Raw genomic sequence first — 69,909 nt, 5'->3', positions numbered from 1 at the left:
AATGCCTGCTCTGTCCTGTTAGGCTGAGCAGCAAATCGTTGAAGTGCTGGAAATGGGACCAGTAAACTCTTCAGGCTCTGATGACCAAAGTTTTGGGGAAAAGCAAGAAGTCGTGGACTTTGGCCAGGCTTTTCTATGAGAGTAGATCTGTGATGGGGCTGCTGAGGAGCACACAGCTCCCTCTGGGACATAGTGACACCATCAGGAGGCTCTGGACATCCATGAGGAGTCACAACGTGGTTCAGGGCCAAGCAAAGTCTTGGGGTAATTTTAATTGAAGCTGAACGCAGCTCAGTTAAGATAAACAAAATTTAATAAGCTGACCAGCTAAGGCTGATTGAAAGAGTGATGCCTCTGCATCTCCCGTGAGCATCTCCCACTGGAGCAGCATGGATTGGCACCTGCTCCAAGGATAGAAAAGCATAAGCCCATGTGTTTGGGACACAGCAGTGTCACCTGTGATCCCTTAAAAAATTCTCTGGGAAGTGAGAGGTTTTTGTTGTCTGTCCTAAAAAAACAATATGCCTGCAACTCTGACCAAGAAATATCTGGAACTTCTCTAGCTCTCAACTCAGCCATGATGGAACTTCTCTCAAGCCCTCCTGAATAACCCGCACAGGGACTGGATTCACCTCTCAGCAGGAAAAATGCCTCTTGCTATTTACACTGTTTTTAGAGGTCCTGACAGGACAAGTGCCACACCACGTGTCCTGCCTCCTCCAAGGTCTCTCCTGGGGCATGGAAAGCTGGCCAAGCATCCTTCCACAGAGCTGGGAGGGAGAGGTATCACACTCCCTGTGCAGCAAGCTGTTATCAAGCTATGGCACCTCTGGGGACAGTGGCTGGCTGGCTGTCATATGCTGAGGATCTCCCTGCTGGCCCCAGCCTGGGCTGGCTCCCCTGGAGTTGATTCAGTGGTGAAGGAAAGATTGTGCAGGACACCCTGGGATATGAGGTGGGAAGGGGCCTCAGGGATCATCTGGTCCAACCTTTCTGGGACAAGACAGCCTAGCACCCTTACAGAATCTTGAAAGTCTGCAGAGTTGAGAAATCCTCTGCTTCTCCGGGAAGATTATGCCAATGGCTGATTTTTCTCACTGAGAAAAATTATCCTTTTGTGTCTAGCTGGAATATCCCCAGGGGAAAAAACCTGCACCCCTTACCCCTCATCTTTTCTGTCCAAGGGAATCTCCATCTTCTCAGTAGCCAGTCCAGATTATGGGGATAACGTTGTTCTTTTCTCAAGGCTGGACAAACCCGGGGGTCTCAGCCTTTCCTCACCTGGCAGCTTTCCCAGTCTTTGGGCCATCTCTGGAGCCCTTCTCTGGGCCCTCTCCCACACCTTTTCTGTACAGCATGGGCCACAACTGAGCACAGTGTTCCAGGAGTGGCCTGACCAGTGCTGAGTGGGATAATGACTCCTTTGTCTCAGCTGGAGATGCCCTGGCTGACGGGGTCCCACTTTGTGCCCAGCCTGTTCCCAAGGCTGATCCACAGATGCTCCAGTGCAGGGAAGCAGCTGACACATTTCTGTGCATTCCAGGGAGGGTGGTAATACCCCAGGTGTGGGCACCGAGTCCCTGATAATTTTCTAACAACCTAGGAAAGTATTGATTGTGCCAAGCAGCACATTCATGCTTCATCTCAGAGTGAAAAATTTGGTGCTGCCATGCAGTAAATTCAGCAAAGCATTCACAATTAATGCACAATTCCTGGCCATGCCTTCTGGATAGCCTGCCATGACTGATTGATGATTGGAATTCTGCTAACTGCTTTAAGGAGCAAATTAAGGAGCCAGTTAAAATATCTATGCTTTGGGCATGGAAAAACAGCCTCACTGAGTAAGCTGAAAGATCACATTAGTCTAGACAGGCCTTTTGGCTGCCTCAATAGGAGTTTTGTCTTCATCCATCCCTGGTCAGCCCCACAGAAAAGGAACAACACCCATAGGCATGTGCAAAGGGTCAATTCTTGATCCCATAGGAGGATTTTTAGTGAAGTGAAAGCTGGAGGTGCACCAGACCTCACAGCAACAGCTAAATAAATCTCTTGGAAAGCAAATGGCTCAAGGAAAGAGTGCCTGCTAAATGGAACAGCGAATACCAGCATAAATATGCGCGGGAGGGTTTGTGATTCCTCCTTCCTTCTCTTCCAGGAAAGGAAATCAGGTGGAGCAGCTGCTGGAAAGGAGGAGGCAAATGTGGAGGTTTAAGGAGCAAGATCCCTTGAGGAAACACCTTTTGGGGTATGAAAAGGGCTTTGTTCGGAGCAGACATGCAAAAGGCAGGGCAGGGGTAGTGTGCCTCATTTGCAGCTGAGAGGGCTCTGCCAGCCCCATCTCCTGGGACCCACCTCTGCTTAAAAAACTCTCCCAACTCTGCAGGAGCAACAGTCAATGGCTACAGACTGAGAGAGTAGAAGCTGAGACTGGGTATTATGAAGAAATTCTTTACTGTGAGGGTGGTGAGATACTGGAACAGGTTGCTCAGGGAGACTATGGACCTGGGCAAGATCTTGGTCAAGCTGGTCTGCTGGGAGGTGTCCCTTCTCTTGAGCAGTGACCAAGAGGGGCTCACTCAGCCTGTTTATGCATTCCAAAGGCTTTGCTGCTATTCCCATTCCACTTTGACAATGGCCACGTTCAGCTGGATGGCAAATCCAAGAGGGGAAGCTGTGTAACCCCAGCTCAGTGAGGTGTCTCTGCAAAAAGGTGCCAGAGGTTGTTCAGGGAGTGCAGAAAATCCCGGTGGTGTTGCAGAGCATGAACAGAAAGGGCTCTGAGAGCCCACTGGAAATCAAGTGACATTAAGCCATGAATAAGCAAGTGAGGGAAAAAAAACAACAACAACAAAAAAAAGGCCTGCATAATATAAAGAGGGATGAGGAGGAAGGGAGCAATTCACTGTGGGAATGAAAGTGCTGCATCAGCCTGACAGCCCCAGCAGCAGCCAGAGGGATTGATCTGTATGCTTGCTGGGAAATGTGCCTTCATCCCAAACAATGGCACCTCCGCTGGGCACAGCCCACTCCTCGGAGCTCTGGGCATGCAGAAATGCCAGATGCAGAGCACCTCTCTGGGCAGGATGGAGGGAACAGCCCCCTCTGCAGAGAGGATGCTCCACACAGGGTGTGAAGCATTGGCCTCTCTAAAACTGCCTGGGCTTAGGTCAGAAGAGACCCTAAAAATCATCTTGTTCCACCTCCTGCTGTGGGCAGGGACACCTTCCACTATCCCAGGCTGCTCCAAGCCCTATGCCAGGGCCTCTCCTCCCTCCCAGCCAGGAATTCCTTCCCAATAGCCCATCCATCCCTGCCCTCTGGCAGTGGAAGCCATTGCCTGTGTCCTGTCCCTCCATGCCATGTCCCCAGTCCCTCTTCAGCTCTCCTGGAGCCCCTTTAGGCTCTGCAAGGGGCTCTGAGCTCTCCCTGGAGCCTTCTCCTCTTCAGGTGAACATCCCCAGCTCTCCCAGACACCCGAGGCAGAGATAGTGAGGGGGAAAAGGGAGCAGATAAGTGGATTGAAAGATTTGATGGCTCCCGCACAAGAATAGGTGAAAACCCCCTTTGGGGTCAGGAGAGGAAATACAGGGATGACTGCACTTTGCTGCTGGTGTTATGGGAAGGTCACCCTGCTGCCAGGCACTGCAGAGTTAAACAACTTTCCTAGCTTGTGACATAGAAATATGATCCATCTGGGGAAAAGCCGTACTTTTACAGCCTTAGCATCACAGTGTGACATTCTGGAGCTTCAGTATTCCCCTGTCAGAGTGCTGGGTAAATACCACTTCTGGTAAAGCCTGATGACCTCTCTGGAAATTCAGGGGCAGTTGTACGGTCTTGGAGGAGGATTTTGGGAGCCTCATCCCCTGCAGCAAAAGGCCCAAATTCTGACTACCACATACCGAACAGCAACTGTGTCCCAGGCAATATTCCAGTGCTTCCAGCTGACTGCTACACTTCCTTCAACACTGTGGATGTCAAACAGCAGAGTACAGTCGTGATTTGTTGCTGTACAGAATTTGTAGTGCACAAAGGAAGAGCTGGGAAAAAGCTTCAGCATTAGAAAAAGGGAATAAACCTGCTCAGTGTCTTGTGTGCACGTGGAGAGGCACGGAATGTGCCCCAGGTGCTGGGGAATTTAGATTTGTTAGCAGCCATGACTTGTTAAATGAATTTCCCTGCATTATCTGTCAGGAGCTGATGCAACTTCGTTATCTTTGCTCATGACCTGGGATCATTGCCAAGTTATTCTGTGCACCTTGATGGCTTGTGCACCTTGTGGAGATCACAGCTCCTTGTGGAGCTGCTTGCAGTGACCCTGCTCCTCTCTGCCTCAGTGACAGTCCCACAGCAGAGGGGGTTGCTACTGTGGACCCCAGTGAGGGGCAACACTGCTTTCCTCCTGGCAGACAGAATAGGGACATTGCAGACGATGCAAAGATTTAACTACTTACTGGCAGAAAAAGTGAAAAGGGGAGCAAAGAAAAGTAATTTTTGCATTTTCTTTATACCTCCAGGCATTTAGGCAGTAGAAATAAGAATGTCTAGGTAGGAACTACCTCCCCTTGTCCATCCATGGCACGGTGGCTCACATGTACACCCCAGAGTATTCTCCTTTCCATAGAAAAAGGCTTTTGTAGTTCAGGAGTGCCACAGCAGCCAGTCTGCCTTTTCAAAGGCTTGAAAATCCTTGTGGGCCAGTTCCTGGGTGAGTTCATTCCCACCCTTTCTGTTTAGAAACCCTAACCCTGACCCTCACCCATCATCTCTGACGACAGCAGAGACGATGGATGTCCTTGCTGACTGCATCCCTCACCACAAGCTGTCCAGGATTTTGGGAAGGAATGAGCTTTGTTCACCAGGGCAGAGCACGTAACCCTGTGTGGGAGCATTGGAGTTCTTGTCCCCTCAGTTTGGCTCCTCTGGAGTCCACAGCAACATTAATCACACCTTGACCAGCTGCTGGAGGGTTTGTTTTAAATCTCCCCAGACAGCTTTGGCTCTGCAGAGAGTTCATTAAACATGAGCACTTTCTGTCCTGAGAGAGAAGTAAATGAGTTAACACATCTTAACGAGGAACTGAAGTGCTGGGTAATGGAAATCACAGTGAGCACTGCGGGGCTGGATGCAGGATGGCGCGCAGGGGACTCACTGGGAAGTGTGCAGAGATCTGGCTCCTGCTGGAAAGTGTCCAGGAACGGGGATGATGTACTGTGCTCTGCCTGAAGAGCTGCACTGGGGTGGCCCTTCTGGGAGAGAAATAATGGAATCCCAGACTGGTTTGGGTTGGGAGGGACCTCACAGCCCATCCTGCCATGGGGGCAGGGACACTTCCACTAAACCAGGGTGCTCCAAGCCCCATCCAACCTGGCCTTGGACACTGTCAGGGATCCAGGGGCAGCCACAGCTTCTCTCAGCACCCTGTGCCAGGGCCTGCTCACCCTCACAGGGAACAATTCCTTCCCAATATCCCACCTAACTCTGCCCTCTGGCAGTTAAAAGCCCTGGGATTCTGCATCCAAAGGCAACTGGCTGCAATACACAGTGTGACAGGCACTTGGGTGCAGGAATTAAACATGCTTGCTGTGTGCTGCTGATGGAAAAGGTGGGGAAGGAGGAAGGAGAAAGGGAAGGATGAGGCAGGTGGCCGGAGACTGGAAATGCAAGCTGGAAAAATCAAAGGACACGCTGATATTATGGATGGCCACAGAAACAGGATTGACCCCTCAAAAGGCAATTAACACTTGAGATATTTTTATGTTACCTTGCTCCTATATTTAATCTAAAGTTAACAAAGCTTAGCAAGGAAGATGCTGAGATTTGGAAGGGCTGCAGCCCCAACAGTGACAGGGGAGCTGGAGCTATGGCCCCCAAACTGGGAGGCTGTGAGGGGAATGGGGCTGAGGGAGTGAGGGAATGGGCCTGAGAATGTGAGGGAATGGGACTGAGGGTGCAAGGGAATGGGGCTGAGGGTGTGAGGGAATGGGGCTGAGTAAATGGGGCTGAATGGGGCTGAGGGTGTGAGGGAATTGGGCTGAGGAGTGAGGGAATGGGGCTGAGGGAGTGCAACTTTTGCACTTTGGTCATACAGTCAGCCCTAAATGGTGACTCTCTGCAAGCAGACTGACACAGACAATTAGTTGATTTGTTTTCCATGTTGTAAATTTGCCCCTTGAAATTAAAATCCCCATCAAGGGATGGTTTTCCTCTAATTCCCCCCATCTTGGTGGGATCCAGGGAGTTAAGCTCAGCATTTGGGTATGATCAGTCCTTCCGTCTGCTTTGCAGAAGAGCACAGTTGTGTGAGAGGGATGTTACTCTTGGTTTAGTGGAAAAGTGGCATTGAAAAAATAAAAGCAATGAAAAGAAGCCTTAGAATGGCAATTTCTTTTTTTTTTTTTTCTGATGTCTCTACATCCGGGGCTGATGAATATTCGCATTTCCCTTGGTAATAGGGAAAGAACTGTAAGGGGAAGTGGATCTGCTTGGAGGTGGAGTACAGATCTCAATACATTCTAATCAGCTGCTCAGGAATGGATACAGAGGAGTGGGAATTGATAGAAAAAGCCTCAGCTGTTAAAAGAAACACCTCCTGGCTGGATAAATCAAGCAGTTCTCTATATACACTTGTAACCAAGGCAGGTGAATTCATGAGGACTGGAGTTGTACTTTCATGTCAGATGAAATTTGGATTTATGGCCTGGAAGATTCCATTGATATGTACCTGTGGTGGAAAAGCCTTAGTTTCATTTAAAGCCCTGTTTCCTCCCTGCTAGCTAGGCACTTAGTCAAGAAAATAAAAAAGAAAAGAGGCTGCTGGGACAGAAATTCTCATTTTCATTCAGGCCAGCCCAAATAATAAATCTGCAACCAATTAAACCTCCCACTCATTCCTGCTCCACAAACCACAGCCCCCTGGAAAGCTTGTGGCCCCAGCTGAGATGAAGCTCCTCCATTCCTCTCACTGCACAGGTGAAGCTGTTGCTCCTAAGGGAGATATTTTCCTGGGTTTTGGTGATTTTATCCCGGGCATTTAGCTGCTCCTATTGTACTACCTCTTTCTTTCTAGCCTGTGTCTGCTCTGGTTTCCCTTTGCTGGCTGTCAGCAAGCACTTGGGATTATTTCTACATATTTGCTTGCAAGCATTAATTAGTTTGATCACCCTTGCAATCATTATTCTTGCAAAGACCAGAAGCTTTTAGTCTGCTTTGTTTAGTTTTTAAATGTCAGAACTGGTGGAGTTTGCAAACAGAAAGGGTGATAGAAATGACCCATTCTGATGTTAGAGCAGGAACTAGAAGTAAATTTAGAGACTTGCAGGTTAAGAGAAAGGGTTGTGGGTGAGAAAAGGACAAGAAAGAGGAGAAATGGAGGTAACATCTCACAGAGACATGGAGAAACATTCCTGCAATACAGAGCTATGTCTGCCAGTAAATCCCCCAGCACTTCAAGAAGGATCTTTATGTTCCTTGCACTTAATGAGGGATTTTCGTGTTAACAAGTCCTCAACAAATTTGCACCCAGAGGACAGCAGTGCTCTGCCCGTGGGCAGGGACAAAGTGTCAAAAAGCATCAGAAGGGCTCCAAAAGCACCGGGGGACTGAGCTGAAAACTCCGTGCCAGATGGGACTGTGGCTCCAAGGTCAGGAATGAAGAATTCATTGCACCCCAAAAGTCACCAGTCCCGGGCTTGTTTCCACTGGAATGGATTTGACCCTCAGAAAATTGAAATTAAGCATGCTCCTTTTTCAGAAAACTTTTCTCTCCCAGTCTTTAATCAAATGTTTCTTCAGCTTTTTATATAGTTCCTATCAAAAAGCCCATCTGTGAACAAAATTTCTCTCATTTCCAGCTTAATATTTTTTTCTGCAAGTGGCAAAATGTTCTTGTCTGAGAAATGTTTAATAAATTTCCCTCTGTCTCTTTCTTCTATTAGCCATGCTTTCCTATTCCTGATGATGCTCTCTGCCTTTCCCATGTTCCAGAGCCCACTGAATTATTCAACCCATTTATTTCTGACTTTGGGTATTGTTCTGATCTGCCAGCATGTGCCAGTCAGATGGGAATGGGGAAGTTTTCTTCCTCCAGGGGGGAACTGAAACCCTACAGTCAGAGAAATCTTATCCTGCACTTGGGGACTTGTCTGGCATGGGATACTTTTGGGAGCAGGAGGCTTTTAATGGCCTTCTGCACGGGAAAAAGCTCCTCCAGGACCTCTTTTCCAGCCCTGGGGCCAACAGCAGAAGGAGGTGAAGCTTCTGGAGCAACCTGGGATAGTGAAAGGTGTCCCTGCCCATGGCAGGGGGTGGGAATGAAATGAGCTTTGAGGTCTTTTTCAACCAAAACCCTTCTGTGATACCACGAACTCTGCCTTGAGCCATCTTGGTTCAGTTCTGCATAAATATGATGTTGTACCTGCTCCAAAAGTGCTCCAGACTGTTTGTCATCCAAGGACTGGGCTGGGAAGTGTGGGGGTGTTGCCAGGGAAGGGAGAGCTGCCCACATGCAGGAAAACTGTATTTTCACACACTGCCTTTCTGACATTCATTTGCCAGAAAAGAACTACTCCTCCAGGCATGAAACAAATTGGTCCTATTTCTGTCCCCAGCACCCTTAAAGCTGCCTAAAGGCTATGCTTTATTGGAGAAAAGGGCTTTATTATTTTGGAAAGCAGGCCTTTGGGGATCAGATCATTATCAGAATTTAAGAGCTGGATAGAGGCTTAGCCATGGCTAAAAGTCTGGTGTTAAATGGGCTCCTGTTTACTGATATTTGTACTTTCCACTTGCTGAGGAAAAAAAAAAGGAAGAAAACACCTTGATTTCACCAAGGATATCAGGACAAAATAGGAAGTCATCAACAGGATTTTTAGCTGTGTGTTCCTTTGGATTATCTAGTGTTTCTTTGAGCACACTACTGCCAAAGCACGATGAGTTGTTCCTTCTTGGGTTAAGCCCCTTTATTGTCTATCCCTGCTCTCCATTCCCTAGAAAGCCAGGCTCAGCTTGGCCTGGCAGATGGCAGGCATGGATGAATTTCTGGGCAACATCCTTGGAGTTTTCTCCCAATTTTTTCCTCACTTTTATGCATGAACCTCAGTGCAGCCACATCCTTGTCCTGTCCTCACTCCTCTCTTGGGTGATTCTGGAGCTGTGATCCATCCTGAAGTTCCAGGAGCAGCTGGATTCCCAGGCTCTGTGACCAACCACCAATGACCAAAACTGCCTCCTGGTATCTCCACCTGACTGAAGATGCTTCTCCACCCACCTGGGACCTCCCTGACCTCTCTGACTGTCCCTCCAGCATTTGCATAGGACGGGGTCAGGTCCCCTGGGTTGCACCTCAGCTCTGCAACAGCAGAAATAACCAGAGACCAACAGGACACCTGTGCACCAGCTCCTGCCAGGGCTGCGAAATTCAGTGCTCTCATTAGGGATTCAGGCAGGTTATTTCCAAACTTGAGCAGCTCCTTTTGTTTGTGTGATGCAGCATTTGAGATAATAAATCTTTCGGGAACAGGACTGTGCTGCAGAATGCACCAGTGAGTGCTCAGGCTGGGGCTGGAACAGCAGAGATGGAGTTATCTGAGTTTTTCCTGTTATTTGCAGAATTCAGCCTCATGTTACCCTGGTTGAGAGAGACGCTCTTGCAGTCATAATTAAATGTCACATACATTTAACAGGGTGTAAGTCTCTATTCCAAACTCCCTCTTCCATCTGGCTCTGGCACAGCTGAGATCAGGCTATTCACAGCCTGGGAAATGATATTAGGGCAGTTTGTGTTTATCACAGCCATGACTGATGCCTGCAGTCAGCTCATGATATAATGAAGGGAGTTCAGGCAGCAAAATGGGGATGTATATTTAGAAGATGAAATAGGGCCTTGTGAGCCATTAAGTACTATAACATTACCACTGGGGAGTGTAAATAAGAAGTGGAACATAAGGGTGGTTGAGTCACTGTGGCAGGGAGTTGTTCTCCACCCCAAAAAAACACCTGTCCCCTCCTGAGAGAGGAGAGTTGGGGTTGGATGACACTGAGCTGTGATCCCTCTCAGACCAGTGCCTCGGATCCTGCAAGCTCCCAGACAGCTGGAATGAGGGGCTCTTACAGTTCACAGAATCACAGAATCATAGAATCACAGAATTCCCAGATGGGACAGGCAGAAGGGACTACCGTGGGTCACTGGTTTCACCTCCCTGCTCAAGCAGGGCCATCCCAGAGCTCAGGGCACAAGAAGATTTCCAGAGGGGTGTGAGATATCCCCAGGGAGGGAGACTCCACACCTCTCTGGGCTCTGCTCGGGGCTGGGCACTGCCCAGGGCAGAAGCCTGTGCAGCTGGAACTTCCTGGGCTCAGTCCCTGCCCATGGCTCTGGTGCCATTGCTGGGCCTGGAGCAGAGCCTGGGCCCTGCTCTGCCCCTCCTGCACAGACAGCCAGGAACACCCAGGGACAGTCAGGGATAGACAGGAACAGCCAGGCCTGGGGGCCCTCTTGCTGGGCCTTCTCTCCAGGCTGAGCAGCCCCAGCTCCCTCAGCCTTTCCTGGGCACAGAGATGCGCCAGACCCTTCCTGAGCTCCAGGAATTTGGGTCCCTGCTGTGCTCAGAGCCCAGAACTGAGCACAGCATCCTTGTTCAAAACGTGTGAGATCAGGTTTGCAAGTTAAGTTCAGCAGGGGCTGGTTTCTGACAGGAAATCGCTGGGCTGTTGCTCACGGGGAGTGACAGAGCTCAGCCACCACAAAGATTTCTGCTGTCTACCTTCCCACATGCCAGTTTGTGTCTTCATCTCAGCTGTGATTTCCCTCTTTGGGCTGACAGCAGCTCTCACCATCTGGAGAGAGGTGTGCTTCTCCTGGGCTGAGCCTTCCAGGAGGAGCTGCTGGAAGAGCACGAGGAAACATCACAAACTGGGAAGGGTCAGGTGTTTATTTTTCCACAGTCTGTTCTGGGATGCCTATAAATAAAGAGTGTGCTCCAAAGTGACCTGAGAGCAAAGGGATGCTAAATATTGGGATCAACCCAGGCTGGGGGATGAGCAGATGGAGAGCAGCCCTGCCAAGAAGGATTTGGGGGTGTTGGTGGGTGAGAGGCTGGACATGCCCCATGCCCTGGGCTGATCCCACAGCCTGGGCAGCAGGAAGGGGGGATTCTGCCCCAGAGCTCAGGTGGGACCCCACCTGCAGAGCTGCCCCAGCCTTGGGGACACAGCAGCAGCACCTGGAGCTGCTGGAAAGAGTCCAGAGGAATCCATGGAGCTGCTCCAGGGCTGGAGCCAGGCTGGGAGAGCTGGGGGTGCTCACCTGGAGAGAAGAAGGCTCCAGGGAGAGAGCTCAGAGCCCTTGCCAGGGCCTAAAGGGGCTCCAGGAGAGCTGGAGAGGGACTGGGGGCAAGGCATGGAGGGACAGGACTTGGATATCAGACATGTGATAATGATGTGGAATGGGCCATGGGCTCACTCAACAAGATGTTTTGCAGATAGGTTTAATTTTGAAAATTCCTCATTGAAAAATCCCCAGAGAGCACTGTTCTTGTAATGTTGAAATGGAGCAGGTTCATTTCCCCTTTTGGGACTTCTGCTTGGAGTTTTAATTTAAGTACGTGATAATAGTTTTAAAAATCCCAAACCAGACCAGTCCTCTTTAATCACAACCAAAACAAGATTATTTGGCTTCTGGACTGATTTTTTGAGATTATTCTGAAATAGGAATTCAGAGAATTTTTTTTGTTCTCTGGCGTTGGGTGTGACCCAAAGGCTGGAGAGAGCAGAGTGATTTTCCAGCATCATCCATGATTTCAGTGGTGTGGATTGCTGCTTGATTCACTGCAGATGAGTGAATTATCAGCAAAATATCTGTGTCCTTCTGCCTTTATAAAAGGAATCAAACAAGCAACCAGCATTGCTGAACTACTTTGTCAGGGAGAAGAAAACCTACTAGGGCAGGAATATTGACAGAGTTTGCAAACTCTGTCCTGACCTTTCTCCTTCACACAAACCTGGGGGCTGAGTCAGGACAATAAATCTGCTACATCTTATTCAGGAAGGGAAATGATTACTCATCTCTCCATGATGAAAGCGACTTCATCCTGAAGCCTGGCTCGTTGGTGTTTTGCAGACCTGCTGTGGAAGGGGAAGGGATTTATGCAGCTATAGCATGGCTGTGCATGGGGATGCCACTGTGCCATGTCTGCAGAAAGGCATCCAGATGATTCTGCATTACTGCTGGGCATGGAGGGGAGAAGCAGAAGCAGGAAAAAAGATCCTGGCTAGGACCTAGAAATCATAGATGGGCTATGGGTGAAGCATGGAAAGTGGAGAGCAAGGAAAAGAGGGATTTTGCACCAATCCAGAATAAGCAAGCATAAGAGCAGAGAAAGGGCAGAGAAGCAGGATCTCCATGGAGATTACCAGTGCAGGTTAATTGAATAAAATACGTTCTCACTGTTTGCAAAAGTTCCTCCCAGGACCATTGGAAGCAGCAGAAAATGGAAGGAAGATGCGCTCCATCAGCCTGGCAGAACTGGGGCTGGACATGAGGGCTCTTCCAAGGAGCTCTTTCCTGGAGTAGAGGCAGAAGTGGGGTTAATGTTCTCCTTGATTGCAAGAACGAAGAGCTCATTTTTGATGATCAGCAGCTTAGTGGAGCCATGTTTGAAGAGCCCTATAAAGAGCAGAATTGTTTGAAAACCCTGAATGAAAGCCAGTCAGGTTTTTCTATATTTTTTAAAGCCTCATCAGGCTCTAAGCAGAGCTTGGCTTTGGTATATGGCAGACAGCTCAGGAGATGTTTCTCTGCTCTATACATAGTAATTTTTGACCTAAATCTACTTTTGCCTCTTCCACAGGAAGCATACATATTTTAGTTGGTGTGGGAGATTTCCAGAGCAATTCCAGGACAGGTTTTCTGAGAAAGGAGTGGAGAAAGCCCACTGCCATCCCCTGCTAGGACAATGACCCATCCCAGAGGCCAGGTTCTCTGTAGTCAGTAGAACCAACAGCTCTCCCCTCTTGAGGACACAAGTACAGCTGGGCCAAATTCATTGCACCACTGGAACCTCTTTCTGCACCACCCCAAAATTTTGGGAACCATTCCTGGCATGCAGCTCTAGGCCTTGGGAACAACATGGGCTTGGAGTGTAGCTCACCAGAAAGAAAATCATGGAACAGTTTGGGGTAGAAGGGACCTTAAAGCCATCCAGTGCCACCCCTGCCATGGGCAGGGACACTTCCTCTATCCCAGAGTACTCCAAGGCCTGTCCAACCTGGCCTGGAGCAATTCCTGGAGTGAAGCTGCTTTGCCCCTGCATGTCATGATGTTGGTGACAGGGGTGTCATGATGGGAGAGTGCTTTTTCTTTGGCCACAGAGGAGCTGGGAAGAGACAAAATGTCTGCTAAAAACCAAGATGTGTAAGAAGGTGATCTTCAATGCAGCTGTATTCAAGATGAGCCAACCCAGCATCTCAGCAGGACCTCAAGCCTATTAAAGTGCAATGCCTGCCAGCACTGCCCTGGCACCTCCAGGCTTTTTCCCAGAGCTGGCTGCTCATCCATAGCAGCAAGAGGAGCCTTAGAGGTGGGACAGGATGCTGTAGGGTTTATTTGACCCACAGCCCAGAGCAGGAGGGTGTTGTAGGGTTACCTGCAGTGCCCGGGCCAGTCCCACCCCGCTTTGCAGCCAGCAGCTCCTTGCTGTCCCTCGGCACGGTTTCAGCCCAGCTTTTCCCGGGGCTTAGGGAAGGAAGAGGAGCCGGACCGTCAGGGGTGCTGTGACACAGGAATCCTTTCAATGTACTAATGCGGCTGCATTAGCGCTAATGGGCACTGCCACCAGCAGGCTCTCGGGAGGATGCCGAGCGTTGAATTCCACTAATGCTTCCTTAATCCAACCAGTCTTTAAAAGAGTAATGAAAAGAGCTCCTGTTTATAAATAACCAGGGCAGAGCAGGGGATCCTAGCTGTCTCTGGGCTTTCTTGCTCTTTAGAGAGAGAGCAGCCCTGGGCTGCGGGCTCTGACTTGCATCCTGTTACCAAATCCCACCCTCGGAACCAGGAATCACAAGTGTGTCCTTTTAAATAACTAGGTTGCCTAAGCCTGGTCTGATGCACTGAAACAACATTTGCAAAGTGCAAATCCCGCTGTCGGTTACATAACTGAATTAGTCTTCCATATGCCAGACAGCAATTCTACAGTTAATTGATTTTAATCTAATCATTTGTAGCCAGTCACCAGTTTTAATCAACCCTGATCACCCCCAGCCCATCGTTTTGCATGAGCCATCTTTCCAGCAATTACTGGTTTTAATTATATGAAAGTATGGTTATGTTTCATTAATTCTTGTCACATTACCATGGCCCTCCATCTCCACATCCAGCGTCCACTGCAGCAGGCAAACAGGAGCATCCTCCCCCAGCTTCATTAGATTTGGAATGCTGATCAGCAAGGTTCAGAGGAGGCAAAGCATGGTGCTCGGTCCTCTGCCTCCTCTGCTCTCCACAGCCTGGCTCCAGCACTGAGCTTTTGCCTGGGGGCATCTGAACCAGGGCAGAGCCCCAGATATCTCAAAATGCTTCATTTTTCCTTTAGGAAGAGTACTCAGGACCTCCCATGGGAGGAGGAATATCCCTCACTACTCCAGCTTCTAGACTTATCACCAACATGGAATGCACCTTGGGCAGAGGGAGGCTGATAGAAAGCAGGGGCAGGGCAAAGAGGAGGAAAAGGAGGAGGAGGTGGAGGAAGGCTGGGAACCTCCAGCAGCATTTGGGTGTCGTGTCCTAGGCAGCACCTGCAAGAGCCTGGATTTGGTGGGAGGCTGGAGAAGTGACTGTCTGTACCTGGGAGCAGTGGGACCCTGGCTGACTCTCAGGGTGTGATCCATGCCAGGGCAGAGGCAGGAGGGATGGAATTCCCCCCATTCAGCCCAGCTTGTTAGGTTCTGGACGCTCAGAAATGGTGGCCCAACACAGGGAAGGGCCTTCCAACCACAGGTGTGGTGCAGGTGGATCCCCAGGAATCAGAGCTGCCCCTGTTGCCATGGGGGATCCCTTTCCTGCCCCTGTTACTGCCCCCAGGAGTCAGTGAGGCTGAGATGGAGACACCTGGGCTCCAGGGATGAGCCAGGGAGGATTTTGCCTCTGGGAACACTCTACCTCCAGTCTGGCCATTTGTCTGGGTGAGTGGCCCCAGCCAGGAGGTCTGGCTGGTTCCCACTTAAACAAATATCTAATAAAAACAAAGGATTACTGTAGGGAGCGCTGTGCTCCAGGACGGTTTAGATGAATGAAGATGAGTGATCTCTGAAGGCTTCTCTTAGGATATAAGGTTTATTAGGGATGGAGAAAGGTCTTGCTTGGAGCTGCCAGACGCAGCACATGGCAAGGCCTGAGGGGATGGGGGAGGGGACAGACAAGAGGATGCTCTAGGAGACAGTGGAGGTCCTAAGAGGGGGGAAGATCCAAGAGAGCGTCTGGCCCCTTGGAGACCCCTTACCAGCGGGCTTCAAGGTGGGCTGGAACAAGAATTGGGCCAATGGGGTCACAGACACTTGATGTTTCAGGGGAGGGTTACAGGTGTAGGATGAACCATACATTTTGGGGATTGAGATGGAACAGTCCATTTGACTTTTGGACTTATCTGTAGGTAAGGCTATTGTCCAGCCAGTAGGGAGGATTGTTTTCATCCTGGCTGTATTATTATGAATAATTGTACTTATCCATCCTTCCCAACAGATTACTTCATATCTAGTTGGAAAGAACAGGAAACCCTGCTATTCACCCCAGAAAGTGAATATTTCCTTTTCCTAGAGTGTCTTTGTAGGAAGCCATGTGCTGCAACCTGCCTGGGGCTGGTGTAGGGGAATGGAGGTGTCAGGGGATCTCATGGGGTTGTCCAAGCATCGCTACTGCCACCCTTCTGCTGGTGCTGGGGGCATGGAGGTCTGGAAGGGCCCTGGCCATGGGGCTGGAGGGTTTTGTCCTGTCCCATGTCTCTCAGGACACACCCTCAGCCCAAAGAGGGACAGAAACCCCCACACCCAAAAGAGGCCACAGAAAAGAGCCACAGTCACTCCAAAGGAGATTTCACACATAAAAAATGGGTGACCAGCAGAATGGGCTAATGAGGCTTTTATGCACAACTAACAAAGCCAACAGGAAAAATCTTCTGTCTGAGGTACTGCCACCAGCATCAGCAAGTAATCTTGGCTCTGGGGATCACTTTGTATTTAATCCTCTCTTTCCCACTCGGGCCCATTTTATATGGATATGAATTATTGAATCCAGCCAAATTTTCCCTGCATTCCAGCTAGCCATGACCTCTGTTGCTGAGGACTTGTGGCAGCACCGGTAGGGCCCCAGCAGGAAGGCTCATCTGGGGCTTTCTATGTGTGCATAACCGAGCTGAAGTGATCTATATGGTAGTTGGAAGGATATTACTACCTTTGTGATGGGAATTGTGTGGATGATGATCCAATTTAGCACCTCTCCACATGACAGGAACAGTTTTTACACATTTATTATGCTTCAGATAAACACTGCATTAATTATTAATTTATAATTTCTAAGATTGTCTTTCACAGGAAAAAAATGGAGAGTCCTGAGCCGAGTGTTGACATCAGAGGCAGAACCTGAGCCAGGGAAGAGCTGGAGGATGGAGGAAGGTGAGGATAGAGGAGCATTCCTCCCTTGTAGAGGGAGCTGTCCCCACATCCCAAGGACGGCTCTGACGGCTCCTCAGGTTGAAAGTGACTCAGTCAGGGACAGAGTGGGCAGGGCTGGGTGGACAGCAGAGGGCTCTCGAACCCTCGGCAAGAGCAGGGGGATGCAAGGAGCCCTGCCCGCTGACCTCAGACACTGCCCGGGGAATTAAACATCATTTGGAGACAAAGAGGGCAAGAAAGAGAAGAAAGAAAGCTGAAAAGTAGAAAGGGCAAAAGAAAGAGAAAAAGAGAAGAAAAATAACAAGAGGAAAGGATAAAGAAATAAAAGAAAAAGAAAAGGATAAAGAAAAAAGAAGAAAGAAAAAATATGAAGAAAAATTACAAAGAAAAAAAGAGGGAAAAAGAAATAGAAATAGAAAAAAAAGAATAAAAATTAAAAATAAATAAAGAAATAGAAATAGAAATAGAAATAGAAATAGAAATAGAAATAGAAATAGAAATAGAAATAGAAATAGAAATAGAAATAGAAATAGAAATAGAAATAGAAATAGTTCTGTTTTCCCATGTAGAGAATGTGTCTTCAGGGAGCAGCACTGTGGTGATGCAGTGCTGGGTTCTCCCCTTCCCATCCCAGGGATTTGTCATCTGTCTGTCTTTGGCTGCAATCTGAGCGGGAGAAGGAGAAAACCCCTTCCCCTGGACGGGGGAAGAACCTGGAAGGTTATTTTGGTATTTCCAGGGGGAGTTGAAGGAGGATGCCAGACTGGATTCTTCATCCTTCCCATATTCCCCATTACCAAATAGGGTGTGTGTGCCTTCTCTAATGCAGGATAGGCGCACCAAAGGAGCAGCGCTGGGTCTCCTGTGCAGGGATGGGAGGGATCACTGCCCTGGCAGCTGTGTTTCCTTGGGGTCACCCACTTCCCCAGGGATCCTCACCTTACCCAGGCCCCATCTGCAGATCCCAGCTTTGTGTCCTGTCTCTGGACTGAGCACAAGGAGCCCCCTGCATTTCTGGAATGGCAGCGGCTATTTAGGAGCCCCAGAGAGGGAACTGGGAAGCCCATGTGGGAATTAGAACTTTCCTATGTAGGCTTTTCCCTGTGCAGTGCCCAGGAAATCTTCTCTGCCCCAGGGCTTGGCCGTGATCTCCGTGCACATCCCAGACCCTGAATAAAGCTGTTCCATGGGATGGGATCAGGAAGGTTCAGGTTCACATCCTGTGCACATCCCAGACCCTGAATAAAGCTGTTTATAATAAAGCTGTGAGGGGATCAGGGATGTTCAGGTTCCTGACCTGGTGGGAGACACAGAGGGTTATCTTGGCCTTGCCAAAGTAGGGAAGGAAATTGCTGATAAGACCTTGCACCCTGGGATCTGTTGTGGATATTTCCTTCCTTATTTATGTCTAAATAAGCCCTTTTCTCTCTGACACCGAGCTGCAAGTGGCTGTGGGCACAGGGCTCATCCTGCACCAAGCTCGGGATGGCAGATGGAGCCCTGGAGAACAAAGAGCTAATCCCAAGTGACCTGACATCATCCCCGGCATGGAGAACAAGGTGTTGAGCCGGGCTGCTGCTGAGCACACCTATTAAATGTGTTCTCTCTGTCATGAATTATGGATCTCCGCATTTCCATTTCCCTGCTGCCGCTTGTTTGACGGAATTCTCCTCGGCTGATAAGGATTAAGCCACCTTCTCCAAGGCATAGTGCCGAGGCAGGCTGTGCTTCATCAGCCTGGGGTGAGGATGCTGCACTCCTGGGGCCTGCCCACGGGGCTCCGAGGTGCAGCATCATCCCCCAGGGAGGAAATGCAGGCTGAAGCTGGGCCTGGGCTGGGAAAGACTTGGCAGAGGCCAGGGGTTATTTTGGACAGGGTGAGAGGGTTATTTTGCACAGGGCTGGCACACCTCATCCTGCCAGCTCCTCCTCTGAAGAGCAGCACCTGGGGGTGGCTGAGGTGTGGCAGGCACATTCTTCTCTTTCTCAGGATTTTTCATAGAGGAGCACAGAGGAAAGAAAATTTCTATTTCCACTCCTTGTTTTCCCATGTGGAATGTGTTTGGAGAATTGTTTACCTAGAGTGATTCCTTAACTAGATTCTGCTGAGGATTGTTTGAGTCTGATGGCCAATCCGACCCATCTGGGGCTGGACTCTTGAGAGAGGGTCACAAGTTGTGAGTTAGATGTGGTAGATAGAAGAAATAAGTATATAGTTTTAATATCTCCTTTAAATAGTATATCAATGTATTATAGTATCATTATAATAAAGAAACAATTCAGCCTTCTGAACTAAAGCCAGACATCGTCATTTCTTCCCACCGGGTTCACCTGCATTTACAACACAAGGACAGCACAGTTGTCGGTCTCACGAGCTCCCCCTCGACACTCAGATCCTGCCAGGACAGGAGTGTTTCCATAGCAGATCTGCTTCCCAGAGAGCTGTCCACACAGAGAAAGGAGAAATTGGACTCAGGGTCAGGAAACACCTGCAATAGAAAGCACGTTTTGTGGAAGATGGTGATTCCTTGTGAAATCAGGAGATTGGGAAGGCTCTTGGGAGCCAAGTGTTAAGGCAGCAAGCACACATCCCATGTGGGGTGGAGGTGTCCTGCATCCTTGAAGCAGCACGCACTGGCAGGGCTGGGTGCCCACTGACTCCTGCAAGGACTCATGCAGACACATCCTCCACGCTGGCAGCTTCCATCCCCGAAACTGTGAACAGGTTTTACTTTGGATTTTTCCATGATGTTCAATCTGGAGTAAAAGTAAAAGGCACCAGCTGCCGTGAGGCTCTTACAACACAGAGAAACTGAGGGAAAGAGGGGAGAAGAAACAGCTAAATGAGATCTCCTCAGGCTTGACCTCCCCAGGCCACATCTCCTGCCTCCTTACTCCCCTCAGAGCAGATGTTCCCAATGGGCAGACAGAACAAGCTCATAAATCTGGAGGTGTGAGTGGGAATCTCTGGGAATGGCTGCCTCAAGCCATGGCCACACCACAGCACCTGCCCTCTGCTGGATGGATAATTATTCCTCCCTTGCCTCCCTCCAGCTGATGTCCGCTGCTTATCCCCTGCCAGGACCCCCCTCCTGCTGCCCCAGGCCTGTGCTGTTCTGTGTCAGACTTTCCCTGATGGCAGTCCTTGAAAAGCACAAGGCAAACAGGAGCACAGCACCCGGCCAGGTCTGACAGGGAGGCCATATTTGCTCTGCTGTTTAATTCCTGAGGCCAGAGAAGATGGATGGGAGGGCAGGCATGCTGCTGACGTGCCACCCTTGCCTGCCTCTTTGCTCAGTGTGGGGGTAAAGACACAGGGTTTTCCAAGGGCTGGTTACAGTAGAGCCCTCCTGGCCCTGATCCCACCACTGCTGACCCAGAGAACATCTGAGGGTGTCACACCCCCTTAGGTGTGATTTTCTTGCTGAATATCAGGTTGCTTAGGCTGGATTTCTCTCAGCCAGGATCCTTTAATTTCACTGGACTTGGTGCCCTGAGAGCGAGCTGCAGAAACCGGTGAGCAAGCAGAGCCAAGCACAAGAGGTGCTCCTAAACATCCTTTGCTTTCTGCTTCAATATTGGCGGCAAAGTCCTTGCACAGTGTCCAGAAAAAACAAAAATCCCCAAAGCTCTCCCACAGCCCTCTCCAGTGTGCTGTAAGTGGTTTTCTGGCTGTTCTTGGCCTTGTATCCTTGCTCACACCTTCTCAGCCTCTGTGGATACCTTCACTTTCCACAAACCCCTATCCTTGACCTCTTCACAAAGTTTTCTCTTGGCTGCTGCTATCTGAGGACATTTCCCCCCTCCCTTTTACCAGAAAGCAGTATCACTGTTCCATACGGCATCTCTGAAGTTGATTGTGTGTGCTGGCTTGAGCCCACAAAGCAGATAGATGGACTCTATGCCTGCAGAGCTGTCAAGTGCAAGGCCACCAGCCCTTATCTATACAGATAACATCTGCATGGACACGTTCCTCCCCCCATGCTCCTCACAGCTAAGGATGGCAGCAGGAGTCTCACAGGGACATGTGGAGACACTGGCAGGTTTACACAATGACATGTGATTTCATTAGACATGACAGCACCAGCAGCCTGCTGGTCTCCCTCGAAGTACAGGAGATTTTCCTTAATGAGCCCTCTAGAAAGGTGTGGGTTGGAGGTGACCTTAAAGTCCACCCAGTGCCACCCCTACCATGGACAGGGACACCTTCCACTGTCCCAGGCTGCTCCAAGCCACAGCCAGCCTGTCCTGGAATACTTCCATGGATGGGGTAGCCTCAAATTCTCTGGGAAACATTCTGTAGGAATGCTCTGTGTCTGGTGGTGTCCCCAGCGGACCCATCCCCATGGGACAGCAGCATGAATCGGCTCCCTTTATCTCTGCTTCCTCTCCCCAGCAGCTTTCAGTAAATCAGAGAAGTCAGATGCTATCAGCACCTGCAACTCCTCATTTTTGGAAGCAGTGCAGAAGCATGTTGGTGACTTTGAGAGTGCTAAAAAAAGAAGAGAACAAGAGGTTAATAAATCTTCCTCTCAGCAGCATCAATTGCAGCGTCCTCACCCCTTTCCTGACCCTGCAAAGAGAGGTGACACCACTCATTATTCCTCAGCCACATTGCTCAGCCTGCTGAGCTCTCTCTTCTCTTTCTGCAGGAGGAAGAGGTGACTGTGTCTTGGAGAAGGGGAATCACTCCACAGATGAGTTATTGAAGGGGAAGTTTGGTCAGGCGTCCAGTCTGAGTGGTGTTGTGGCTACTGCCCCCAAAAAGATCTCTGTGCTGCCTCAGCATGGCAGGTCTGGGTGGGATTTATGGGGCCCAGAGAGCCCACATCCAGATCTGCACTCTCTGGGACCATGCCCTTCCAAGAGGAACTTGGCTCCTTCTCTTTCTCTCACTGGTCAGCTGATGCTCTGCACACAACTGTGGCTGCCCTTCCCTTCCCTTCCCTTCCCTTCCCTTCCCTTCCCTTCCCTTCCCTTCCCTTCCCTTCCCTTCCCTTCCCTTCCCTTCCCTTCCCTTCCCTTCCCTTCCCTTCCCTTCCCTTCCCTTCCCTTCCCTTCCCTTCCCTTCCCTTCCCTTCCCTTCCCGACTGTTTTCCAGGGAGTGCAGCTCGGCCCTGGCAGAGATCTGCCATCTATTAATTACCTCAGTGCCTGATGGGTGTGAGCATCTCCAAGGGATTTGGGAACAGCGCTGAAAATGATGAAGGGCTGGGAGGCAATGATTTATTGGTGGGAGATTAGTGGAGTTAAATATGAAAAGCTCAAGTGAATGATGGCAAAGGAGAATCTGAAGCCTGTGCAGAGTGGTTTGAAGGGTATAAACACCCAAGAAGAAGTGGTGGCATTGCTGAGATGGAGAATTTCAGCAAAAGCCTTTGGGAAAGCTCAGGGCAAGCGAATGGAATTGCCCTTTGCCAGCCTGAAGTTATTAGGGTCCACACTTCCAAATTCACTCCTCTAATCTAAATGCAGTGAAGGATGTTTTGGCTTTAATCAAGCAGGCACATTATTAGAAGGGCAGAAACTCAGTTTCTCCTTCCTTTTCCCCCCAGTGCCTTGAGTCCTCACCTTGAGCTCAGCACCATGGCATCCCCTGAGTTCCACGGACCCCTCAGGACCTCAGAGACTTGTCCTGGTGCCAGCACAGATGGCGAATACCAGGCGGAGGCACAGAGAGCAAAACCTGCTTTCCTCTGGAGCACTCAGTGGTGCTGTCAGAAACTTGCTTGGTCTGAAACTTCAGCTTGTTTGTGCTGGCCAGGTGCTGCCTCTGCAGAGTGGTGCAGGAACCCCGTGAGTTATCCAGGCTGGAAAAATTCCTCCCTGCAGGGGTGCTGAGGCACTGACACGGGTTTCTCAAGAGTGCTGGTGGCTGCTCCTGGATCCCTGGAAGTTCCCAACGCTAGGCTGGATGGGGCTTGGAGCATCCCGGGAGAGCAGAAGGTGTCCTTGCTGTCCATGGCAGGAGTGGGAATGACTTGGGCTTCAGGGACCCTCCCAAAACCCTGTGATGCCATGGAAAAGCCTCTCAGGCAGAGCTGTTAACAGAAAGATCCATGCAAAGAAGTTCCGGATGGGCCGTGCTCCCTTCCAGGCAGGATCCTGGTTCGGTGCCCTGCAGAAATGATCCTTCCCATCAGTGCTGGCTTTGCAGCCTCACCCAGTGCCCCCCGTGCCCCAGGGGCTGCAGAACGCTCGATGAAAGCCCCGCTAATGACATCCCCGGTGTCACTGGGTGTGGCTAAAAGGCACTGCCAGCTCCTCCAGCGGCAGGGCAATTAAGCATCCCGCTCGTCTCCCTCACTCCTGCACAGAGCTGAGACAATTACCCCAAACTTCTGAAAGGTTAAATAAAAAAAAAATCTGTTGAAGTTTTTCTGGGTTTTAATAATCTTTTTTTTCCTTTAAAATGTTTGGACCTTTTAAACCAATGCTAATGATACATTTCTTTTTTTAATGGACAGCATTTTATCAATACAGACAATTGGGACTGGCATGCCAATTAAAATCAGAGAGAGAACTACAGCTGTGGCAGAACACCTGTTTTTTTTCCCCCAAAATTATGCCATCAACTTAATTGCAACTTTCCAATCCATTTTCCCCCCAATTAATCTAAAGTGCTCTATTCTTAGGAGGATTCCGGAGCTGTGATAAAGCAAGTCAATAACCTGCTTTCTGACCCTCTGCTAAACTGCTAATGACTTTTTTTTTTTTGTTTTATCTCCATTTTAATGGACAATGGACACAGTCAAAAGCTGGGTAGTAAGTTGTGAGCAAAGTTGTGCTCTGCCCTTTGCAGCAGGGCCCTGGTTTAGCTTCAGATGCAGAGAAAAAGAGTGGCTGGGACACTTCCAAACTGGGATTCCAGCTGCAAGAAGAGGAAGCAGAGCAATGAATGCTGGCTAAAAGATGCCAGCTTGGCAGCTGACGCCTCTCCATCCAACCCACAGCAGGACTTTGCTGTGGGGGGCTCTTCAATCCCTTGGGCTGGAGCCAGGTTGGGGCATTTCCGACAAGAAGAAGAGGGAGGTGGTGCTGGCAGCAGGGAAAGGGCCAAGCAGGAGCCTTGGGCCCATCCATTGCCCTCCCCATCCCTCACTTCCCCCAGCTCTGTCCTCTGCCCCAGCTCCTGTCCATGCCAGGGCCCCTCAGGCTCCTTGGTGAAGCAGGCAGGAGGTCCTGTCCCACACCATGCTGCTGTCTATGCCATTCCCTTGGATTTCCTGGTGGAAATCCCCCCTCCAGGGAGCATTTCTGTCACTGGTCACTTCCAGGTGTGGTCCTTTCCCAAAGAGCCCCGAGAGGTATCCCTGGCGCAGCAGGAGGGACACAGGGAGGTCTCAGTGCTGGAATTCCTTTGGGGTTACTGAGAGCTCATAACCTGCAATTAGCCATGTTGCTTAATTGCTGGCTCTCCTCAGCCTGTGCCAGCCAGGTCTTCTCCAAATAACCATGGAATGTTCTGGAACAGAACCACAGGGCTCAGCAAGAACCACTCCTGGCCCTGCACAGGACACCCCAACAGTCCCACCCTCGGCCCAGGAGGGAGTCCAAAGGCTTTGTGAGCCCCTGAACTCCAGCTCAAGGAGCATTTGAGATCCCTTCCCCTCAGGAATTCTCTGTCCCCACTGGCAAGCACGGGGAGCAGCTCAGCAGCCTCTTGCTGCCCTAATCTCCCTGGCAGGGCAGCTTTCATCTCCCATGCTTTCCCAGCTTTTCCAGCTCCTGGATCATTCCCATAACTCTTCCCCACAGCCTCTCCCATTTATCTCCCTGCTCTTTCAGAGCCTGGCCAAGGAGCAGATCCATCAGTGTAGAATTGCTTTCCAAGGAGCGCAGGCACAGCTGACAGGACCTCCCTGCTCCTGGGCAGCTTTTTCCCCTTGGCACTTCCCCCAGGGTGGGTCCCCTCAAGCTTTGGGGTGTTCAGCTCCTGGCTGCTGACAGCCAGCACAGGGCAAGCCAGTTTGGGGCTCTGGGGCACCAGATTAGCCAAAAGCAAGGCTGGGTGGGACCAGGAGAGCTCAGTGTCTGAGCTCGGCACTGCACCCCTCAAACCAGCAGTACTTTAGCTCTAAAGGATGTGGAGGCTTCAGCTGTGTGAGCCAAGAATTCCTCCAGGAATCCCCCAGAGCAGGAGAGTGGCCTGTGGAAAACAGGGTGTGAGAGCTTGGAACACGGATCATGGGAACAATACATGAATCACAGGGTTTTTCCAGGGCTCCTTCAGCAAGGAATAAAGACAGCTGTGGCTACCAGGAGACTCATGCTGGCTTTTCCCAAGGGATGCAATTTGTCCACCGTCCGACTGCTTCATCCCATAGATGTGATAGTCTGGGGAACCTTCCTGGAGGTGTGGCTGCATGGTGGGATCTTCCCTGGAGCAGGGACATCTCCCAGGGCTTGAGATTCCTCACCCAGGACTGAGATCCTTCCTTGACCAGGGGAGAGACCCTCTGTGCCTAACAGATCCTTGCTGAGGCTCTGAATTAGCACTAATTAATCCCTGTGGTTAAATCTTTTAGGCAGAAATCCCTGTCCAAGTCTGAGACCAAGACTGGAGCTGGCCCCAGCTCAGCTCCATCAGGATTTTGGGCAGTGAGTGGCTCCACTCAGCAGGGGGGTCTTACTTACCCTTCTGTGCCTTCAGCCTCTGTGCAAACCCTTCTAATCGATCCTAACTTGATTTCCCTCTGTGTTCTACCCCTCTGGGCAGTGACATTGGACCCTCGCCACTGAGTTTTGTTCAGCTACCTTTTTCTAAGTTTATATTAAACCCACTTTGCCAATACCTTTGATAGGGATCCTTTCAGGGCCCCTGAGCTGCTCATTCACAGCAGAGTGTCCCCAAAAAGGGTCAGTGCCATGAAACCCCTCCCAGATGGCTGACTGAGCCCCTGCCTCTCTCCCTCCTCACTCAGCCCCGGGCTGTGTGCTGGGAGCTGGAAACGCCGTCCCAGCCTGGCTGTCCTTGACAAAATTTCAGGCCATGCTTTCTGCTGCTGTGCCTAGAAGCTCCAAGCTCCCCCCTTGGCAATGACCTTTTGCATAATTGAACACTGCCATTGTCTCCTCTCTGCCTCCTCCCTCCATATTAAATGACACCGACTGCTTCCCAGTACCTCATGTTTTCCTGGCCCCTGATTATTCTCACTGCTGTCACCTGAGCTCCCTTTGGGCTGTCCTTGGGGCGAGATGCTGAAACTGGACCCAGCAGTGCAGCCGTGGATGTAAGGGGAGAAGAGGCACAGTGCCACTGCTGCTGTCCCTCCTCTCGGTGGTGCCAGCCCTGCAGAGATCACCCAGAGGTCTGGGCACACCTGAAGAGGGCAAATAAAGCCAGGTGGATGGCACAGGGAGGAGCAGCTCCTGCACTGCAGCTTACAGGAATCACAGATGCTCTGGGACCTGTGAAAGCTCAGCCAGTCCAGCCCCTGCCACGGGCAGGGACACCTTCCCCTGGGTCAGCAGCTCAGAGGCTGTCCAGCCTCTCCTAGAATGTTTCCAGGGATCCAGGGGCAGCCACCACCTCTCTGGGCAACCTGCGCCTCCCCACCCTCAACGTAAAAAATCCTCATACCTGGTCTGAATCGTCCCTCTTTTAGTTTAAAGCCCTCCTGCTTGTCCTCTCACTACAGGACCTACCGAAATGTCTGTCCCCATCTTTCCTAAGCCCCTTGAGGTGTGAAAAGGCCAGGAGGATGCTGCTTGTGGATGTTGTGCTGTTTCCCAGAAGGATGGTGGATGAGTGGATCTCTGAACCCAGCCCTGAAACTCCCGGGGACACTGCTGTCACAGGAAGGAAGGCTGAGGATGTGTGACAAGAGGAACAAGATGAAGATGCTCCTGAGCTTTCCAAAGGTGTGATGCACCATTTGTCTGTGACAGAAGCCCTCACATTTGTCAAAGCTTAAAGAGAGACAGACATAAGTGATGCGGGGAAAAAACTCATCAGTGGGAAGTAATTGGGAGCTGTAGGAGTGAAGCAGCTCAGTTTGACTCTCTGTTCACAAAAGAAATCATTAGAAATCATCAAACCCCAGGTTTTTTTGGTGATGATTCTCTAAATTAATGAGTCTGGAAATTTCATGAGCCTGTGCTGCAGATTATTGGGGAGCTGTTTTTCATTAAAACCACATCATGTATTTGAAGGTTTTTTAAAGGGAAGGGAAAAAAAGCTATCTACAGAGTACCCCAAATTTTACACTGTTTTAGCTCAAGGCAAAGATTTCTTAGGGTCAAATTTGCACCCAGGTGAAGCTTTTGTAGTGCACTGTCTGTACATTGAAAGCCCCTGTATCAGTCAGTGAAAGGCAGACACTCAGGGGGGCTCCTGAAGATTTTGGCTGCAGCTGGAACTGTTTGTGCATTTATTTGTGGAAATCCCCAGTGTCAGATCTGGCCTGCCCCAGCGTGGCCCAGTGCCCAGGCACCAGCTCCCTGCAAGCCTCTGCTGCACCAGGATTTCTCCTTCTCCTCTCTTTCCACTAACCCAGAGCACAGATACTGTTTTCATTCAGAGCAGACCTGCTCAGAGCTGGCTGGAGACAGCAGGCAGGACAGCAATGGAAGCGGGAGGAAATGGCGTATCTTTATTCCTGCAGTGTCACCAAGTCTCCAGCTTCCACCTGGGAGCAATGAGGTTGGTGCTAAGGAGTTCATATAAAGACAAAAAAGTCATCTGAATTGGGAAAAAAACTGAACAGGATGGAGGATTTACCTAAGCCAGGCTCAGCCTTGCAGCCTTTAAGCATCATTGCCATTCCTATCCACACTTGTCCAACCAGGACAGAGACAGGTTCCTGCTCGGTGTAATTCCTAAATGAGGAAAACAGTGGGCAAGAGGAAAGCAAAGTCTGAGAAAAGTACACATATCCTGTGCTGGTCGTGCTCTTCCTAAAGCTGGACCCTCTCTGGGCTCCTCAACCACTCTGCTCCCCCAGCTTTGTCCACCTGGGCTGGCAAAAAGCCTCATGGGAGGGAATAACACCTCAGGAAGGAATTTTTCCTCCAAGAAGGGAATCTTTCCCCATTTCTCTTACTCTTTTCTCTGGGCTTGTTGTCTCCCTGTGATCAATATTCTGGATTTCCCCCTGAACCACTTGCAGAGGTCAGGAATATCCCTGGAAGACAGCCTGGGGCAGGAGAGCCACCCTCATCCCCTGAGATGCACAGGGATGTCTCCCTGACCTTGGAGCAGCTGCAGAGGCAGGAGCCACATCTGGCACAGGTTGCAGCTCCTGGCTTTTTTGGAGCATTGTCCTCCCAGCAGCACAGCCACTGAAGTTCTAATGAAAGGTTTTCCTATTTCCCGGGGCTTATTTCAACAAAAATAAGCAATTTTCCCCATCAGTTTAAGTTCTTTTTGATATGCTGCCTTTATCTTTGGTGCTTTGTGGTGCTAAATAGCTGCTGCATTTCACACCAGGAGTGCACAAATCCCTGTATTTCTGCCCCAAAAGGGCAGAAATAAACATGGATGTAGTCACAAGCGAAACCACTCTTCTATATTTGTCTCCCTTCTCTCTGGTACTCCAAGGAGATTTCTCCTGAGCCTTTCTTCTCCTTGATCTCAAGTTTTTCTGTTCCCATCATCTTCTTATCCTCTTTTATTCCTACCCTGGGTTTCTAGAGTCTCTGCCTTTTATGCACAAAGCCGGCAGCTCTCTTTAATCAAACACAGCAATTAAGAAACTCTCAATTACAAGTGTCACCCGTGTCATGATTTATTCCTGGCTTCGGGACTTTGAGTTCACTTATTATTGCTGTGTCTGGAGGAGTCTGAGGCGAACTGGATGGCAGAGAGCAGCTGCCCCTAGCAGCAGCAGCCCCTGAGCAGATCCTTACTGACCTCAGCAGCTGAGATGTTTCTGTGTGACTGGGAAGGAGCTGATTCCCAGGGGAGCCAGCACTAGCAGGCACAACAGAAGCATCTCATTTCTTCTTTTCTTTTAATTTTTTTTAATTTTTCCCCCTCAGAAAATAGGAATCCTACACCTAACTTTTTCCCTTTGTGGAAGAGAAGCATGGAAATGGAATTATCATTTATTAATCTCAGAATTAAAGCCCCAGAGCTCTCTCTGCACTAAACCACAGCAGCCAGAGGAATGTGAGGGCACAGAGAATGAGGGCTGTGTGACAAAGCCCCCAGGAACATGGCTGAAGGGCAGGGAGAATGTACAGTCAAAAAATCCTTCTCAGGCTTGTTGGGATCAGGAGCACAGGGCAGAGCTCCAATTGCCCTGCAAGGAGCAGGGAAACATCCTGGAACAGCCTGGGGTCAGAAGCAGTGCTCTGGTGAGGGGCTCTCACTCCTGAAGTCAACTGCAAAGGGAAGTGGGGACAGGGTTTGTAGGAGTGAAGGACAAGGAGCAGTGTGCTTCTGTGACCCTGTGATCCTGTGGTGCTGTGATTCTGAGAGTCTGTGATCCTGTGACCCTGTGACCCTGTGATCCTGTGACCCTGTGATCCTGTGACCCTGTGATTCTTTGATCCTGTGATTCTCCATCCACTCCAGGGGCCCTGACCTTGAGAATCATAGAATAGAATCACAGATTCTGCCTTGGGCTGGAAGGAACCTGAAATACCACCTTGTTCCAGCCCTGCCAAGGCTTGGGGCACTGACAGGGATCCAGAGCAGGCACAGCTTCTTTGGCTAACCTGTACAGGGCCTCCCCACCCTCTCAGGGAAGGATTCCTTCCCAATATCCCAGCTAACCCTGCTCTCCAGCAGGGATGCAGCCTTATTTTCAACCATAGATTGCCCTGTGATGGGGATTATCTCTCTGCCACTCCATGAACCTGGTGTATTTTTATTTTGTTGAAGTGCAGAGAGCCAAGCCCGTGCTCTGGCAGGGCTGCTGTGCCTGTTTCTGCCTGCAGGGCTTGTTCCAGCAGCCTTTGGCGGTTCCCCATGTTTGGGGGTACTGGAAGTGGATGCTTCCTCTTCACAGCTGTATTTTAGGCACTGCTCACACCTGCATCCTCTGTTCCCACAACATCTTCTGCAACGGCTCCCCTGAGGAATGAGAAATGCAGGAAACTTTGCAGCTGGGGCTTCAGGGATTGACATTCCAGCTGTTAGCCACAGCCTTTCCCTCCCCCCCCCCCCCCCCCCCAGTTTCCTGGAAACTGGAAAGCTATTACTTCCTTTGGGCTTGCCTGCCATGTCAGCAGGGCCCAGAGAAACCTTTGTGTGCCTGACCATCCTCAGGCCAGGTGAGCCCAGCCCTGGGACAGCTGGAGATGTCACCTCCCTGCTGGAAGGGACAGTGGGCTGTGCCCCTTCTGCCCTAGGTGCAGGAGAGGAATGCAGCAAGATTCCATGTGAGACCTTTGGGATAGGAAAGGGACACTTTTAGTCCAGCTGAATTCCAGGCTCTTGCTCTTGGATTTCCCCCAGTGCCCCTCTGCTGCCCACATGCCTGCCAGTCCCAAGGCCAGTGTGCCTCAGTCTGCTCAGGATCATCCCAGGAATGATGCCAGGCCTCCAAAATATCCAGGCCTTTCTGTCTTTCTTTGATTCCTCTGTTTGCAATAACAAATGGCTTTTGGAAAGGGGTGTGTACCTGGTGTCTTTTGCCTTAAAATCTTAATTTGGCTTTTGTGAATCATGCGCAGCTGCTGCCATCTTCCTCTGGGCCGATCCTCATGGGTCTGTCCCGTCCTGGGGCTGTGGGGGCTATACCCCAACAGGCATACTGGGAATGGAGTTTTCCTTAGTGTTCCCAGTTTGATTACCATCAACAGCGTCTCCATTTCTCAGCACGCCATCCCCATCCTCCTGGATTTACTGTTCCTTCAGGAGCTTTCACACACAGACCACAGGTTTTGGGATATCTCATTATTTGTGCTCCAGAGCACTCCTGCAGTCACAAGACATCAGAAACTGTGGGGGCAAAGAAAAATGACCACAGAGACCCAAAGCTACTGAGTGCAACTGGGACACATTCAGTGCCCAGTGTGTAATTAGGTCATGGCACTGGGACAGACAGGAGATGGGGAGGGTGGAAAAGGAAGTATTTTTTGACAGCAGGTCAAGAAGAATTCAGTAGCAAACTTATCAGGGAAAGTTATTTTTCCTGAGTTTGCTCATAAACTTGCACCGGTGTGCACATCTTGGAACCCTCTCAGGTTCTGATCTCTTCAGAAAATGCCATTCTCACTTGAAAAGTGAGGGGAGAGGGATTAGAATCCTTTATCAGCAACATGTAAAAGCACTTCTGCCCTTCAGCACCCTGGAAGCACCAGAAGAGGCTGGGGTTGGGCTGGGGCTGGGAGTGCACTCGGCAAGCAGTGCCAGCTCTCATTGCCTCTGCAGGATAAAGGATGCCCTTCCCTGGCTACAATCACTTCAGTACCCTCAGCAACTCGCTCCTGCAGCTCCACTGCAAGTCCATTAAGCCCCAAAGATGAATTCCATACTTCAGGAGTAATCATTACTCAACCTGTCTCTAAGCTCAGGAGATAATTCCTGATTTACTCTGCTCTGTTTGCTTGGACCTTCAAGAGGGCATAACTGGAGGAGATGCACTTGGCAATAAGCAGGGAAAGTTATTCAATTCAGCAACATGGGGAGATAATTTTATGCCTCCAAGTACAAGGGGTTGTATCTTCCCCTCACAGGACAGCCAGAGGATTTTGGTGAATGCCACTTTAATTTAAAGGGACAATATGAGCTTAAAACTCTTCTGTTGCATTATGAGCTGGTGCCACATCCCCTTTCTCATAGGGCAAACTCTGCACCCCAGACCTCCTTCCCCTGCACCACTGTTTTGCTCTCGTAAATCTCAGTATTATCCATTTCACAGCATTTTTCCAATCTGCTGTGAATGACTGGGATTCCAATCCTGCTGTTGTGATTGTGAGCAGAAAAGTTTAGCTCCTGCTTTTCTCATCGTCCAAGTAATTAATTAAAATATTGATTAGTCCTAGAGACAGGACAGACTCTGGTGAGATTCTTGTAGATAAATCCTTTTGGGCAGGCAGCAAACTACCTGCAGCTCCTGGAACTGAAGCTTTCCAATTAAGCCTGTTTTTTCTCCTCTTTTTCTAATCTCTGCATAATTCCATCTGGCTGATAATTGGTTTATGGGAACAAGGGTCAAAATCCTTCCTTCAGTCAGGAGGCAGTGCAGTTTCCCGAGGTGGGAGAGGTACCTGCCCAAAGGAGAAATTAAATGTTTGATGTGATCTGTGTGAGACAATCCATGACATCCTCATCCAAGTGACTGCACGTGGATGAGTCACTTCTTCAGCATCTTTCCAGGGAGCAGTGCTGAGCTGGGTCTGGATCTGCCTGATTGCTCTGTTTTCCCCTTCTGAGATCCCTGAAAACGTCCAGTTTCTGGGAATTGTTTTAATTGGTAGCATTTCAGTGATTCCTTGGCAAGTCTTTTCAGTGTGCCTCTGAACTGAAAAGTGGGAACTTCCCAGATTTTCCTGAACTTCAGTGTAACATCTACAGGGTGTTTGCCTTCCTCTTCCCCAGCCTGGGGGCTGGATTCCACCCACAGCTCTGCCTCACTCCTAGGCACAGCAATTCTTTGTCTTGTGGCTGCAAACTGTGTCTCCTCAGTGAGCACTTCCTGGGAGCAGATTTCAGGTTGCCAGAGGCAGCTTCAGTGGGTTTGAACAGAAACATCCAGTGGGTTTTGATTCATGTTTTGTTCATGTTTTGTTCGCCCCTGCAAACAGCCACAGAATCTGCCTGGGACTGTCCCTATCCCCTGTGCTGGAAAACAAGCAGCACAGCTGGAGAAACTCTCTGGGTCTGGCTGCAGCAGTGGCCAGGAGCACTCTGGGGAGAGATCTGGCTGAGCTGAACACACCAAGGGTGATTTAAAAGCTTCAGCTTTGCTCTTTTTCCAGACTTTGTCTAGGCCCTAAAGCAGCCCTTGGCTCCGTTAGTGCTTTGGGTCCTTCCCTCCAGCTCTAATTCATTCTCTTGACCCTGTGCAATTCTCACCAGCCTTAAAGGCACCATTCTGCCTCCAGGTCTGTGACCCTGGTACCACAAAGTGCTGCATGGAAAAGTCCAGTGCTCCAGTTCCAGGAAGTCTGTGGAGTTCTGGCCCAGCTGGATTAGCTCCTGTTAACCCCCCAGTGCGATTCCTGGCTGCTGCCCGAGCTGTACCCTTCAGTGCTCTGTAATTTCTGTTTCAGGCTGTCTGCAGGGGATACCTCCTCTGGGGAGAACCTGGCAAATGGCATGGGGTGGATTTTGCTGCTGCTGCCCCTTCCTTTGCTTTCTTTCTCTGCAGCCCTCCTACCTGCCTGCCCCTTGCTCTGCATCAAATACTGCTCCTGCTGCTCCCTCCCTGCTGCCAAGCATTTCATATTCCCTGGGCTTTATCCCCTCCCTGCTGATGGAAGGTGGGAGCAGCCTTTCCAAAGTGCCTCTCTTTCATCTTTCCTGGCAAGCCAGTCCCTTTCAATTGTGTTCTTAAAGAGCACAGGGGAGTGGATGGGGAAATGTGGGTTTATTTCTCTTTTTAGAAACTCCAGCCCAAATTGATGGAAATTACCAGAGCAAAAGAAGAGCAACAGGCCTAGAGCTAAGACACAGTTTGCAGGTGCCTTGAATTTATCCACAGGGACCTGTCCTCTGCTGGAGGGGTAACAAGGGAAGGAAGAATTCAGGCTGTGCCAGCTCATGCATTGCCTGAACCAGACCTTTCTGTGGTGTGATGGGAGTTTTCCAAGTGGAAAATGAATGTGCAGCCCTGAGCTCAGCAGTCAGAAGGGGCTGGGAGTGAGCTGGCCAGGCCATCCTGTATCCATCAGGATCTCAACCAGGCAGCAGAGGGATGTGCAGCTTATCTGCCACATGCAGCAGCACCACAGGCAGTTTAACTCCCTGTTTATTTTGGGAAAGAGTTTGGTTATCCCCTTTCCCATTCCTTTCTGTACATGGAACCACTGCTTTCAGTGGTTTGAGGGGCTTTCAGAAAGGCTGAACAGCCCTGAGGGGCTCCAGTAGGATAGGAGAGAGAACCATGGAATCATGGAATGGTTTTGGTTGGAAAGGCCATAAAGATCATCCCATTCCACCCCCTGCCATGGGCAAGGACAACTTCCACTACCCCAGGTTCCTCCAAGCCCCAGTCCAGCCTGGGCTTGCACACTTCCACTGGTAAAGAATGTGGAATCTCCAGCAGGTTCCTGGCAAAGCTCACTGCAGCTCCTCACTTCCCACGCACATGGAGCAAATGGTGCTGTTGTTTGTTTGTTGTGGTGTGGAAAGTACCTTGGAGTACTTGGGATTCAGCTGAGCACAGCAGGACAGTGTCTGGGAGCCAAGGCTTGTGCTCAGCCAGGAAAGAACCTTCTTCTCCTAGGATGCCACAGATTCCTGGGCTCCCAGGAGCTGGAACGGCCCACCTCTTCCTGCTCCTGCCCGAAGAACCTCATCCCCATCCCTCTCCTGCTGCTTTAGCAACACATGCTGCCTGGCTGTGCCTTGGAAAACAGGATAGAGCAAAACTTTCCCAGTTTTGCCTTTCTAAAGGTCGTGATCAGCAAATGCTACTCGTCCTTGTCTGGATGGCTGCACCTACAGCCCTGCAACATCCATGCACTCCTCTGCCTTCTAGAAACTTCTCTGAAGCCAAACATCACTTCTTGGTAGCCTGAACAGGGCTGTAAACTCTCAACTCTGTGAGCACAAGGCACTGCACAAAATAGGAAAAAAAACCCAACACAAACCTCTAAAAATTCCAATCAAGTTCCCAATCTGCACTGAGGTAACTGGGTCCCTCAGAATGGCTGGGCAAACAGTTTGGAGAAATAGCTAAATTCAGTCACTTCACCACAGGCCTTTTCCCTTCCACTTCTTTGCACACGCAGCTCTTCCCAGGGGATATCTGCCAGGGTGGGAGGAGGGAATGAGTTTTCCCCTCTGTGTATTTCTTTTCTGCATATTTGGGTTGAACTTACAAGTTTTGTTTTCTCTACTAAATTCCATCCTGGAGCTAAAAACTACCAAGTTACCCAGTGGCTGCAGCTGCTCACTGATGGTAGGAGCAACACAATTCACTCCTGGGTAGGAAGGAGCCCCAGGGTGAGAAGAATGCAGGAAACAAAGGCAGCTGAACCAAAACAGCACCAGGCTGGACTTCCATCCCATAATTACAGACAGAACCCCCTTCAGGGAGCCCAGGGCTGGCTGGTACTGGGCTTAGGTGGTTTAGCCAGAAGCTCTACCCAGTCTGAAGAGGGCTCCAACCTCGTCCTCTGATCCTGCAACCCTGGGAAAAGTTCTGCCCTTCTCCAACTGCAAACCAGGAAGGCACCTGAACTCCCATGTGCTTCAAGCTATGACCATCAGAAAATAAGTGCTGATAACACAGAAAATAAGAACTATAAGCATCAGTCACAGAGATCTGCATGTTCAGTACAAAACCATTTCTTAAAAATTATTTATTAAAAAAAAACCTCTTCAGGTTTATGGCTACTGCTCAGTGTTGGCATCGCCGAGAGGGTCAGCAGGAAAAACTGCTTCGAAGGACACAAATCCAGGAGGCTGCAGACTCCACATGTTCAAGAGTGAGGACTAATCCATGTGAAGGGACAAGCTGTACTCCTGAGGAGGGAAACAACGTGTGGATGGATCCACAGCGCTGCAGGAAGAGTCCATCCCAGCCGGCAGAGCAGGAAGCAGCCCCAGAGTCCATCACTCCAAGCATTCACCCCTCACAGCTCCGGTGTGGGCACATTCAGGGACCACAGTCCACACTTCACTGTCACACCCTGGATTCCGGGCTCTTTGTGGAATTTCCTGCCAGCTTCTCCTTCTCTGGCTCTGCCTTTGTCTCCTCCTCCTGGCTGGCCTCCCTCTCCTGCTTCCTGAGGATCAGGTACACGGCCCCGAAGCACAGGAAGGCGCCCACCTCGAAGAAAAACTGCAGCCCCAGGTACCTGTGGGGCGCAGACAGTGCGGGTCAGGGAGCGGGGATGTTCCTGAGGGCTCCAGGCACCGGCCCTGGGACCCTGTTCCAGGCATGGGCTCTGCCCCGGACAGGGAGCTGTGCTGGAGTGACCCCAGGCTGCAGGGGAGCGTCCCCAGGTGTTCCTGGTGCTTTGCCCAGGAGCTGAAGGAGCTGATCCTGGTGCTGCGTCCCCCAGCCCGCTGTCTGTCCGTGCCTACCTGTGTCTGAAGAGGGTATTGTCGTAGTATCTGCAGGCCGCCCTGCGCTCGCACCTCCTCTCCCACAGCATGCAGCTGGTGTCGATGGCACTGCCGTACAGCACCGGGCCCGGCATCCACGCTGCAACACCCGCGGCATCAGCCCAGCCCGGCCTCCCCACCAGGCACCCCAAAACATGGTCCCAGGGGCCACAGCCACCCCAGAACACAGCCCCAGGGGCTACGGTCTGAACCACAGCTCCAGGGGACACAGCCACCCCAAAACACAGCCCCAGGGGCCATAGCCAGGTGCCCCCAAGCACTTCAGTGACAGGGACTCCACCAGTGCCCTGGCAGCCTGTTGTAGTCCCCACCTCCTCTATCCCCTGAGCATTTATTGCTCCTTCCCACAGCTGCTGTGGCACATGCTGGAGGTCTCCAGGACAACATGAATTTTGGAAAAATAACTGGTGGTATCACAGGATGGGGTTTGGAGCCCCCCTGGCATGCTGGAGGTGGCAGAGCAGTGTCTGCACACAGCCTGAGCTCCTGGACCTGGAGTCATTCCCAGCCCTCCTTTGTCTACACATGGATGGAGCCCTTTGAGCTGCCTTGTCTCATCCCCCACCATGTGCCCCCAGACCCTTCAGGGCAGCATCTTTCCCTGCCCTGGGAAATCCCTCTCCAAGAGTAGCCATTATTTTCCAGGAGGGTATTTTAACACACTTCAATTTACCTAAAACTCTCAACAGCATGAACTGTATCCCAACAGCGAATGATTTGTCTTCAGGATGGATGCTCCTGAAAAACAAAATGGAACAAAATGCCCTCTGGCAATCCCTCCCTGGCACACACCTCACCCACACACTTGTCCTTCCCCCAGCCTCCAAGGATCCCAGGGAGCTCACATTCACATCACCAAAGCTGATGAGGGTTCATTCATTAAGGCTAAACACTGACTGTGGCCTTTCCTTGGCCTGAAAATCCCGCCAGACCCAGGAAGATCTTGGAAGTATCATTTCTAGACTAAGACAGAGATTCTCTCATGGCTTTCCCCTCTGCCTCAGCTTTACCCATGCTGGGGTCCAGCCCCACCAGCCCAGGTTCCCACCGAGGCTGGCTTCATCCTGTGCCACCTCACAGGCACCTTCCCAAGGCTGTGGGAAGCTGCACTGGGAGGGAGGGGAGGCTGCTGGCAAGTAAAAGGGAAGTAATTTAACTTATTCACTTCACACAGAGCTGCCTTAGGAAGAGTCCAAATACTGCCGTGCTGAATTACTGCCCACGTAATGGCACATCTTGTGCCGAGGTAAAGGCATGGCAGGAGCAGGGCATGAGTGCAATCCAGGGCTGGTTTAACTCCCATTCAGGGCTGGTTTAACTCCCATTCAAGACTAGTTTAACCCTGGTTCAGGGCTGGTTTAACCCCCATTCAGGACTGGTTTAACCCCCAGGCAGGGCTGGTTTAATCCCCAGTCCTACAGCTGGAGAAATCCTTCTCCCTGCCTGACAGATCCTCTTGGGAAGCCCTCTGTGGTGCCCAGGACGGTGTCCAAGCTGTGCCCACCTGAGGATGAGCATGAAGGATGGCGTGTGGGACATGCTGGCCAGGATGCCTGCCAGGCAGGAGAGTACCACGAAGGGCACGAAGAGGTGGGAGCAGCCGGTGCCGCAGGTGCCCGGCCTGGCTACACCTGCTGGCCCCGGCCCCCCAATGCAGCTGCACCCGCTGTAGTTCTGCAAAGAGGAGACAACATCCAGAGGCTGCCTAGGGATGTGAAGATGGAAGGGAATGCTGCTAGCTGCAAGAGCGAAGGAGAAGGGATAAGATTTGCCTGGGAATAATTAGTGGGCGTTAACACTCAGTACTTCGGGGAGAGCTCAGAGCCACGTCCAGTACTCCAGGAGAGCTGCAGAGGACAAGGAATGAGGGATAGGACACAGGGAATGGCTTCCCACTGCCAGAGGGCAGGGATGGGTGGGATATTGGGAAGGAATTCCTAGCTGGGAGGGTGGCTCTGCCACTTGTGACAGGCACTGTCCTGCTGCGAGCCCCTTCACCCCCGGTTGCGTGCAGGGCAGAGCTTCAGCCACAGCTCAGGGCAGTTTAAATCTAACATGTAAAACCTCACTGTGGGAATACCACGCTCCAGCACGGTGTGGGTGGATGGAGGCAGAGATCTCTGTAGTTTGCTCTTGGGGAAAGAGGTTTATTGGGGGTGCAGAAGGTCCTGCTTCGTGCTCCCAGGCACAGCACGTGGCCGGGCCTGAGAGGGTGGAGGAGGGGAGAGACAAAAGGAGGGTTTAGGAGAGGCAAAGCTCCAAGAGGAGGGAGGAAGTTCCAAGAGGGGGGAAGAGGTTCCAAGAAGGCGCGTGGCCCCTCGGAGCCCCCTTATCAGGGGCTCCTAGGTGGGTTGGGATAAGGCATGGGCCAATGGGGTTACAGACACTAATGTTTTAGGGGAAGGTACAGAGGTGTGGGATGAGCCATACACCTTTTGGGGGGTGGGATGAAACAGCCCATTTCACCCCAGGACTCATCCGAGGGCAGGGGTGTCATCCGGCTGGCTGGGAGAACTGTTCTCATCCTAGCTGCATTATTTATGAACAATAATATTTATCTGTCATCTGCAACACCTCACCTTTGAGAGTTAGATTTAACCCTTACAAATCTAACATGTAAAACCTCACCTTTAGAGAGAGGCTCATAAATAACAAGCACAGCCTTACAGCAGAGGAAAGATGCCTTGGGGGTGATGGATGAGGAATTTTACCTTTTCTCTAATTTAGTCACAATTATCTTTTTTTTTTTTTTTTGGTTGTTTTTTTTTTTTTTGTTTGTTTGTTTGTTTGTTTTGTTTTTTTTCCTGTTTTAAACAAGAAACCTCTGGGTTGTATTTTTTGTTTTAAAGAGACCTTTAAATAAAATTGGCATCATATTTTGGTTGCTAGAGTGAGTGGCAGTTTGCCTAAGAATGATCCCAGAGGCAGGGGCAGCTCAGGGTCTCCCAAAACCTTGTTCCTACATCCAAGCTTAGATGGTGCCCTCTGGAAAGGCTGCAGCAAAGCTGGGCACACAGTTGCACGTTTTTCTGCAGGCTGGGAGGGTTCCTGGAAACCCTGGGACAGGGAAGACAGGAGGCCATGAGTGCCACAGGTCCCTGTGCTGCTGAAAATGCTAAGAAAAGTGTAGAATTTCTAAGGAAACAAGGGCTGGAAGAGAGAGGCATGGCCAAGGAGGAAAAAAGCAGTTGGAAAGGATCTGCTGCACAAAAGGCAGGTGTGGGGGTGCAGGAAAGCACATTTGGGACTAAGCTCTGGTAGACATCACAATTGTTATCGAAATGAAGTGCTGTTAATTAACAAAATGCTGCTGCAAACTGCCCAGATGGTTCCCCGCTACCATTACCTCCTGTGCCAAGAGCACAGGCAGGCCACCCGTCCTGCACAGGCTGCTAAGGACATGCAGATCGGGGTTTGAGGGGCAAAGTTTTCCTTGGGTGCATCTGCTGACCCAGGAGAGCAGCAGAACGAGGAAGGAAGGGCAGGAGCAAACCCCACTGTGCCAGCCCCTGTGTGCACGGACAGTCATGGCAGCCCAAAGGGCCAGCAGGGCAGTGGGCACCCCCAGGCGCTGTGCCTGGCTGTGACTCACCAGGATGGAGCTGTCGGGGTGCAGAGTGATGCTGCTGCAGCCGGCAGAGCAGGGGGATGTGTACTCCACACCGTCAGAGCCGCAGACAGGGTTGAAGCCCCACTTGGGGCAGCGGCACCTCGCGTTGCACGCCAGGTCATGGTGGCCAAAGCCAGAGCTGGGCCTGGGAAAGGGTTAATGCAGGTGTGGAGCATCACCCACATGCAGCTCACACTGGGATCAGCAAAACCCCATGGGCTGGGATGAGCAAAACCCTGCTTGTCTGCAGAAGGAGTCCTTCCCTACAGCGATTCCACCACCACCCTGAGCCTTTGCTCTGCCTGGCAAAGCATCCCAACCACAGCTGGGCACCAGAGCCACCCACTGCCCTCATACTTGGTCCCAGTCCTGGCCTTTAGGGTTCTTGCAACACCATGGGAGGGAGAGAGGGAGGTTCCTCTGGACCACAGGACACTGAACAGGGAATTCAGAGACTTGGATCAAGCCTTGAGGGCCCACAAGGAGCTCCTGCCCACATTTAGCTGCCACAGCTTGGATGGTGCAATCCCAGGGCTGGCCCCTGCCTGAATTATTCATCCACCACGCTTTTCAAGGTGAAAACTTCTGCTGTTTGTGCCGAAAATGTGCTTACTTCGAGTTCCATGCTTGCTGCTCAGTAGGAAGTCTCACTGGTGGAACTCTTATAAACCTGCTCCTAAAAATCTCATGTTGAAAAGGTTTTAACCCTAAGGAGACAAAGCTGAAATGACTCCACCATATGTGGGATAAGTCACGAAGTACATTTCCTGCCCTAAACCTGAGGACACAGCGGACTCGGTGTATATCCACAATAATTTCTTTATCTCCACTAGTTGCTTCTCCTGAGGGAATAAACCCATTTCTGGGGATTCGGCTTGGCTCCCACCCCGAGGAACATGCCTGTGGCTGGGGTGTGCCCACCCTGGATGCCCGGGAGGTGAGGTACCTGTCCCAGTGGGTGACACCCGCCACCTTCTGCGTGGGGCAGCCCAGGAATAGAAGGGGAAAGGCCATGAGCAGGCAGAGCAGCATGCCCAGCACGCACAGGGCGCTGCACTGCCTCAGGGACATCTGGAACCGCTTCAGGATGGCACCGCCCACCACGATCCCGACCATGGCCCCAGGGATGTTCACAGCACCTGGGAAAGGCAGGCATGGAATCAGGGAACCTTAAACATCACCTTAAACATCGCTCCCATCCCTTTCCACCACCATCCCAGGCTGCTCCAAGCCCCGTCCAACTTGTTCTTGGGCACTGGCAGGGATCCAGGGGCAGCCACAGCTGCTTTGAGCACCCTGTGCCAGGGCCTGCCCACCCTCACAGAGGAGGATTCCCTCCTAATAGCCAATCTAAAGCCATTCCCCTTGTGTCCTATCACTGCACCTTGTTTTCCATCTCTGGTCTGCGTCAGTCCCTTCTCACAGCAAAGGCCCAGAGGATTTGCTGTTGGGTTGCTGTTTTTCAGCACAGGTGATTCAGAATGGACCAAGGTTTTTGCAGGGATTGGTGGAATAATGCTATAAAAAAGCTGCTTTTCCAAAGGATCCCATAGCAAACTGGCTGCCCTATGGATCCATGGATGGAAGATGTCAGGAGCAGTGGAAAGCTGTGCCTCACCCAGCAAAATGTGATTTTTTAGTGTTGACAGGAAGAAGTCAGCCTGGGGAGGATGTTTGATTGTGCCTAATTCTGTGGTCATCCCTGCAAAACCCCATTTACATAAACCCCCCCATTTCTGGGGGAGACCAAAGTTCAGCTAGAGAAATGCAAACTGTTTAATTCAGCTCAGAATCCATGGGGAGGTTGCTTTCAGCCCATGAATGTCCACACAAAGAAGGAATTTCCAGCTACAGAAAGCTTTTCTGATCTGGAAAAAAAGACCAAATGAGACTCAGTAGTGAGAACAAAGGCCATATAAATCCATCAATGGAACATGGTGCTGACTTGAATGCAGAGGGTAAATTATGGCTGGGAACAGCTCAGCTGGGCACCTTGGGGCAGGACAGCATTGCTTCAGCATTTAACCTTCCTGCTGCATTCAGTCCTGGCCTCTGCCAGTCTGTTCTGCTCATTTTATTCTGATTTATCTGTCTCAGACCTCAGAGGCCTCTTTCTCTGAGGCGCTGTTTGCTCAAAAATGTGTTTTAAACACTTCTGTGACAGGATCTCTGAACACTCCAAATGATTCTGAGAGGGAGGCTTTACTCTAGAGGAACTCTTCCTAATTTCCAGATGTCTTTCTGACATTTTTCTAAGGAGTCCAAAGCTCAGCAGCACTTACCAATGATCATGTTGGCCAGGGAGGCTGTAAGGGAGAACTGTCTCTCCAGGAACTTGCCCATGAACGTTGCTAATCCAGCAACCATGGCAGAGATGTTGACCTGAGCCAGCACCACCAGCAGGTACGTGGGGTGCCGCAGGTTCCTCAGCAGCACCACGGGAAAACCTGAAAGGACAAGGGGGCACCTATTGCTTGGGGAGCAGGGCTACATCAAAATATTCATCAGGACAGTTTGGGTTGGAAGGGACTGCAAAGATCATTTCCTTCCATCCCCTTCCTTGAAGCTTTCTGGCAGAGCTTCTGCTAAAACAAATACACAAGTAGATGGGAAGTCATTAAAAGTTAATTTATTTATTTGCTGTGGTTGCAACTTCAGTGTCCTTTTTGTTTCAATGAAGAAATGAAGCAATGAAAAATGCATTTTTTGATTACAGGCAAGAAACACTCCAGCAAACTGCCTTAGGGCTGAACCCTTGAGCAGGAGAGTCTGCAGCCTGCTCAGCTCAGGCAGCTCCCGCTGCCAGGGGCTCAGGGTGCCCCATGCTACCAGCTGGGAGCTGCCACTGTCCCTCCTGGAGTGATGTCCCCTTCCTGCACATCCCAAAGCCTCTTTCTGCTCCTGCTGCTGCTCTCCCACTGCCTTCCCCTGCTCTGGCTAGCATGCAGAGGGCAACTTCCAAACAAACTGCTGATGAGTCTCCCAGATGAGGGCTTGGGCAGCCAATATGTTGGAGCAGAGATAAGGAATTAACAGTGAGGATTAATGTAAAAGACTGCCATAAATTAATGGTGATAATTCTTAGCAGCTGACAAACAAAGTGGGACAATCTTTCTGTCTGCTCCAGCACAGCGGCGCCGGGGAGATTTCCCTGGGGCTTGTCTGGGAGCTGGCCCCAGATGGGGATGGATTTTGACTATCCTAAATCTTCTGTGAAGAGCAAAAGGACTCTCTGTGGGTGCAGTGGAGTCCTCCATGTCCAAAGGTGAAACTCCCCTTGGTGGCAGCATTGCCGTTCCAGCTCAGGACTCTGCCCTCAGGTCAGGCAAGCAGCCAAAAAATCGTAAGGAGCTGCAAAAGCAGGCCCTTAAAGGGGCCCAAGCATACACAGCATGGCCAGGGACCCTGGAATACTGACCCTCTGGAGGCTGGCACTCAGCAGAGAGGCAAGGAGCTGCATTACACCCAGCAGAGGAGATGGTTTTGCTCTTAAGTGCCACTAAAGGTCCTGTTTTTGAAGAGTATTCCTGGAATTTCTCAGCCACATTGCAGACAGGAAACCTCAGCTTGCTGGCTGAAAAATCTGAGAGCTAATCCAAACTTTTGTGGGGATCTTCCACCAAAAAGACCTTTTCCCTGAAGGTCTCTGGTCTTTTTAATCAAACCACACATCCCAGATCAGAGGTAAAAAGCTGAGCAGGTGCAGGTCCCCACTTCATGGTGGGAGCAGCAAAATTTCCATCCTCTGCAATCCCTAACTGGATCCTCATCACAGCTCCAGAGAAGCAGCTTGGTAGGCAGGAAAAGCAAGTGAAAACTTTAAAATAATAAACAAGAAATATCCTTGAAACTGCCTTTAGGGACAATAAGAGAAACAGATGAGTCACGAGTGCAGCCTTCCAATTGCTTTGAAGATCACCTTTAATGGGCTAATTCCCAGTATGTGCAGCAGAATCTGCACATCCTCCCAGATGTTTTCAACAGAAGCCTGGAAATTAGCAATGGAAATTACTTCAGGCAAGCTAAATCCTACCTTTTCCATTAGTGCAGGAAGACCCGATGCCTGCAGCAGCAGGAATTTGTGAGTGTGAGGAGCAGGGTGCAAGCCGGTGTCACGTCTGTGCCAGAGTCAGGATCTGCGCCCAGCTCTGAGTCCAGTCAGGGAATGGTTTGGGCTGGGAGGGACCTTAAAGCCCACCCAGTGCTATCCCCTGCCATGGCAAGGACACCTTCCACTGCCCCAGGGTTCTCCCAGCCCCATCCAGCCTGGCCTGGGACACTTCCAAGGAGATTCAGGCTAGAGAATCTCATCTCCAAATGCTGCTTTCATAAATTGTCATGTAGAAAATAAGAGTAAAAAGAAAAACAGAGAGAGGAAACAAAACAAGCAGGAGAGTGGTGAAATGGGAAGGAAATTCTCTTTCCAATGACTTGCAGATGAGCCAGCCCTGAAGTGTTTAGTCTTCACCCATATTGCCCCATCACACCCTACCTGCCACCCCGTTCCTGGCTCTGAAAAGAGTTTTGTATTAGAGATCTCAGTGATTTCAGTGAGACTGCTCTCCTGACATAAACCAGACAATTTCTTTCAGAACTGGGCTTTGGGGGATAAATTCTAAGAAATAATGGGTTTATTAACACAGCCCTGACACAGCAACGCTGATTCCAGCCCTGAACCAAAGCTGCAGCTGGAGTAGGGTGAGATATTTCCTCTCTCTGCAGGCAGGAGCAGGGAGCTCATTTTTATTCGTGTTTCAGAGGCTTCTCTTCAGAGAAGAGTGTTGGTGTGAAAATCCCATATGAGCACTATCAATTTGTTCCCATGCAGCCGCTCCCATCACACAGGTTTCTAAATGACAGTGCCACAAGGTCAGGGGTGGGAAGAAACCTCCAACTGCCTCCTCTAATTGAGCGTTAGGCTGAGGAGGCAAACGCTCCCGCTGCAACGTGGGAGAAAAGCTTGCCCATGCCTGCCTGGCTGTGCCTGCCCTGCACTGACCTTCAGAACATGGAGAATTTGCAATCAATTAACAGGATAATATTTGGGAATTACAGAGGAAGCTGACATGGAGTGACTTCAGAGGGCCACTCTTTGTAAGTAGTTGCCAAAGTGCAGAGTATTTAAAAAACCCAAACATCCCAAGCATTAGCAGATGCCTCCACAGACTGAAGCCCAGCTGATCCCCTTCAGCATAAAGAGCCCACTCATTCCAAACAATTTAACTGCACTGGATTCAGATCTCCCTCTGAGTTTTAGCTGCCCAGAGCCTGACCCCTGGCAGCGTTGGCCATTCTCAGTGGGACAGGAGGTCAACCTGTTTTGGACAGCATCTCCAGCCTTGGAGGAGGGAATCTGATGAGGGTTGAGAAGTTGCCAGTGGGGACTGATTCCTGATTCCATGGCCTGAGGACTGAGCGAGAGAAGCCAAAGGCTCCCAAACCCCTCTGACTGACGGGGTCTGTCCTTCCCATGGCTCTGCTCCAGCCTCACAGCTAGCACCCCTACTTCCTGCCTGCATTTGGGCTCTGGTGAGATTTTGGCCTCTGATTCCTACTGCCCACATGAGCCGTAAGTCACAGAGTCACAGAAGGATTTGGGTTGGAAGGACCCTTAAAGCCCATCCCATTCCACTGTCCCAGGTTGTCCTAAGCCCCATCCGGCCTGGCCTTGGACACTGCCAGGGAAGGAATGTGACACTCAAGAGTGAGTGTCAGCTGCTTTGGTTGGCATGAGGTGCAGCAGGGCAGTGTGGACAGGGAGCAGAGGGCTTAAACCCAACACTGAGCCTAAAGTGCATCTCAAGGGCTGGTCCAGGAGTTGGGCTGGGCACAGGGGGAACATCCCTGTTCCCTGGCAGCACTGCAGCCCCAGCTTGGCCACGTGTGTGTGCCGGCAGGGAGCTGCTGTCCATGTAGGGGTACACTTACGTCTGATGAACTCCAACAGGGAGAGGCTCTCCATGTGCTGGGACCTTGGCCTGAGCTGGCTCAGCATGTCCTCCCTCTTCTTGCTGGCTCTGTCCTTCCCTCTCGCCACCTGGGGACACACCAGAGGCTGTCACTGCTCACATCGTGCCACAGCTTCCCCCACCCTCGCCTTTTCTCTCCCAAAGCGTGACACAGAGCAGCCCAGGTTGGCCATCTCTGTCACGTCCAGCTGTGCTCCCTGCCCACACCACCGGCTTCCCAGTGGGGCTGACAGCATCTAGACACATAGCCATGCTGCAGAAGAGCTTTCCCACCTTTCCTGATGGATCACACTTCAACACCAAGCTGTGCCATTCCCCAGGCACAGCACACCATGTACTCAGCTCACAAAAACTCAGGAGGGGCCAAGCTTTTCAGGGAAAGCTGGATACCCTTAGGGGGATGGTGGGCTGCCCCCGAGCTTGTTCTACCCCTGTGTGTGGGGCCAGGCACAGGCACCCAAGGAGGGAGACACCAGCACAGCTCTGGCACTGCTTTGGACGGAGGGTGAGCAGTCCCTGTGTCTCTGTGCTCCCTCACAAGCTGCTGGGCAGGAAAGAGGCAGCAATTGCAAGAGGGAAATGTATCCAGGCAAGGAGGGGGTCTGGAATGAAGGCATAATGTTTGTCACCTCCTAAGGCAAGAGGCTGCCCTGGGCAGTGTGGAACCCCCAGCCCTGGAGGGCTTGGAGACGGAAGGCCCGTGGCAGCCTCACTAGGGGTGTCCAGCACCCCACAGCACCAGAAAGCCAAAGGGGCATTTCTGGGATGTGCTTTGGATCCCCCGCAGGGTCTGCAGGCTTTCAGGGAAGCACAGGAGCAGGGGCACTGCTCAGAGGTGTGCTGCTGTGCCTGTGGAGCGGCAGGCAGGCCTCAGGGGAACGTGGTTTTCAGGGGAATCCATGGGGCGTTTACAGCCAGAGCCAACAGCTCTGCTACCCCATCCCCATCTGAGCTGAGCTGGGCAAATGAGTTCATTCAGCAGCAATTAAAGACCTGTAATGGACAGGAAGAAACTTGGGCTAAAATCAGTCCCTCTGCTCTGCTCTGAGAGTGCTCATTAAACAGCAGTGGGGTCACAGTGTCTGTGCTGTGGGTGCCACGTGTCCTTTTTAAGGGCAGAAGCAATGAAACTCCTTTCCTGTTTTGTGCTGCTGGAGCTCAGGCTTTCACACATTTCTGAAATGCAAAGATAAAATCCCTTTCACTTTTCAACTGCGTTACAGGGGCTCTTCTCTGCTCTGAAACTGCAGCATTTTCCAAAAATACATTCAAGCTGCTCCTGCCTGTGGCTTCCTCAGCTTCCAGCTGTTTGTACTTCTGAGAGTCAACAGCCTGCATGTCCAGACAAAAGCCCAGCTCCCCCCAGATTCCACAGTCTGGGATGTCCCTGTGTGTGACCCTTGCAGGGGATGTTTCCATGCACATGGACCAAAGCCCTCACAGAGGGGGAAAGCTCCTCTCCCTGTGCTGCCTCGGCAGGCCCCGGCATGGTTATTTGCTGCCTGAAAGGATCAGGAAATACATTCCTGAGGGATGAAAGGAAGCAGGGGCAGAAGGAAAAGCAGGAATCCTGCCTGCTTGCTGTGGATGATGCTGGAGTGGTGCTGGCATGGTGCTGGAATGGTGCTGGCTGCCTCATCAGAGATGCCCAAGCCCTGAGGAGCATGCTGTACCTCTGCCACATTGAATTTTGGCACTGTCATGCCAGAAATTTGTCAAGCTGGAGCTGGAAGATGCAGTAACACAAGCTGGCTGCTCAGCCCTGCCCCAGCATCATGCCAAGGAGAAACAAACTCAGCTTGCAAAATGCCCCCACACTTGGATTTTCCTGGATGGTTCCTTAAAGGACTCAGCTTCTTGGTGCCACTCGTTGCATCTCATGTTTTTGCAGTGAGATTTTGTCTGCATTTTTATCTGCCCCTGGATCCCTGGAAGTGCCCATGTTGGACACTGGGGCTTGGGGCACCCTGGGACAGTGGCAGGTGTCCCTGACATGGCAGGGGTGGCTTTACTGTCCCTCTAACCCCTCCCATGCCATTATTCCATGAGTCCACTGGCATCACTTCCACCCTCAGGGGGCTGGAGGAGGCAGACAGACTTTTGAGGAAGAAGAATGAAGCTCCCACACACTCTGCATCAGGAAGAGCATCCCCAATGTGACCTTGGCCTGGGGAAATCCCCCTTTTCTCTGCACAGACATGAATAAATCCAGGCATGGCTGAGTAGGGCTCTGCAGGAAGGGAAAATGAAAGCAGCTTTTCCTGGCAGCTCCTGCTCTCCCCACCTGCTACTGCACCTGTGAGAAGGGCAGCCAGAGGTGCCAGCAGGCCGGCTTAATCCAAATACACCCCTGGAAACAGGGATAAATGACCTGCTCTGTGACAGAGAGGTCTTCTTTGTTTATTTTGAGGTTTCTGCAGAGTTTCCCTCTGGCTGTGAACAGAACCTGGCACTCCCAGCTCACTGAAAAGTAAGGTCAGAGAAGTTATTTTCATAGTAGACAAATGAAGTGTAAAGCTTCACGGCTTGGGAAAGAATTCTTTTCCTTTTGACAAGGTCAGATTCCCTACAAACACTTCATTATGCCTCTTCCAGCCAATGTGGGTCCCTCCAGCAGCCCTATTTCCAGGAGTATTAAAATAACCAGCTGAGAGACACCTTGCTCCCACCAAATGGGAGGATTATTTTTGGCTGCTGTTTGTGCCTGTCTTTAAAGCTCCCTGCGGAAAATCCAGCTGTAGAGACCAAGATTCCTGTAGCCTGTCCTGCCACTTGGCCCTCTTTGTTCTTCAGACCATGCCCTGTGCTCCCGGGCTGCCTTTGGTGGTCCTCACAATCCAGGACACAACTCCAAGGAATGGCTCGGGATTAAACTGGAATTACTGGGAAAAAAGCTGTTCTTGACTGAAAACACTTTGTCCAGTATAAGAGCCTCATCCTCTCATCCCCCTTCCTGATTTCATGACAACCTCATGGCTTTGCAGTGATCAGCCCTCAATGGTATTATTCAGGATATTTTGGTGCTAGAAACCTACCGACAAGCAGCAAAGCAGAGAAATAAAAATGTTCTGGGTCTGGAGTGACTAATTTATGAAAGAAAGATCAAAAGAGCAGCCCCATACTATCATTAATGTTAACATGAGCCATTCCAGGAACTTCAAAGAAAGAATTCATCAAAAAAAGGTGAAGCTGCAACGTGGCTGTGGAATAAAGAAACGTACACGTGTCTTGGCTGCTGGGAGGAGGCAGATCAGTCTCCACAGACACAGAGGGCTGGGTAATACCCAGTGTTTGCTGCATGATGCCCATTGAGGAGGGTGGGCAGAAGTGGAGTCCCAGCTGGAATGCCTCAGCTGCCTCTGGGCAGAACAGAGCTGTGCTTTTCCCACATGTTATGGGCAGGACAGTACACAAATACAGGAAAACATCCATTTCCAGCACATCTTGGAGTGTTCCTGCAGCTCACATGTGTTACCCAGTACAGCACGTGGCAAACTTTCTGCAGAGGTTTTTATCTGAATTTTTTAGGCAGGGCCCTTTGCTGGTGCTGATATCCCCACGGGACAGACATGGCTAACCCCAGTCCCTCCCATTCTGCAAGGAGGGCAGAATTTGGCTATTTACTGTATTTTCCTATTATTGCTTTAAACTGTCAGTAGATTCCAAGAGCTTTCTGAGGGAGATGCAAAAACGGGGAGAAATCCAAGAAGTCAAGAAATCCACATGCTGCTGAGGGACACGTGGGTGCTCAGCCATGTGAGAGTGCTCCCCACAGATCCCAGCCAGCAGAGTGGGGTGAAATCTTCCTGCTCTTTTTAAAATCAATAGCCCGTTCTCCCTTAAATTCTTCCAAACTGCTCAGAGTGCAGCACTTGCCAGAAAGTGCAGCTGTTTTAGCTGGAAATGCATTATCTTCTCTCAAGAGGCGTTTATGAAATTAATATTCCCATCAGCCTTAATGAAGAACTTTTCCTTAAGATGGAGAGTGCTGAGCAGAGCCTGCTAGCACAGAGCTTCCCTAAGGCTTTGGAGCAGCCCAGGCCACAGGAGAAGCAATCAGGGCACACTGCATTTGGGGTCACCCCTATCTTGCTGTGCACAGAGCACCTCAGCACCTCACAGCTCACGGCAGCCAGCAGTAAATCACTGCATCCCCAAGCCAAAGTGGTAAATCAGGTCAGGGAATCCCCAGTCTCCACCAGTTCCTGTGGAAATTCAGGCAGTGGCAAGAGGAATGAAGAATTACTCTGCATGGGTGCAGAGACTTATTCAGATAGGGAGGTTTCCACACTCCCTCGAGGCTCAGCACACATGGAGGGCAGTGACAGCACTTCCAGCACAGCCAAGACACCGAGAGGAGCACAGCTTCACCTTCTAGCACGTCCCAGCATCTCCAGCAGCATGCCAGCCCTCTGCTAGCTCTGCCCATTCCACCACGCTGCTCCCGAGGTGTTGGGAACATGCTCGGGGGGCTCCTGAGCTGTGCCATACCCTGATGAGCAGCTCTGACCTACTCAGACACTGCCTGCCCTGTTCCCCAGCCACTGCTGGACGAGAGCTGTCCTCATCTGCCAGGGGCCCAGGGATGGAATTTCAGCTCCACCTCCAAAATTCAGGACTGCTGCCAGACAAAAGCTGCCAAGACAGACAAAGCTGGCTGCCCTCTGCCTCCCCTGGCAAACCTCTTGTAACCATGACAGTCTGGGACTGCATCCTCCTCCCCTCCCTGAGGAACAGAACCATCAGTGGTTCCGCTTCCTGTGGCTTACATTTTGGCCCCACCAAGGTGAGTGTGTGTGCAGAACCTCTCCTACCTCTTTTGGCATTTCCCGTGGGAAGAAGAAGTATGGCAGGGCACATAGGGCCACCAGGCTGGCGGCCACCAGGAACCCGAGCCACCAGGCCCCCACCCAGCGCGGGTCCTTGCTGGTGAGCTGCACCTCAGCTGCAACACAAGAGGAGAGGGGCTTCAGCCCAGTGCTGGGACAAGGCAGGTAGCCCAGAGCACCAAAGGGTGGCCCCAGCCAGCCCCAGCATCCATCACCCCTAGGTGGTGGCTCCCAGCCCAGGGACCATCTGTTCTGGGGCCTGAGCAGCGTTTGCCCCGATCATCCCACCACTAAATCACACTTCATTGTCTCTTCCCCATTTCACTGCTGTCCCCAAGGCATCCAAGGAGCTCCTTTGGATGGAGACAGCTGGCACAGGGATGTGCTGGATGCCCACTGTGCCCTGCTGGCAGGGACTGGGCAGAGAAGCCCCAGGGGGCTGGAAGCCCCTCTGCTCCCGAAGCTCTGCCAGGACACGTTGTCCCACCTGTGCTGACTTTGTCGATGTCCACGTAAAACTGGAGCATGGCAGAGCCCAGCATGAAGGCCACCCCCGGCCCGATGACCGTCAGGGAGAACAGGATTCCTGTGGGAGCACGAGAACAGGCAGGGCTCAGCCTGGGCAAGGCACCATGGGGACAGAGGTGCCTCAGGGTGGGACTAGGCTCTGCTGCACCTGCCTCCAGCACAGCCCACTTCCCTGGCAGATTTCTTGTCTCCAAGAGCAGCAGCCCATGCTCCCTGGATTCCTTTCCCACTTGGAATTCCCTTTGGCACAGCTCAGACCTTTTGTGATGCTTGTCTTCAACCTCCTAGAAGGACTGCAGTACTCCCAGGAACAAGAGGTGCCCCTTGGCATCAGTAATCCAGGGAACACCAGGTTTTACAAGGTTAAGGAGATAAAAGTTTTTAGTAAACTCTTGTCTGTGAATTACTGATAAAAGAAATCCGTACATGTAAGATTCAACTCCTGCCTTACATGTGAGAGATTTGGATCATCTACCAGGGCAAAATTTGATGCTGTGCCTCCTTTTTTTGACAGTAATGACCTGGTTTTGATCTACCTTTGGTGTTCCATTCAGTTGAAAGCTGTGACAGATAACAGCTGGGAAAAGACTGGAAGGACCTGCAAGGACCATCTTGTCCATCCTACCACCCTGGGGCACCCCTTTTTGGGCCTGTGCCCAAGCTGTTCTCCAGCTTGGAGAGGGACCTCTGCTGAAGGATACCCCTTCATCTCCTAGCTGATTGAAACTGCTTTCTTTGCTTTGTATGGCTTTGCTAACAGTTAAACAGAGTCCCTTAAACCCACAACTGCCACTTGTGAACACAGAGATCAGGCTGTTCCTCTAGGCCTCCCTGAAGTCTCTTTGGACGAGGAGATGGTAATTAACTCCATCTCCAGGCTGTCACCATCAGACCAAAAACCCCAGCTCCTGCCCCAAACAGTGCTTCCCAGCTCTCCTGCTGTCTGCCCAAGCCTGAAGCAGATAAATTCTTCTTGCAGAATCTTTCCTGGCTGTGGGCAGAGCAGAAGGGCTGTAAAGAACCCTGCTCTCATTAATGCAAATTAGCCCAGTTTGGCCTTGCTGCCACCTCTGGCCTAGCCTCTCCCCCTGCCGAGGAGCCCAGCCTTACCCAGGTAGAGGGGGGAGTTCCTCTCACTGGCGAAGTCGTCGATGTAGGAGATGCCGAAGGGCTGGATGGGCACGCCACCGATGCCCAGCAGGGCCTGGGCCATGAACATCACCAGGAGAACCTCGTGGTTCTCCCTGGAGGCATGGGGGGTGCAGCTGGCATCACTCAGGTTGGCCCAGGCCCCCAGGGCCCTGGGCTGGCACAGGTCCGTGGTGTTGCTGAAGGTGCCTATGGTGACAAGGGGACATGTCTGAGGAGCCTGGTCTGCAGAAACAACTTCTTTCTTTAGGCACTGGAAGTGTCTCCCTGGAGCCTTCTCCAGGAGAACACCCTCAGCTCTACATTTGCTCCAGCAGCTCCATGTCCTTATCTTATCCTTAGATGGCAGGTAAAAGTAAACTCAAAGAAGGTGCAAAGATCTGTGAACTGCACTGCTGTTCACAGAGATGGGCTCGTGAGCCTGGAAAGCCTCCAAGGCTTTCCCTCCATCAAGGAAGTACAGCTGAAGTCACCCCCAGGACCTTTGACAGACTGCCCAATACAGGTAAATGAGCAAATCTGCAGATTTTGTGGGCAGCTACGTAGGAAATGAGAACTCATTTTCCTCAGAAAAGCTGCCTAAGTCAGAGTGCTGATTCTAGCACCCTCATCTTCCTTACAACCCCGGGCAAGGGGGTGGTGGTGCTGATAGCAGGATTCCCACAGTGATGCCCCAGATTCTGTGGAACTACAAGTGCTGGGACACGGGCCCACCTTCAGCAGCACTGCTGAAACACCAACTCATTGTTTCCAAGCTGGGCTTTGCAGCTGGCCCCTGCTTGCAGCCAGCAATGATTGACCTACTCAGCCTTCCTTTGGTGTCTGCAGTTATCTGCACCAGCTGCCCTCCCTCTGGTGAGCCAAACAAAAGCTGTTCAGTAGAGGCTTCTAGAAGACTTGCTGGAGCTTCATGGCAGGAATTGGGAAGGCAGCAAGTAACTTGCTTTCTCCTTTCTTTCATTTCTCATCCCTTTATTTTCCTTCAGGGAGAAGATTCCAAGCCCACCCTGTCCTGTTCCCAACATGAATGATTTAGGCCTGCATGTATCTCAAGGGAGGCTGATGTTCCAGTGGGGTCTAAAACCTCAAAGACAGCCCAGCTAGACCAGGGAAGGCAGGTCAGGCTGGATGTGCAGCAAACAAGGGGAATCAGAGGCACAGCCTGCATTTTGATTGTTTTCCCGCCCTTTGCCATGGTTCCCACATCCCGTGGCTCTGCTTTCCACCAGTAGCTGTTGCCTCTGAGGGTTGAGATTATTTCATTCTCAGAAAAATAAAATTTACTGAGGAGAAGCCAACAGCTTGCAGCTCCTAGTGCCTGGAGGGAAGGTCATTTCACAAGAGCTTCCCACTGCCAGAGGGCAGGGATAGATGGGATATTGGGAAGGAATTGTTCCCTGTGAGGGTGTTGAGCACAGGCTGCCCAGAGCAGCTGTGACTGCCCCTGGATCCCTGGCAGTGCCCAAAGTCAGGCTGGAACACCCTGGGATGGTGGAAGGTGTCCCTGCCTGTGGCAGGGGTGGAACGAGATGATCTCTAAGTCCCTTTTCCACCCAAACCATTCTGTCATCCCATTATTTCCATCTTCCGTCCCCCGGGGCCCAAGACGATTTTCTGGAATGCTCACTTGCCACGGAGTGGTCGTACTTGTAGGGCCCTGTGATGAAGTGCGGCAGGGCCATGAGGAAGCCGGCCAGTGACACCAGCAGGGCCCCACAGCCAATGAGCCGTGGCCGGTGCACACGACTGCCCAGGTAGCTGACGAAGACTATCAGCAGCGTGTTCCCAACCTGCGGGAACAGACGGCACCAGTGTCTCCTGAGGGCAGGGCAGCGCGGGGACGGGGACACAGGGATGGGCTTGGTGCTGCTGCTCACCTCATTGAAGGACGCCAGCAGCCCTGAAGTCTGGCTGGAGAGGCCGTAGCGTCGCTCGATGGTGGAGATGGAGCTCTTCAGGTAGCCCGAGACCAGGAGCTGGGAGAGCTGCAGCAGCCCGTGGCAGAACACAAAGAACTGCCAACACAGAAATGGAACCCCCAGCAGGGTCAGTGACAGCTGCAGGGTCACCCAGAGCTGCAGGGTCACCCAGGGCTGCAAGGTCACCCAAGGCTGCAGGGTCACTGAGAGCTGCAAGGTCAGTGACAGCTGCAGGGTCACTGAGAGCTGCAGGGTCATTGAGGGCTGCAAGGTCAGTGACAGCTGCAGGGTCACTGAGAGCTGCAGGGTCATTGAGAGCTGCAGCACAACTAACTGCATCCCCCTCAGAAAGGCACCATTATCCAACTTAAACCTCTGACCACAAGCCTTGGAAATATCACCCCTGCTTTGGCACCAGTGAAACCTTCTGAGGTTAGGTCAGAACCATGAAATTGGCCTCTGCCAGAAGTAACAGCAGGGTCAGTGTCTGCGAGGAGGCTGTAATTTCTTCATCTGAGAAGTGGCTTTGGACAAACACGTGCCCTCAGCTGGGATGATGCCTGTTTGTGTTGGCCCCATCCCTTGGATGCGGCAGCAGAAGGGAGGTTGCACAACATTCCTGTTCCCATTCAGCCAGAGGCAGACAGCCATCCCCAGTGTGGGAGCTCTTCTGGGACAGGAATGAGCCCTTCCAAACACACCAACAAACAACTCCTTTAGAGAAAGTCAGCAGGTCAGGGAGAAGAATTTAGGCTGCTTTCCTTTCCTTTAGTTCTCACAAAGCCTTAGACATAAAACACATCTCCTTTGGAAAATGTGATGGTTCTCTTCCCCTTCCAGAAGCAAACCTTGTCCAAGCCCACCATCTTCCAGAAAATAATCTGCCCTCCTCCAGAAAATAATCTCCATACTCCTTCCTCCTCCCTGCTGCTTTGTGGCCCTCCCAGGCACCCCTCCAGCCCCCAGAGGAGCTCAAATAACCAGCCCAGTCACACAACCTCAGGACATGGCCCACCCATCTCCCTGCAGGACCAGCTGCATGGCCCTGGCTCCTTCCAGAGCTGCTGCCTTCAGCCTGGGATGGTGCCCAAACCCTCGGGGCACTGCTCCTGCTTCATGTGTTTTGCAGCAACTCCCACCATGGAGAAACTGCTCAGCTTGGCCTGGATTTCTGCCACATCTCATTCTGATCCAGACCTCAAGTAAGGTCACTGCCAAACTGGCCTGCTCTGTCAGCCAAGGGAACATCCACAGCACAGAAAGGGGGAATGTCAAACCCCTGGCTATCCTGGCTGAGAACTGCAGGACTGGGCTGTGGCCACCGCCTCCCAAAGTGATGGACTGGCATGATGCACCAGGACACCACCCAGAACCTTCCCCCTTCCTCATGTCACTACTGTCAGGTGCAACAGGTCTGGACTGGGAAAATGTCACTCAGCCAAAGGAAAGTGTCCCCAGAGTCAGCTTTGCTGAAACTCCTACGTTCCTCCAAGTTGCTGGCTGTGTCCAGGCTCTGCTTTCTGAACACATCACTTCAGATGGAAAGGCTGAAAGCAGATCTGTTTATTCCGGGCATCCATAGCACACAGCCCCCTGAGCATCCAAATCCTGGAACTTCACGGGTTCACAGCAGCTCAGAAGCTGCCCAGCACTTCCCCACATCCTCTGCAGCTCAAAATGCATTGGGAATCTGGTATTTTAGAAGACATGGCACTGCAGAGGACCTGCAGAGGCTTGGGCAAGGACCCCAGTTTTGCATCCAGGGACTCTTTGCTCTCAGCCATGAATTTTTTGCCAGGAAAAGAAAGAACAGGCTTTCCCTGGCCTTTGGTTCTGCTGGTTTGGTGGGACTGATGTGCTGGCCCAGCAGGTGACCTGGATTGGCAGACACCAGGCTTTTCCCAAGCCTTTTTCCCTGGCAGCAGGACATGGACACCAGGAGCAGCCCCAGGGCTTAGCTGTGCTTGTAAAGCCTTCCCTCTACTCCCGTGGAATTAAAGCAAAGCAGAGAACCCAAACACTGGTGAGGCACTGCTGCTGCCACCCCACATGTGCACATGTGACACCAGCACGTCCCCACCACTCTCCCTCCACGTGTCTGGGAGATTCTGGAGGCTATTTTCAGAGAGGGTTTAGTGCCTCAGCATGTGACAAAGGCACACTGGGCTGTGCTTATGGCAAATGGGGCTGGGAGGAAACAGCTGGAACCAGTTTGGCTGAGCCTGTAGTTGGGAGGGGGTTTAAAGCCCATCCAGTGCCACCCCTGCCAAGGACAGGGACACATTCCACTGTCCCAGGTGGCTGAAAGTCCCATCCAGCCTGGCCTTGGGCACTGCCAGGGATCCAAGGGCCTCCCCACTGTCCCAAGGAAAAATTCCTTCCCAATATCCCATCTAAATCATAATGCTCCTTGAAGCCAAACAGGGCAGTTTTTAGTTATGTCCCTCAGCTGCATTTTGACATGTGGCCCTTGGCTCTTGTGGCATGCCCTCTGAAGATATAAATACACATGAAAACTGCAGTGCTGTGATTTTTGGTCCTTCATCTACTTAAAACACAGCCAACCGCATTGTGCAATTGTTCTGTGTCTGCAAGAGCCATTCAAACCTTGGGCTGCAAGTTTTGTTTTCTGAGGAAGTCATTTAGAAACTGGACAGGGTGGCCTAACTTCTGGAAAAAAAAACACTAAGAGATGAGGGGAAAACATCCTGTGCTGAGGATAGCTGTGTTCTTGGTGACAAGAGCTTCCTCCACATCTGCCCGTGGCAGGGGTTGCAACAAGAGGGTCTTTAAGGTCCAACCCAAACCACTTTGGGATTTTAGGATCTACCTTCACAGATACAGCAAAATACAGCTCAACTCTGCTCACAGGCCTGAGCTGGCTTTGCCCCTCCATGGTTTAATCTTTGAACCCTTTAAAATATCTCCTCATGGAAAAATCAGTGGGGTCATATTTCTAAAGTTAACCTTGCTGGCAAGTAAATAAAAACCAAACAAAACCCACCAGATAAAAAACAGCTGAATGGGCTGAAATAGGATTGGGGAAGAGCCTCAGGACATGGCTCTGTGTCTCCAACCTCTGTGCTCTGCTAGCCTCTGCCTCAGGGCCTCACTTCCCTTCTGCCACATGAGGAGGGTGATTAAATGCACCAACATGTGCAGAAAAACCCTCAAAACCCCAAATCTTCCCCACAAAAGGGACAGAGAGATCTTGAGCCTTCAAGACTGACTGTCACCTTCTGCTCTCTGGCCTGGTGAGATTCTCTAATGAGCCAAGTAATTGGCTTCCAGCTACCCTGAACATAGCACTGTACACTGATTTTAGGGCTGTCACTACTGAGAACAAGGAGTTATTGAGGCAGAAGGGAATGAAGCAGATGTTTCAAGACAGAGGGAACCCTCTGGAGTGCAGTCTGTGGTTCTGCAGAGCTCCTCAAACCCTCACCTGGAGGGCTTGGGGCTGCACCAGACCCAGGAGGAGCCAAGACTTAGAAGAAAGGCTTCCCACTGACAAAGCCAGGGCTAGATGGCATCTTGGAAATTAGGAATCGTTGTCTGTGAGAGTGGGCAGGCCCTGGCACAGGGTGCTCAGCCCTGGATCTCTGGCAGTGTCTCAGGCCAGGTTGGACATTGGAGCTTGGAGCAACCTGGGACAGTGGAAGGTGTCCCTGCCCATGGCCCTGGATGAGCTTTAAGGTCCCTCCAACACATCCCATCCTGTGATTCTCTAGAGCTAAACCCTGCAGGATCTGGGAGTTAAACCTGCACTGAAACACTGCTGGCTTGGGAATGGAGACAGCTCCACACCAAAGGCACTTCCGCCCTGGTAAACACAGGAAGCATTTTCCAAACACACTTGGTGCCCATAAATCCTCTCGGTGCCTCCTGCAGGAAGCTGAACTCCTTCCCAGGCCAGAGATCTGAGGCGGTGCTGGAGAAAGCAGAGGGCATTTACCTTGACACTGAGAAAGGGGCTCCTGCAGAGCGTGTTCCGGGCCGTGTCTATCTGGCTGCTCCTTGGAGCCTTGCTTGTCATTCTGTCAGCCTGTCAGAGAGAAATCATTCAGCACAATGCTCGTGGCTGTGCCTGAATTCCCTCCTGCTCGGCAGGTAAAATCCTGTCAAGCTTTGCAAACACCCCCACAGCAGGCACACGGCCTCCCAAGTAATCACGGATTGTTCCTGGGTTTCCTTTGCTCTCCGAGCACTCTAATTCTGTAAAGCAACAAAGCATCCTGCAAAGTGTTAAACCTCAGAGTCCTGAAAGGTGAAATGCTGTTCAGCAGAGCCAAGAACAATATTGTGAAACATTCCTGGGGGCGGTGTGATGTCCTTATCAATGTCCTTATCAATGGTAATGGGGCACCCTCAGCTAGCTGGCAGCAAACACTGGGAGAGCAGCTGACAAAGCTGCTGGCTGTGCTGCCATCCAGAGGTACCTCAGCTGCCTGGAGAAATGAGAATAAAAGGGTACCAGTGAGCTGCAGAAGTGGGTTTCCAGAGGGATCCCATGGGCTGCAGAAATGGGCTCTGAGAGAGATCTCAGGGGGCTGCAGAACCCCAGAGGTTCAAGGGGACACAGGGTTCAGCAGTGCTGGGCAGAGGCACCTGCCTGGCTCCAGCCCTGATGAATTATTGCAGAATGCCAGAAGTTCAAGGGGACATAGTGAAAAGTCCTGCTTCTGGAGGGATGTGTCCGGGCTCCTGCCTGCACATGGGGGGCTCAGCAAGCCCTTCCCACCCCTCGCTGTGCTGGGCTCGAGTGGATTAAAGCCCTGCTTCCCTGTGCATCCCATTTGCACCCATGGCATTTCTGCATCTCCCCTGGCAGAACCCCTCCACTCTTGCTTTCAGGCCCCCAGCCATCAACTAAATGTGACCATGCCAAGAAATTCCAGCCCGTGGGAAGCCAGCACCCCCTCCCTGCCCGCAGATCTCTTTCCCTGCTCTCTGGCCTCCCAGTGCCTCCTCTCCAGGGACCAGCGATGTCTTTGTTGGGTTATTGTACCCAGGCTTCCTACTCAGGAAGCTGCATTGTTTGGAGACATGTTAAAGCCATTAGGCTTTAAGTTGTTGTTCAGCACATTCTAATAGATGTTTTCATCTCTACAGCAAATGGGGTGAAAGGCTTCCCATTATTATTGTGTGTAATTCTATTTTCCCGCATGATGAGAAGCAAAGGAGCGAGGACCCGCAGCCTCAAACAAATTAACAAATGCAGGGGTTGATGTAACTTCTAGCAGACTCAAACAAATTAACAAATGCACGGGTTGTTGTAACTTCTGCTATGTAAATAGCAGGGGGAGCCTGCCTTCACTGTGGTGTTTGTAAACCCTTCGCACGGTGCACAGGAGCAGCGAATTCCAGAGGGAACCCACACAAGGTATTGCAGCAGCCCCTGCAGCAAGCAATTGCTGCCCTCAGCCCATTCCGAGAGATATTGCTGTAACAAATCCAGGGTGGGATCAATAAAGCTGATTTGATCGGAAATTAAAGCAGGCAGGAAAAGCTCGCCGGGCCCCTGGACGGTTCAGCAGTGCTGGGGCAGAGGCACCTGCCTGACTCCAGCCCTGATGAATTATTGACAGCCCTGCTGCAGCCCCTCGGATGCTCAGGGGGGAGAAAAAGGATGGAACACCAAAGACAGGAAACCCTAAGGAGGCTGGATTCGCAGGGATGGGAGTGCTCATGGAGCTGGAAGCCACTGCAGGCTCCATGTCCTGGTTAACTGTGCTAGTCCCTTTGTCCCTCATTGCACCTGCAAACCACAAATCCAGCGGTGAGCAGCAGCACATCCTTTCCATGCTCTCCTTTACATGTGCGGAGGAGGGAGGGGGCTGACCCCCGCGGCAGTGCTCTGCAGAGGGCTCAAACACCGCAGGGTTTGCCAGCAGATCGAACTGACGATAAACCCCTGCCCTCAGATCCCGCCCATCCACCGCTCTCCCTCAGGAACGAAACTGAACAGAAAAGTACTTTGATCCAGCAGAGAGGTCAAGGAGCACATCAAATAAAAAGGCAGATAAGCCTTAACTCATTAAAAAAAAAAAAAAAAAAAAAAAAAAAGATGGATGGATGGACAGATGGTTGTTCAGAGTGCAGAGTGTTGCAGATCCATCATCTGCTGTTATTGCTTCAGCTACAGGTGCAGGATTTGTCCTCAAAGCCCAGTCTTCTTCTCACTTCTGTCCTGGGTCACTGCATCCCCCAGAAAGGCCTTGCATGGCAATCCCTGGGTGCAGTGGGCACAGGAAGCTGAGCTCAGTCTCACACCAACGGATGACACTAAAATTCTGCCAGGAATCCCAGCCTCACCTGCCTGGCACCTTCTCCCTGCTCCCAAGGGACAGTGACTGCAGGGAGCTGCAGGCTGGGGAATAACCCCCACCTGTGCAGAGAATCCCTTTGCTTGGGAGGGACCTTAAAACTCACCCAGTGCCACCACTGCCATGGCAGGGACACCTTCTACTGTCCCAGGCTGCTCCAAGCCCTGTCCAGCCTGGCCTTGGACACTGCCAGGGATCCAGGGGCAGACACAGGGAGGAATTCCTTCCCCATATCCCACCTAATCCTGCTGTCTGGCAGTGGGGAAGCCTGTCCTGTCACTGCCTGTATCTGAGATAATCCCACAAACCATTTGCAGCACTGATTAAGATGCTCTACTTGTCCCCAGGCTGCCTTTCCTTTGACACCAGGGCAGCAGAAATGCCCCAAACCCCATGTGGGACCTGCAGCAGGGTCCTGGCAGTGCCAGCAGGGTCTGGGCTGGCTGCACATCACCCTATCCCATTCCCAAGGCTGTGCCTCCATCCGAAGCCTTCCTCACCAGCTGCTCCCCTCGGCTGAGCAAGGAGAGGCACATGCTGGGCTGAGCAGAGTGTGAGCAAATAACAGCCAGTGTAACACAGGAAATGAAATCCCAGCAGGGGACTAAAAATGCCAGAAAATATTCCAGAATCTGGCTTCCTTCTGCTGAGTAATTGTGCCTCCATGGCAGCGAGGCTGGAGGTGTGTCAGGGTGTGTATTTATGAACGCGCCTGGGGTAAAGGGGAAGCTGGCTCGGAAAATGTGGGTGCAAGGATGCTTTATAACCCAGCAGAAGGGAAAGGCAGTGGATGCACAGCACGGAAGAAGACAGGGAGTAAAAAGGGATGCAGAGATGGGCCCGAGAGATGTTTCTATCTTGCACTTTGTGGCAAAAAGAAAGTGAAAATGAGATCAGCCCAGGTCAGCGACTCTGTGTAATGAGAAATGGGCCACAGACGACACGTCCCAGAAATCTTACAAGAAGTTAGAATGGGAAAACATTCCTGGAGGTTAAAAATGAGAGGAAAAAGGAAAACAGGTGTTGAAATGCATGACATTCAAGCAGATGCAATAAGGGAGAGGCTCCAGCCCTGCCCTGGTACCCCTCCGCTTCAGGAGTGATGAAAATCTGCTCTCCAAGTGTGTGCTGAGGTCTCCCAGAGCTCCCTGCCTCTCCCTGGCACCCTCTGCCAGGGCTGGAGCCCTTTCTGGAAGGATCCTCACCTGCTCCAACACTGCAGGATGTGGGGAAGGAGCTGGAGCTCACCTGACAGTACTAAACCAGAGATGAGGACTCTTATGTCACTCCCTGTGGATCCAGGGACAGCCACAGCTTCTCTGAGCGCCCTGTGCCAGGCCCTGCCCACGCTCCCAGCCAGGAATGTCTTCACAGTATCCCATCCATCACTGCCCTCTGGCAGTGGAAGCCATTCCCCTTGTCCTGTCCCTCCATCCCTTGTCTCCAGCTCTCCTGGAGCCCCTTTAGGCCCTGCAAGGGGCTCTGAGCTCTCCCTGGAGCCTTCTCCTCTCCAGGTGAGTACCCCCAGCTCTTCCAGCCTGGCTCCAGCCCTGGAGCATCTCCGGGGCCTCCTCTGGGCTCTCTCCAGCAGCTCCAGGTGCTGCTGTTGTGTCCCCAGGGCTGGGGCAGCTCTGCAGGTGGGGTCTCACCTGGGCACAGGGGCAGAATCCCCCCCTCTGTTGCTGCCCAGGCTGGGGGATCAGCCCAGGGTTGAAAGTTTCTGGACTGGTTCATGTCCAGCCTCTCAGCCACCAGCAATGCCAAATGCTCTTCCCAGGGCTGCTTTACATCAATCCATCTATCATCCATCCATCCATGATCCATCCATGATCCATCCATGATCCATCCATCCATCCATCATCCATCCATCCATCCATCCATCCATCCATCCATCCATCCATCCATCCACCCATCATCCATCCATCCATCCATCCATCCTTCCATCCATCCATCCATCCATCATCCATCCATCATCCATCCATCCATCCATCCATCCATCCATCCATCCATTGCACCCGGGGTGACCTTTCCTCCCAAGGGAGAAGCAACCTGGAACAGCCCGGGCTTTGGGAGGGGATGGAGGGAACTCCAGAACCTCTGGCTGAGGGAGATAGCTCTGGAGTTGCATAATTCCATGAATCATTTGCTTGGCTTGGCTTGGTTTCCAAAGGCTGCCCAGGGCTGCAGAGCCGTTGGGGTCTGCAGCCCTGCCAGATCCCCTCCTCACCCTCTGCTTCTGCTGCTTGCCAGGCTCTGGTGGGGTGCATCCCCCTGTGCACCAGCATCATCCCTTAAACTGCTCCTGCCCTCGCTCCTTCCCATCACCTATGGGTTTGTGGTGTGGCTCAAGGCTTTGTGAGATTTGCCACACCAGGATCTCCCAGCTTTGCTCCTTCCCTCTACAGTTTTGTGCAGTATTTTGAGTACAACATCACTCTAGTCTCCTAGATGGAGGCAGGTGCTGAAGACCCACCACCCTGCCCTGGGACGGACAGATGTGGCTGTGCCACAGGAAAGCCTCGTCTTACGTCCTTGGCAGCATTTTCTATTCTAGCACCACCCCCACTGTGTTTGGCAGGGAAACTCTTCCTGCCTCGATCAGCTCCAGCCCGTGGATGGGAGTTAAAGTGATGAAGGGAGGATGAAGAGCCCAATTCCTGCAGGAATTTGCATTTCCACAGGCTGTAGGCAGTGCTTGGCTCTATGGACAAGCACCTGCCAAGAGAAGCCTGAAGGGAAGGGATCCCAAAACACAGCTTCCCCGATTTGGGGTTTCATACACCATAAATACATTCCTGATGTTTTTTCCCCTCTGTACTTCACTGCTGCTTGGACAGGAGGGAAAACTGAGAAAAACACAGATTTTTTTTTTTTTTGCTGAGTTCCCCTGAAAGCTGTGAGAGTTTGCAATGCAAGGAGCAGCTGGAGGAAATGGGCAGAGCCAGAGTGGCTCCAGGGACACAGACACCTCTGGTGAGAAAAATGAACTTTTTGAAGGGGAAGCTGTTGCAAAACAGGGAGCAAGAACCCCTGCAATGGCCCCGTACCTCGAACACACATCCTGAGTGGAAACCCCAGCAGTTCCCTGGAGCTGAGCCCTCCTGGAACAAACTAGAGCTTGTTTGCAATTTATTATCTATAACTTCTGACAAAAGAAGTCCTAACACACCCAGATCCTCCATCTGCACTCATGGTCTGCCCAGGATCACAGACCTGCTCCTCAGACTGAGTATTCCATGAGGAGCAGCTACATCCCAATCCTGAACATTTATTTCCAAGGGACATTCAAGGACAGCTCTTTACCCCCTCCACACTAACCCAGGGATTAACAACCAGAGCATCCCCAAATTTTGGAGGTGGCCAGTAAAACTTACCTCACCAGGAGCTGGGAATGGCGCTGGCCACCTGCAAGCAACAGAGATGAATGGAGGAGCAGGAGCAGGGAAATACTGCTGCCAGGAAAGGGAACTGAGTAAAGCTTAGGAGAAGTGAGAAAATTCCTTAGCCAGCAAGAGGGGAGCTGGCTGTGAACAGCAAAGGAAACACTGCTGGTGGAACAGATCTGGTGACATTTCTGGGTGGGATGGACAAGGAGCAAGTGCTGGAGTGAAGCCCTAGCCCAGAGCAGCTGGTGGGGGCTGGAGCTGTCACAGGAAAATGAGGAAAAGCTGATATTTTGGGCAGCAGGGGGAACTCAGTGTCCTTCCTCCATTATTTAACATTTATGGACTACACTGTCATATGTACGCTCGGAGGGACCAAGACAGCCCAGTGAAAATGGAGATTACCTTCTGGAAGTGCCCAGACCTGCAGCTGGAGCCACAGCTGGCCCCAGCCAAGCTGCCTGACAGCAACAAGCCCTTTCCTGCATCCCTGGGTGTGATCTTGTCCTGGGGTTTCTCCAGCCACGCACTCTCAGTTTTCCCTGGACGACGCCTTAGAGCCTCGTGGTGTTCAGATCATGTCTCAAGCCAGGAATTCCCCTCACTGCTGCTGTGCCTCCCACGCTGCCTCCATTTCCTTGGAAAATCACCTTTCCAAAGCCTTGGGTGCCAATGGCAGGTGCTGAGGGGTGAAGTGAAGCTCCCAAACCATCCCTCAAACCCAGACTCAGCCATAGCATAGCTCAAGACAGTCGGTATTTAATCCACCTCCAGCCAGGGCACATGTGGCAGGTCCAGGGTAGAGCAAGGCGCAGAGCAACACCCCCAGGGAAGCACTGGGAGCAGACTGGGAGCCAGGAACCACGGAGGAGGGGGCGTTTTTTGGGACAGGCAGTGCCATTCCCTTCTGACGCAGGAGTTGCCCACCCAGGTGAACCCATCTCCAGAGATGGGACCAGAGCAGCAGCCCCCACACAGGACGGGACAGGTGCCCACCCCACCGCTGCAGAGCCGTCCTCTTATCCCCATGCCCAGCGGGGTCACCACAACGGCGACCTGACAGAGGCAGTAGGTGTGGCCAACCTCACCCCAAACCTGAAATCCGTGCTCCAGGGAGGGCAGGCTGTTCCTACGGCTGGTTCCCGGGGGATATGCCCACCCCAAAGGCTGGAAGGGACACGGCAGCTCCCCCGTTTGAAGGAGCCGGCAGAAGCCCAGCAGCCATGGAACAGCTCAGCAGGAGCAGCTCAGCACTGACCCCAGACCTTTCCATGACTCTAGGGCTGTAAGATCAGCTCTCCTTCCAAGCAGTGCCCTGCTGGAGGGGTTTGGCTCAGCCAGGCTCCCTCTGGCAGGCAGGCACAGGTCAGCTCCACGGCTGCCTGACATCTTCCCAAGATCTGGGCTGCAAAGAGCCACTGCCGTTATAGAAGTGAAACCGCGAGAGAAACTCCCGGGGGTAGCCTTGGGAAAACTGGGAAAATTCCCCGCAACGGGAGAAATAAGCGGGGCTGCCTCACTGGGACCCTCAAACAATTAAGCACAAGCAGAGAGGAAGCGACAAAGCACACGTGCAGAAGGCTGGCACGGAGCGGGCGTGCTGTCACTCCTCTCTCCCCGGTGAAGCTGCTCCCAGCCCCAGCGGATCCAGGAGCCTCGCAAAAGCAGCCAGCGGCAGATAGTTCACCTTTCTCACAGCCCGGCAGCGAGCTGGTGCTGCCATACTCACGGTTGGTTCCGGGGCTCTCCTGATGCTCAGCCGCTGGCAGCGAAACTTTCCTTCTGCCAGCAGAGCCGGGGTCACTCGCTCCTTTTTCCTTCCCGGCTGGAGGTGGGGATGGGTGTGCGGACTGCGGTACGCGGAGGTGGGGCTTCGCCTGCACTTCTAAAAACCGAGCACATTCAACTTTTGCAGTCCCTTTCAAGAGGGTTTATTTTATGTTTGTGTTTTCTTTTTCCTAGAGCTGCAATCCCAGAAGGATGGAGTGCGCGGTTTGCTGAGCCAGGGCTTGGCGAACTGCTTACCCAGTCCCAGTCCAAAGTGGGCTTGGCTTTCCCTCCATCCCCCGGCTTCAGTCCCCTCTCCCCTGCCTGCAAGGGTCCCATTCCTCCAGTCCAGGGCGGTTTCCTTGTGTTAATTTTTTGTTCGATTTGCTTCATCTGCTGTTTTTTTTTGGTTTTTTTGTTTGTTTGTTTGTTTGTTTGTTTTGTTTTTTTTTTTGTTTGTTTGTTTGGGGTTTTTTTTCCCTGTAAATTTTGAAGCCGTGGTGTAATCCTGGGATTTGGGAAATGGAAACTTTGTTTCTCTAACCCTGGACTATTTATTTTCAAGGTCTACCCAGTACTCTCTTGCTCTGAGCACTGAGCCTTTTCCAGAGGGGAACTGGAGAAGTAAACAAACAGGCAGCCCCATCCATCCCTGCCTTCTTGCAGTGGAAGCCATTTCCTGTGTCCTGTCCCTCCATGCCTTGTCCCCAGTCACTCTCCGGCTTTCCTGGAGCCCCTGCAAGGGCTCTGATCCCTCCCTGGATCCTTCTCCAGGTGAGCACCCCCAGCTCTGCCAGCAGACAGGTGCACAACACGGGTGAGCTTTGCCAGAGCAAATTCACACTCGGATTTCACAAAGTTGCAGCTTGGAGAGCAGGACAGCTAGAGTCCTGTCCAGGGTGAAAGTCAGGCATGGAGGGAAAGGGAGAGCCCTTTGGTGAGTTCCCTGGTCTCCTTCCATCCCAGAAGGCACAAGAAGCTCCTGGATATCCCAGCTACAAGTGGGATATTTCCCCTCTCAGGGTGGTGGTGCAGCAGAGGCAGAGAAAGGCACAGCGACCTTTCCCTCCTGGCATTTCTCGTGTGGCTCTGAGGGATGGGACAGCCCACAGGACACACTGGGCAGAGGGACTTGATGTTTCCCAAGAGAGGATCATCTGCTTCCTCTGCCAGCTCATTACACAATAATTAAACAAGCCCTTTATTAGCTCTGGCAGCACAGAAGTGTTTGGCCACACCAGGAGACAGCCACACCAGTGTGTCCCAAAGCACTTTTCACCCAAGTGACCCCAAGCTGTGCTCCTGGGCAGGGCTGCCACTGCAGAGGAAAGACACTTCATCAGCTCCACTGGCTCTGCAGGGTGGCAGGAAGGCATTATTGGATGGAAACAAATATTATTAATATTTTACAGCTGCAGAGCTCCTTCCTTCCCTGGGGGCCGTGCACAGAGCATCCCCCGGGAGCCCCGGAACAGGTTCAGTTTGGGACTGGGAGGGCAGAGCTCCTTTATAATCCAGGGGAAGAGGAGAGTGTACAGCCGCAGGGCAGCATGAGGCAGACACCCCGAGGAGCCCCGGCATGGCAGGGAAAGGGGGATATCCAGGAATGGAGAGGCAGGAAGCTCATGCTGCGACATTCCATGGAAGAAGAGCACAATCTAATGACTTCCTCAGCTCTCGTTCTGAGCTGCTCGAGGTTCCACAGCTGCTCTGGCTGCTGCTCCATCCCACGGGCAGGGGGTGCCCAGAGCACCTTTTCCTGCTGTTCCATGTCCCAGCTCTGGGACATCCCCGTGGGATGCTCCCAAGGGATGCTCATCCATCTAGGGCCAGGCTGGACAGTGGAAGTGTCCCTGCCCGTGACAGGGAGGCAGAAGTGTAAAGCCCCTCAGCCCAGCCCAATCCTAAAAAGCCCCTGGGGTGTTCAGAGCAGGGCAGTGTTTGTCCTGGTGCCCCTGGGGCTGTGTCCTGCCTGCTGCTGCTGTTTTCTGGCAAGAAATTTCTTTCTGGCCAAGAAATTTCCCAGTGCTCTTTCAGCTTTTAGGTTATGCGAGGCTTTGGCCTCCAAGCATTGGGATGGGCAGACCCCAAGCGCCTCCCCAAAAGGATAATTCCTATTAAAAGCAAGCATTAAAGCCTGAGTGGGCACAAAAGTGCTGTGTCAGGTGAGGGGGGCCGAGTCCTCTGGAGTTCCTGCAGGAAGGAGTATTCCTTGGAACACTCGGGAGCAGTTCACAGGAAACCATAGTAGCACCTACTTGGGCAAAGAGGTATCAAAATCTCATATCTGAGGTTAGAGATGTGCACAGGTGGATGAATCCAGGCTCCCAGACTGGAAAATTAGGAATCCCATAACTGCCCATGTTCTGCTGCTTATTCTAACTCTGCTTTTGGCTCAAGACTTCAGCTGGGATTGGAAAGGAGCAGCTCAATGTCCTGCATGGGAAATGGACGTGTGGCCACTTCTGCACGTGAGGATAGGAAAAGACAGCTGGATCAGGGCTGGCATTTCACATCTGGGCTCTACTGATGCCTCACAGAGGGCCAGCTGAAAGCCGGGATGAAAATGCTCAGAATTCTGCAGAAATTGTTTGCAGAGCTGGGATTTAAATTGGGGGGCTGGTGGTAATCAGCTGCCTTGCCTCTATGAATTTTGGGGCTGCCTTCTGAGTCCCTGCTTGGATCCTGCCTTTTAATGTCTATATTTGTAATGCCTGTAGAGGACAACAGGAAAGGGTCATCTGCTTTTAGTATTTCAATCAGAACCAAAGTGAATAATTTGCAAATTTTCCTGTTTAATGAAAAGTCCCAAACCACCACCAAAGGAAATAAAACCAGGATGTGTCAGATTCTGGGAAACGGGAAATCGGAGGATTTCCACAGCAAGAAGAGACTTTTCTATTATTCTCTTATTTTAAAAAAAAAAAAAAAAGGTTTCTGGTTTTTTTGGGTTTTTTTTAATGACGATTTAATTTTTTTTTAATGCAAAGGTAGCTGGGAGTGTTCCAGGCTGAGTTGAACGGGGCTTGGAGCAGCCTGGGCTGTGGAAGGCGTCCATATCCGTTCCTTTCCAGCTCGGAACCCCAGATGGCAGCACGACCCTGGGAATTGCTGCCTCGCTGCTCCTACGGAAGAGCAACGCGATCCGAAGCTCTTGCCTTAAAAACCCTGGAGAAACCCCGCGAGAAAGTGAATTTAAACTATTTGTAGACAAATAGGGCAAAACAAAAGGCCAGTTGCCGCGTCCTGCATTTGGATGCCTAAAAGCATTTAAGCACTTTTTAATATTAAGTGTGTTATTAGTTCAAGGAGTTTCTATTGCTTCTGTCTAAAGAAGAGGCTTTAAAATTCCAAAGAAAAGATTTGCTGTTACCCCTTTTGCACAGCATCACTTTCAGGTCTGAGCTGATGCCATGAAACACCGCCTACAAAGAGTTAGTGGACATAAAATAGCAATAATATAACTATAGCTATAAACATAATCATAATTATAAATAGAAATATAAAATAAATAATATAATAATCATTATAACATAGATGTTGAATTGTCTCATTGTTTTGCCAAGAAGCTGCAGTGGGATCTGTCAAATTAATGCTATGCCAGATTAACTGAGTGTATTTAAAGAAGAATGAAGAAGTTCCAAGCTCATATTTATCTGCTTACACAGATAAAATATTTGTCAACTCAGTGACACACAAGTGCTAGCAGGAACTTATCCTTTATCTGTCAGCCATCAGTTTAAAAACCCCCAAAGTTGTTAGTTCACATCTATGTGGAAATTTTTTCCCCGTAATGTTGCAGAAAATGCAGTTATCTTTGTACAAAACTCTTCAAATACCCTCAGTAATAAAAGTGCTTTCAGGGTTATTAATTTGATTGAAAAATTACAAGCTAAACCAGAAAACAGCTTTTTGTTGGAACGATATGCAGGAAAGTCTTTGTTCTTGAAGTATTAAAATGCAAATGTTAAAAGCAAGAGGGTACTGGTGTCATAAAAAGAAACTCATTATCTCAAAGGTGATTATTAATTTACAGTTGTGAGAAATTTCCAAGTACTTCACATGCTTCTTCTTAGTAAGGGAAAATGACCTGTGTGTAATTCCAGTCACAAAAACAGCTTTGAAAAACCCTTTATTTAAGCCATCAGAAAATTATTTCTGCCCCATCTTAAAACCAAACAGTTATGCTTCAACCCAGAGAGTGCATTTTACACCAGACTATGAAACTCTGAGGATACTGCCTGAAACCTGGGTGGGACCAAGCCATGAAACAAGGCAGAGCATTCATCCTGATTTTCTCCTGCTCTCAAGGTCAGGTTTGTGATCCCAGAAATGCTCTTTGCTCACTGGATTACCCTGTGGAGCTCTTCATGACAAAAAATAAACCCAGGTGGGGAGAAGGCTCAGTGCTGCCACTGCTGGAAATTCCCAGACTCCCAGATATTTGTCCCTGGAGGCTATATATGCTATATATATATATATATATGTATGTACATGAGAAAGGCACTCTGCAAGACTCGAGAAGTCCTGCCCTTTTCCTGATATTCTGCTGATGGTTTTCATCCCTTAAAAAAA

At 51.2% G+C, this 69,909-nt stretch overlaps 1 protein-coding gene and 1 long non-coding RNA gene across 4 annotated transcripts; one reads left to right on the top strand and one right to left on the bottom strand.

Moving 5' to 3' along the window:
* Nucleotides 1–35,055: 35,055 nt before the first annotated feature.
* SLCO2B1 (solute carrier organic anion transporter family member 2B1) lies at nt 35,056–65,401 on the bottom strand. Of its 3 annotated transcripts, none has more exons than XM_021544021.3 (15): nt 65,297–65,401; nt 57,814–57,903; nt 53,817–53,954; nt 53,567–53,729; nt 51,901–52,128; nt 50,750–50,848; nt 50,248–50,378; nt 45,393–45,501; nt 41,747–41,911; nt 40,411–40,603; nt 39,447–39,609; nt 37,359–37,528; nt 36,528–36,592; nt 35,813–35,933; nt 35,056–35,583 (listed from the first exon to the last, which is right to left on the bottom strand). In XM_021544021.3, exons 2-15 carry the CDS (start codon nt 57,892–57,894, stop codon nt 35,409–35,411), a joined length of 2,001 nt encoding a protein of 666 aa, XP_021399696.1. In that variant the 5' UTR covers nt 57,895–57,903; nt 65,297–65,401; the 3' UTR covers nt 35,056–35,408. The 3 variants fall into 3 exon arrangements, with proteins under 3 accessions (XP_021399696.1, XP_021399697.1, XP_021399698.1); XM_021544022.3 differs by having other exon boundaries at nt 53,817–53,924; XM_021544023.3 differs by lacking the exons at nt 37,359–37,528; nt 39,447–39,609.
* Nucleotides 65,182–65,979, top strand: LOC144245878 (uncharacterized). Its single transcript, XR_013339445.1, has 2 exons — nt 65,182–65,297; nt 65,900–65,979. It is a non-coding gene; the product is annotated as an uncharacterized LOC144245878 (long non-coding RNA).
* The last annotated feature ends 3,930 nt before the right edge of the window (nt 65,980–69,909 follow it).

Source organism: Lonchura striata, chromosome 2 (assembly GCF_046129695.1).
Source record: "Lonchura striata isolate bLonStr1 chromosome 2, bLonStr1.mat, whole genome shotgun sequence".
Lineage (NCBI taxonomy): Eukaryota > Metazoa > Chordata > Aves > Passeriformes > Estrildidae > Lonchura > Lonchura striata.
Note: the sequence above shows the minus strand (reverse complement) of the source record. Positions and strands in the feature narration are given on the sequence as shown.

Bases quoted from the DNA above. Each gene is read 5' to 3' on its own strand.
- SLCO2B1 (XM_021544021.3), bottom strand. From the start codon at position 57,894: ATGACAAGCAAGGCTCCAAGGAGCAGCCAGATAGACACGGCCCGGAAC. The intron at 53,955-57,813 runs GTAAATGCCCTC...CTGTGTTGGCAG, and splicing joins GCCCCTTTCTCAGTGTCAAG to TTCTTTGTGTTCTGCCACGG. The intron at 35,584-35,812 runs GTAGGCACGGAC...TGCGCCCCACAG, and splicing joins AATACCCTCTTCAGACACAG to GTACCTGGGGCTGCAGTTTT.